This window comes from Pipistrellus hanaki, assembly GCF_964339955.1.
Source record: "Pipistrellus hanaki genome assembly, chromosome: 16".
NCBI classification, from domain to species: domain Eukaryota; kingdom Metazoa; phylum Chordata; class Mammalia; order Chiroptera; family Vespertilionidae; genus Pipistrellus; species Pipistrellus hanaki.
This window is the reverse complement of record NC_140518.1, coordinates 45,483,414-45,555,502: the sequence shown is the minus strand read 5'-3', so window position 1 is coordinate 45,555,502 and position 72,089 is coordinate 45,483,414. Positions and strand designations below refer to the sequence as shown.

Below are 72,089 nucleotides of genomic sequence, written 5' to 3'. Positions count from 1 at the left end.
GGGAAGTTGACAGTGAGCAGAATTTCAGGTTCTAATAGGGAGGGAGAGGGGCCAAGTCTGAACAGCCTCTTTTCTCTGTGGACAGAGCAGGGGCTGAGCTGAGGGTGGGTGGGCAGGATGATGATAACAATCAGAGACTTCATATTATGGGACAGTTGCTGAAACTGGTGGTGAAGCCCCTTCAATCACACAAGTATTTCTTCCCATAAATACTAAGATGCCTGCTTTGCCCCTGAAAAACCTAGGGGGTTGTACTGGTGAAAAACTGACCTGCAGGTTCCTATCTCAGAAGACACACTTACAGAGGGTACGGACCTCCCACAATCACACCCCTCTAACCAGAGATGTGCAAGCAGCCAGCCTGATTCTGCTGAATTCTGCCTGCCACCGTCCTCAGGACTCCCAGGTTTCAGAGTCTGTTTCAAGATCTTATGGGTGAACCACTTGCTACCCAAAGATCCCTATCACCAAGATGGGGGTACACAATTGACAGATATATCTAAAACATCACACGTAAGGTCAAAGACACTTTACAGAGAAAGATCTTATACATGGCTGGAGGGAGAGAGGTAGGGACAGAGGTATGCACATAAGGTGGGACACATGATTTTACATGTCTGTGTCACAAGTGCCAGCTGCAAGGCAGTGGATCATCTTATTTTTGCTACTTAGAGGGGATTTACACTAGCTTCCAAATTAAATTGAAGAAAAAAAATCAAATGAATATTCCTTAGAGAAATCCTTGACATTCGTGAAGCACCTTCCAAAGAAGGCCATCTTGTCAAAGTTGGAACTGAGTCAAGGTTATTGTCATAAGCTGCAAATGCACTGCCCTGCGGTGGACAAGTGAGAAATGGCACACCTGTTGTGGGGCTCATGGTTCTATCAGCATTGAAAGCAAACATCAAACTGAGCCTTTGCCTGGGTTTGCCTTTAGACAAAAATAATATTGGTCAGGGTCAATATTTTGGAGTGCCTTCTAGTAGAAGTCATTGTTCTGTCATTTCATACTAGGAAGACACAGACTTTGTCTCAGGTCTGGCATTTCAGAGAGTCTGCATTGAGCTCCTGAATCAGGCCCTGGGTTCCAGGACAGAAAAGCCAGACAAGGTCCCAGTCCTTGGACTCCAGGGCAGGGGCAGGGAAGTTTGCGATAATGAGCCTATATCACAGCGCCATATGTCTGGTTGAAATGAATAGTACATAAACCAAAGCATGTTGATGGAAGCCTTCTGATTAAACAATAAACTGATTAGAAGATTAGAACACTACCCTCAACCTATTTGTAAACTTTCATCTATATTTAAACAAAATGTTATTCCAAATATGGGGTCACCTCATATTTCCAGTCCCCATTCATTTAACATGAATATTGTCCCTGCACTTTAATAATTTTGACTTATGATTGCATGGCTGCATAGCACCTCTTATGATACACCATATGTAACTGACCTGTTGCCCACCGCTTGGCCAACCACTTCTTATTTGCCTCTGAAAATACAGTTCAACTGCTATGAGCTCCAGGTAGCTTCCATATGTGGAATCATTCACTAACCTTCCAGAGCATGCACACCCTATTCTTTTCCCTTAAAATGCTGGCACCTTGTATCTTACCTCCTTCTTTAGATCAAAAGCTTATTCTAGGCCAAGATCCTGCTCAATCAGATCTCCATCCAGCTTTTAGCACAGCGCTTGGCATACAGTGAACCCTCAGTAAAGACATGAACAGCACCTTAATTCTAAAAGAGTTACTCACTGTGGCAGAGAAATTTAATTGTTCATCAAATCCTTTCACCCAACTTGGGGCACACAGCTGAATGGCACATCTCAACCCACCTCGCTGCCCTGTGAGTTGCTGCTATCAGTGGGAGAGGACAGGGACTCATGAAAACCATGGCAGACCTGGTGGATACAATTCCCCAGCATGCACTTCTCTGTGACCTGTCTCCTCAACCTGATGGAAGTTCATGGGGGTGAGGTGCTAGGGATAAAGAAGACCCCTGATGGGTTTCTGAGTGCCCACAGAAAGATGCATTTCTCCTATCTAAGCATCTTCCCCCTGCATTAGCACTGGTATGTGGAAAAATATATAATGACATGCTGTGGAAATTTGGGGGGATTTTTCTATAATCCAGCATAAATTAACCCCCTCCTCCCCAATCTCTCTCAGTTATGACCTTGGGTAGGATTAGAAGAAAAGCAGACTCAGAGGAGGTGACAGAAAGAAGGAAAAAGAGGTTGGGGCACTATCTGCATTGTGACAGTCCTTTCCTAATTTTCAACTATTCCCCACAAGAAGCACTTGCTGCAATAACCCATTGTGCAGACAGGAGAGAGAAGGGCTCCGATAGGCACAATGACTTATCCAGGATCAAGAAGAAGTAAGAATGAGGGGTTGAGTCTGAGCTCAGGTCTGTCTCCTCAAATCCTGGATCTTGGCTGAAGCCAGGAATTCTAAGTTGCTAGGGAGAAAGGTGTGTTGGGGCCATTGTGTACAGATAAGGTGTTTCATGGGGAAGAGGGATCTGCAGATGGCACCCACAGGGCTATTGGCATGGCTGTCATGAGATGACAGGCTTCAGGGAAGACAATCCCAGGAACTGAAGTCACTTCCCAAAAGAACTTGGGACCCCTATAACCAGGCACCCACATCTGGCAACAGCCCAACAAGCAGCTCACTTACCAGGAGGCATTTGCCAATGCAAGATGTTCTCTTGCTGTGTTCCCAGTGATTGGTGCTCTTGCTTCGGAGACCCCGCAGTGAGAGCTTTTCCAGAAGGTGCAAATATTAGTTCAACCCTCATCCCCAATGTTGCTGGCCATTTTCTAGAATATAGCCTCAGATAACACAAGGTGGCCTGGGTCAGACCAATCCTGGCTAGGCCACCTCTGTGTGCCATCCCTGTGCAGCCCACATACCTCTGGGACAGAAAGAGGTTGCTGAGTCTCAGATAACTTGGCAGTCCTGTCATGCTCACACCCCAGGACAGGGCAGACACATGGCTTCCAGAGGGGACCCTTATCTGTGCCAATGGAAATCCTAGGCCCCCAGGCTGTCACACCTTTTCCTCCACAATGGAAGCCTGAGTGGATCACACTGTGTGTGTATGTCTGGAGTGGAAGGTCACATGGGCAGATAACTGGCAAAACAGGGCTCTGAGGCTTTCAGCCTGGTGACTGGGAACTGTCTTTACAGAGCTCCGCACAAGAGAACAGAGAGGAGATGACAGATGGGGTCCTTAACTCCATGTCCCTGCAGAAGGCGTAGGTGCCCCATCTATTCTCCAGCATGCAGCAAGGCCACAGGGTAAGTGTAGGTGCTGAGGTGACCCAGACTCCAGGATCCCATATAGTTTAAGAGAGCCCTGGATTCCAGAAGCTGCCCTGTTATTCCTTTGAGATCCCTCCCAGACTCCAATTTCCATCTCCTCCTCCCAACCTACTCTCACTGTCCAGCCCCTTTCAGAAGAGATGCAAAGTCACTGCCCACAAAGTGTTAGGAATATGAGAAGGGAGACTTTGTACCATTTCACGTCAAGCTCAGTCATGAGTATTTTTGCATATTCCTACAGACTTTCCCTTTCTAATGCTCATCTCCACGTGTCCATGTTTTCCTGACAATCCTTACACACCTTTGCCCACTCTTCCACATCATCGTGATTATTAAGGATGCTTTTCCCAAACGGACAAGAGGCTCAAGGTACCAAGTCTGTTGCTTTGCTATTTGCTGCCCTGAGGACCACATCTCTGTGGTCCCTCCTGGTCAGGAGCTGGGGCCTTGTGGGCTGCACAACATACAAGGAGGGGGACCTGCTATCAGGGTTGGTGATCCATCTCTTAACTGCTGTGGGACCTGGACTTGATCCCCTCCTGTTGCCATGTCAGTGGTGCTGCCTTGAACACCCTATTGTCCTAATATCCAGACCCTACCACTCCAAGAAAAGCCTCTGTGTTTCCATCTTAGAATGAGATGTTTTGTCAGAAATCCCAGAACTGATGTTAATATAGGGAGGTGCTGTCCATGATAAGAAATCATCTAAGGTACTAATGTGTTTCATCATTCCTCACAATTCTACTTTTCCTGTCAAGTATCTTTTTTCATGTCAATGTAAGAAATTTTAAAACCCGTGAAGAATTTTTGTGATTTTATTTGAGCCAAAGTGTCACCAATTGCCAGGAGGGGAGGGTCACTTGGGCAGAGAATCATCAATTTTGTCAGGAAACAAAATATCAACGGATGGAGATAATGCTCTGGAGAATAGCAGCTTTGCACCTTATAGATTAAAATTCAAATAGGAGACCTACGTGGGTCTCATGAAATCCATTGATGATAGATTTAAGGAGCCAGGAGAAAGCAAAGTGTGAAAAACTATGAGGTTGTATAAAAGTTAAAATAGTAGACACGTACTTCTTTCACTTGGGTATGTGTAGGGTAGTTAACAGTCAACAACAAACCCAATAACAAGAGGGGATGTGCAATCTCTGCAGAGAGCAGAGCAGTGCCTGAGCTTTGAGGGGTCTGGATAAAGGAAAATTACGTTGACATTACAAGGATATATTATTCTAGATGTAAAAAGACAATAGGCTCAGTTAAGGTAAAGATTGACCCTTGTCAGGGAAGATGCAGGCCTAGGATGTGACTGCCCACCATATTTTTAATTTCAGACTATCTTTTGTGATCGCTTAGTTCTATGACTTTGTGTGGCGGCCAGTTTAGCATGTGGTTCCTATGGTCACTCCTGCCCCACCTTTTACCACCAATCACTGAGTGGCTGGGGGTTCAGACTGAGTTGCAACCCCCAATCCACCTGGAAGTTTATGAGTTGCCCTGATGGCTTGTGCCCCCTCCGTATTTTCCGGCGTATAAGACGACATTTGAAACAAAAAAAAGTCAACCGAAAATCGGGGGCCAAAGACCAAAATTGCACAAAAATTACCTGCAGATCTTGACGGCAAAGTAAGTCTTTTCTTTGAAGTGGGGGGTAGTCTTATACAGCGAATATAGGCCTAAACCTATGTTTTAACTGTAAAATTAGGGGGTTGTCTTCTATGCCGGAAAATACAGTAAGACTACTACGGAGTCTGCAGCTACAGCTTCATCACCACCCACTGGCCTAGACAGCATGCCAGCTGCCTGCAACACACAGGTGCCCATGAACCTCTTTGCAACCTATGAGGGCCACTACTCCAGCCCTACCTCCGTGCCCAGGCTACATAGCCTCACCTTGACCAAGCTGCTGATTCTCAAGGTGCTGGCCAAAGAGCTCACCTCCTTTGTGATTGCTGTGAAGATTAAGGACTCAAAGTGTGTCCTGACCTCTGATGTGATTATGCTGCCCCCGAGGGGACCAATGAAGACCAACCTGGCACTGACCTTCTCCTGGAAGTACCCCCACTCCATCAAGAGAGAAGGCAACAAGGCAACAAGTCATTGCTCATAGCCTGCTGTCTGGAGGACTTCCTGGGGAAGGGTCTTGAACTGGGAATTTAGTGATGGAGATGAGAGGTTCCCTTCCTTGGAAGGCACACAAAGGCAGTCATGGTGTAACATGTTGTCTTTTTGGATCTACAGAAGCAGCTCCAGAGCAAGATGAAGAAACACCTAAAAAGGCAACGCCACCTCTGGTGACCTCTTCTGAGATCAGGCACAGCTGTTACTGAACTTCCAGATGTGTAACCACCTGCAGCTTGTGAGCAACTCACCTCAGGTCCTGCAAGGACTATGGTCATAGGCCCTGGTTGGCAGCCTGTGTCAGCTGATATGGCAGAGAAGGCTTCCCTTCCCCAATATTAGCAGTTTTCAAAATGTTTGTGTTTATGTTACATATACTTTGAATTTTTTTTTCTTTTTTAAAAAAAATATATTTTATTGATTTTTGTACAGAGTGGAAGGGAGAGAGATAGTGTTCGAAACATCAGTGAGAGAGAGTCATCGATCAGATGCCTCTTGCATACCCCTACTGGGGATATGCCCACAACCAAGGTACATGCCCTTGACCGGAATCGAACCCGGGGCCCTTCAGTCCCCAAGCCGACGCTCTATCCAATGAGCCAAACCGGTCCCGGTTGAATTTGTTTTTTCCTATACTATTGAGTAAAATCAAATGTATTTTGAATAAAATTTAATAAAATACTATTAAAATAAGTTTAACTTAAATTGTATAAAATTTAATTCTATGATCTTTTGAAGTGCCAATTTCAACATCATTAAGTGCATTCACAATTTTTGGCAACCATCACATCACATCGCATTGCATCACATCACAATCCTCCCCAGAATATTTCATCCAGACCAATCCAGGTGGTAGCCAGTCATTGCTCGCCCTCCCTGTAGGCCCCTGACAGTCCCTCATCCCTAAGTGTCCCCATGGATTTACCTTTTGTGGGTTTTCACAGAAGCACATGAGGCATTTCCTGTCTGAATATGTAATGAATCACATGAGAAGACTGATTGTAATTTGGTGGGAATGAAAACAATTTGTATTAAGAGAGAAAATCCCTAAGAGGCAAACATTGTGTATAAAAAGAAGCCTCAATAATAAATATTTGTACTACTTTGGGGTATAGAACACTTTGAAAATTACGACATGATGTTCGAAACCATAGGGAAATGTCTGGGTCTCTGAGACACCTATAAATAACATCTTTCTTTTCCTGGACAGGCAGTGTTTATTTGTGAGTAGTATTTTGTTCTACTATGCATAATATAGAGATATTAAAGGCAGATGTTACTCTTTATCATAATATATTAAGTAATAAGATGTATGATTTTTTAAGGTTTTAGAAAATTTTTTTTAATATATTTTATTGATTTTTTACAAAGAGGAAGGGAGAGGGATAGAGAGCTAGAAACATCAATGAGAAGAGTAATATCGACCAGCTGCCTCTTGCACAGCCCCTACCGGGGATGTGCCCACCACCAAGGTACATGCCCTTGACCGGAATTGAACCTGGGACCTTTCAGTCCGCAGACCAACGCTCTGCCACTGAGCCAAACCGGTTTTGGCTAGAAAATTTTTTTTTAAATATGGTTTTATTGCCTTTAGAGACAGAGAAAGGAAGAGAGATGAAGAGATAGGAACATAGATGAGAGAAAACCATTCCATGGCTGCCTCCTGCGTGTCCCCTATGGGGATTCAGCCAGCAACCTAACCATGTGCCCTAACCAGGAGTCAAACTGGGATTTTTTTGGTTCATAGGGCAACACAAAACCACTAGTCACATGGACTGGGCAGAAAGAATAATGTTTATTAGTTAAATAAGCATTTAAATGTGACCAAAAGAAGATATACTCACTCCTTCTACCAAGAAATAATTGCCATGAACAAGAGGTTTCCATCTTTCCAGCTCAGTGCTGCAGTGTGTGGGTGTTGCTGGGAGAGGGTATCAGGGCTGTGCTCCTGTATAAGGTGACATCTCCACAGGTGGCCATCGCACAGTCTTGTTCTCCTCACTCATTCTCAGTGACCAACACAGACTCATTGACTAGTCAGGTTTATGGCTAAGTTGTTCCATTGTAACCACTGGGGTGGCCTGTCTCCAGGGGCACATAACAGTGGATGTTTTTGTTTGGGGCAGTGACAGGCAGTGAATAACCATATCTTAGCTCTGTATACAGAAGGGTATGCAAAGGACTCATTGAAATGGCCCCGCACACACTCTCACCATATCCCAAGACCAGAGGCATCCACTCTTGAGCTGGCAGCCTCATCAAACCCAAGGGCTCAGACCAAACAATGCTTTCAGAATTTGAAGTTAACTTTTTCACCCTGAATGAGTATAATATAAAAGAGACATGCAGGGTTTCTATCTTGGGAGACACACTGTGAGGGAGGGGATACAAACCTCTGACAGACATACACCTCTAAGGAGAAATGTGCAAAGACAGTCAGTCTGGTTCTGCTCTATCTGACAGTGCCTGTCATCAGGTATCTCAGGTGGTAGTGAATTTCCACAGTCTTATGAGCAGACCACTTGCTGCCCAAAGTTTCATAGCACCAAGATGGCTCAACATGTTAGACAGATGTCTCCAATGCATCACATCTAAGGTCAAAAGATACTTTGCAAAGATAAACATTTATACATGAATAGAGGGAGAGCAGAGGGGCTGGAGGTGAACATAGAAACTTGGATCCACCATTTTACACATCTGTGGCACAAAGGATATCTTCCAATCCATGGATCCCTTGTATTAGTTACTTGAAGCAGGTTTTAATAGCTCACAAATTAAATAGAAAATAAAATAAAATATATATCCCTTTAAAAATTTTTCAAGTTCATCAAATACATTTATAAGATGGCTTACTTCTTCTTCTTCTTTTTTTTTTTTAAAGAGAAATGTTTTAGATTTTTATAAATTGAATTTATTGGAGTGGCCTTGCTTAATAAAATTATATAGATTTTAGGGGTTTAATTCTATAATATATAATTTGTATATTATATTTTGGTTCTTCACCTTAAGTCAAGTGCCCTTCCATCATCATTTGTCCCCATTATACCCTTTACTGTCTTTTCCCAGTTCCCTTCCCTTCTGGTAATCACCATGCTCATAATCTGTGTCTATGAGGTCTATTTTTGTTTGTTGATTAGTTGGTTTGTTTCTTGATCCCTTCACCTTAAAAAAATATTTTTACTGGTTTTGAGAGAGAGGGTGAGTGTGCACAAAGGAGACACACACACACACACACACACACACACACACACACACACAAGAGAGAGAGAGAGAGAGAGAGAGAGAGAGAGAGAGAGAGAGAGAGAGAGAGAGATCAGTGTGATGTGAGTCAAGTATCAGTAGCCACCACCTGTACACTCTACTGGGAATCGATCTAGCTATCCATTTAGGTGCCCTGATCTGGAATCCATCCAGCAACCTTCAGGTGCATTTGTGATGCCCAAACAACTGAGCCACACCACCCAGGGCTTCCTTTACCCTTTCACCTGTTCTGCAGCCCTCATCCCTCTGACAGTTTTCAGTCTGTTCTCTTTCTTTGATAGTTGTAAGTGCCTTGGAATTTCACTCATTTTTCCTTTCTAATTAGCATTAAATTAAGTTATCTGACCCTGGTTGATTTTTTCTTTTAAACTAAAAATAACAAGGTCTACTTCTCTTTCTATAATAGACTACAGTTTATTTGATTTGATATAGTAACTCCTACTTTTAAAATTTTTCTTAGTAGATACCTAGTTAAATAGTAGAATGACATACTTAAACCTTCATTTCTCTATAGAGTCAAGAACAAAACAGTAACTTGGGTTCCCTTTATGTAAAACAAGAATAAAAATGTGTGTTTCCCCCTGTATTTCTTTTCATTCTTCAAATTTATGGTCTTTGCTAAATTATCCAGAGCAGGGGTCTTCAAACTACGGCCCGCGGGCCACATGCGGCCCGCAGAGGAGTCTGATCCGGCCCACCAGGTTTTTTGGGCAGTGAGCTCAGCTGAGGTGTTACAGTAGGAATTAGTAGTTCATATAGTCTGGCCCTCCAGCTCTCTGAGGGACCGTGATCTGGCCCCCACTTTAAAAAGTTTGAGGACCCCTGATCCAGAGAGTTAAAAAGCTGGTAATTCACTTTATATTTGTGTTGACAAGATGCTATTTAAAAGTATTTTCACACTTTTCATTTAATTTTGCAAATATATTTACCATAGAAATAACCTAACAGTGTAGAATTTGAGTGGTGAAAAAATTCCTTTTAAAACTAATAATTTCCTGGGCTAGAGTGCCTCAAAATGGACTAATGGGGAGGAAACCAGTAGTCAAGCAGTTAGGAAAGCATGATAATATTTTAGGTAGAAAATGATGGTGTTCAAAAGTAAGGCTCTGGGCCACCAGTTCTTTTGAGACTCAATTTCAATGTCAAACAGTTCTTATGTGTACTTGTCAGCAATGATATTTCAGTTCTGGATGGTGGGCAAATGATGGTAATGCAGGTCCAACCCTCTCTGGTTTGGTCCTGGGCAACCTGCAGTGATACACAGCTGCTGACTGCTATTATAGTAAGGTGTCATCAGCAACTTCCATCTCTGGACTGCTTCTCTTCTGTTTTCATGGTTGGAGTAGAAGCTCACTACAGACTGATTCATATGCCTTTCAGCGTAATGATTATTGCTTGTCTCATTTTTGATTCTTATATTTCCAGTAGGACATGATCTCACTCATTTTTGATTCTTATATTTCCAGTAGGACATGATCTCACTCACAATCCAGTGGTGCCTGGCAGAGCCACACCCTGGAAATGGTGAACAACATACACTGATGAACAGGAACAGACCCAGAGATAAGGAGCCATGGGTCAGACTGTTGAACCTCAAAGGGAGCTTGGGGATAAAAGGGAGAGATCAACCAAAGGACTTATGTACATACATATGAGCCTAACCAGTAGTCAAGGACAATAAGGGGGTAGGGGCAGGAGTGGGGGGGGGATTGGAATGGGGGATGAGGACAAATATGTGATACCTTATTCAATAAAGAGATTAATTAAAAAAAAAATAAGGCCCCGGGATAATGATTAGAAAAGTTATGTGTGAATTATTTTATTTTATTTACTTTTGTTTTTTAAAATTATTTTTAAAATCTTTATAGTTAAAAGTATTATGTATGTCCTCCTCCCTTTTCCCTCCTTGAGCTGTTATAGCCTTCCCTCACCCCCTGCTCCCAGTTTTCACCACTTTATTGTCTGTGTCCATGGGTTATACATACATGCATACAAGTTCTTTGGTTGGTCTTTTCCCACTCACCCACTCTCCCCTGCCTTCCTTCTGAGGTTCAACAGTTTGCCCTATGCTTCTTCTATGTCTCAGAATCTATTTTGTTTATCAGTTTATTTTGTTCATTAGATTCCACATATGAGTGAGATAATATAATTCTCATTATATACAATAAAGATAATTTTTTTAAAAAGAAGACTAGAAAAAGGCATCCCAGACATAGTTTTAGACATGGTCCCCCTTCCTCCCCTTCATCATGTATCAGCAGCACAATGTCCTTGGTAATTGGGTCAGTTGCTCTTTTTCTGAATGACCCACAGAGACATGCTACAATTTGACTGAATTTTAGCAACATAATAGTGTCATTTAAAAGTGTGAATCCAAAAGATTGTTATTGCTATCCTTCTATCTATACTAAGGGTAATATGCTAATTAGACCGGGAGACCTTCTGAGAGACCTTCCGGACTTCCTTCCAGACAAAACCATGGTGGCAGGGTGAGGCAGTGGCCATTAGGGGTGATCAGGCCAGGAGGGGCAGGCAATTGGGGGTGATCAGGCTGGCACAGGGGACAGTTGAGGCGAGCAGACCAACAGGGATGGCCAGTTGGGGATGAGCAGGCCAGCAGGGGTGGCACTTGGATGCAATCAGGCCGGCATTTGGGTGTGAGTAGGCCGGCAGTGGGAGCAGTTGGGGGTGATTAGGCTGGCAATGGGAAGTGGGGTGCAGTTAGGTTTGAGAAGGCAGGCTGGGGGGTCAGTTGGGGGAGATCAGCCTGGCAGGGGGGGAGTTGGGGGTGAGCAGGCTGGCGGGGGAGAGGCAGTTGGGGAGAGAAGGCCAGTGGGGGAGGGGCAGCTGGGGCAAGCAGGCCTGCAAGGTGGGGCACTTGTACTTAGGAGCGAGAAGGCCAACTGTGATTCATTTTTTTCTATTTTACTAGGTAAGAAGAATTTTTTTTTTAACATAACAATGATCATGAACACACATAGAAGTGGAATACATACTGACTTAGAATGGCTTCACTGTGTGCCCTTAATTGTATGTAGTGTGCACTTTTCTTGTATCTCTAATGGAGGGAGTTTAAGTTGCTGTGTGTGTGTGTTAACAAGGCCCTGATAAACATCTTATACATACACACATATATGTTTCTGTCTTGGTAGAGTTTAAGATAAATCCCCAAACTGGGATTGCTTTCCTTCAGCAGTGCTCATTATCCAGTGCTTGACTAGACTGGCTGTTTTTCCTTTGAGAGTCACAGAGATAACACAGGTCAGAGTGATCAAGTGAATAGGCCGTGATTTAAAAAAAATAAAACAAAACTTTTAAAATAAATGGAGAGAGAGAGAGAGAGAGAGAGAGAGAGAGAGAGAGAGAGAGAGAGAGAAAGAGAGACCAATGTGAGAGAGAAGCATTGGTTGGTTGCCTCATGTACACCCTCCACCTGTGGGGATCAAAACCACAACCTATGTATGTGCCCTGACCAAGAATCAAACCAGCAATCTTCCAGTGCATAGGACAATGCCTGAGCCACTCTGTCTGGGTTAGGCACTGACATTTTGTAACCAAATCATGGGAGTTGGATTCCTTTGCCATCTTGTATGAAGTCACTAATGACACCCACACTTAAGAAGAGGGCACACATTCAAATAACACAAGGAAGTTGAAGACCATGTGGAGTCACTGAGGAGAGAACCGGTGACTTGAGAGATCTATGCCTTGCCCAGGATCACAGAAGGTCAGAATGCAGAGCCTGAGATAAACCGAGCTGTGTATCCTCAGAGTTGGGGTCCTAGCTGTAACCAGGTTTGCTCAGAGGCTCTGAGAGTGATCATGTACAGACATGGAAATGGTATGAAGAGAAGGTGAACATTCGGCAGCCGAGACTGGCATTGGCCAGAATTTGCCTGAAAAGGAGCCCAGATTTGGAACCACAGATGTGCACCTCTGTCCACAGCCCACCCAGGGTGGAGAGATCTGGGCTCCCTTTATACTGAGCTCACACTTAAGCAGTTCTGAGTCACACCCTCATTGGATAATAGGGGAGCTGGGGCCCATAGACAGGAAGTTGCTGCTCAATGTACATGACATTCAGAGTCCAGAGTTCAGAAATGATTAGAACTTCTAGTTCGAGGCTTCCCCTAACCCCCTTCCACAGAGTTGGTTTGAAAATTGGAAATCCTGACAGATTACGAAGCTGCTGCCTATTCCTCCCTATGTGGGGCTTGTTATGTACTGGAACCCAGGAAGGGAGCACTGACATGCTTACACACACACACACACACACACACACACACACACACAGAAAGAGAGAGTAGATGCGATGACCTTGGGTGGGATTAAAAGAAAAGCATACACAAAGGAGACAACTGGAAAGAAAAAGAGGTTGGAGGCACTACCTACACATGACAGTCCTCCTCCTACTTCACAGCTACTCCCCACAGGAGCCTGAACAGCCCTAAAAAGCAGTTGCTGCATAACCCATTGTGCAGAAGGAGAGAGAAGGGCCCTGACAGGCATAATGACTCATCCAGGAAGAGTTAAGAACGATGGGTTGAGTCTGAGCCCAGGTCTGTCTCCTCAAACCCGGGATCTTGGCTGCAACCAGAAGTTCTAAGGTGCTGGGGAGAGAGGTGTGTTGGTGCCACTGTGTACAGATCAGGTATTTCACTGAGAAGAGGGGTCTGCAGACAGTGACCCACAGGACTCTTTGCATAGCTGTTATAAGGGGAATGAGGCATGATAATCCCAGGTACTGAGGTAACTACCCAATAGAACTGACACCCTGTAATCAGGCACCCACATCTAGCCCCCCAGGCAGCTCACTTGCCATGAGGCATTTGTCAGTGCAAGATATTTTCTTGCTGTGTTCCCAGTAATTAGTGTTCTTGCTTCGGAGACCCGGCAGTGAGAGCTTTTTCAGACTGTGCAGGTGTTGTTTCAACCATTGTCCCCAACGTTGCCAGCTAGTTTCAAAAATATGGCCTCAGATAAAATAATGTGGCCAGAGTCAGACCAGTCCTGGCTAGGCCACCTCTGTGAGCCATCCCTGTGCAGCTCCCATACCCCTGGGAGAGAAAAAGGTTCCTGGGTCTCAGATAATCTAGCAGTCCTGTCATGGTCACACTCCAGGACAGGGCAGGCAGATGAAGGCAGTAGATGGGCTTCCAGAGGGGTCCCTTATTTGTGCCAATGGGAATCCTAGATCCTCAGGCTGTCATGCCTGTTCCTCACCAGTAGAGGTGTCAGCAGATCACACTGTGTGTGTGTGTGTGTGTGTGTGTGTGTGTGTGTGTGTTTGCGCGTGCGCACATGCGTGTGTCTGGAATGGAGGGTCACAGGGGCAGAGAAGCAGCAAAACAGAGCTCTGAGGCTTTCCCCTGGTGACTGGGAACTGTCTTTAAAGAGCTTCACAAAGGAGAACAAAGAGAAACCAACTGATGGGGTCCTCAACTCCATGCCCCTGCAGGAGGCACAGGTGCCTCATCCCTCTTCACACATGCAGCAGGGCCACAGGGTGAGCATAGGAGCTGGGTTGACCCAGACTCCAGGACCCCTTGCAGTCAAAGATGCCCTCAGGTTTGAGAAGGCTCCTTGCTACTCCGCAGAGATCGCTCCCAGATTCCAACTTCCAAATGAATCTGGGTCCACATCTCTTCCTTCCAACCCACTCTCAAACCACTCCCCTTTTCGATAAGATGAAAGTCACTGTCCACAAAGTTTTAGGAATATCAGAAGGGAGACTTAGCACCATTTCACTTTATGCTCAGTCATGAGTATTTTGAGATTTTTCTACAGATTTTCCTTTTTTTAAATTAAATTATCTGTGTACATATTTTAACATTGCCCCCCCTCCCATACATACCCTCCCTCCCCGGAGTTTTGTGTCCATTGGTTGTACTTATATGCATGTATACAAGTCCTTCGGTTGATCTCTTATCTCCCCCAGATCTCCCTACCCTCCCTGCTGTAATTTGACAGTCTGCTTGTTGCTTTACTGTCTCTATATCTATCTTTTGTTCATCATTTTATAATTTTCTTTATTATACATAAATGAGTGAGGTCATGTGGTATTTCTCTTTCGTTGACTGGCTTATTTCACTCAGCATGATGTTCTCCAATTCCATCCAGATTGCTGCAAATGACGAGAATTCTTTCTTTTTTATGGCAGCATAGTATTCCATTGTGTAGATGTACCATAGTTTTTTGATCCAATCATCTGCTGACGGGCACCTAGGCTGTTTCCAAATTCTAGCTATTGTAGATTGCGCTGCTATGAACATAGGGGTGCATATATCCTTTCTGATTGGTGTTTCTAGTTTCTTGGGATATATTTCTAGGAATGGGATTACTGGGTCAAATGGGAGTTCCATTTTCAGTTTTTAGAGGAAACTCCATACAGTTTTTAGAGGAAACTCTCCACAGTGGTTGCACCAGTCTGCATTCCCACCAGCAGTGCATGAGGGTTCCTCTTTCTCCGCAACCTAGGCAACGCTTGTCGTTTTTAATACATTTATTTAATTCAGAGAGAGGAAGGGAGAGGGAGAATGATAGAAACATCAATGATGAGAAACTTCCCTTGGCTGTCTCCTGCACTCTCCATCCTGGTGATCAGGCCTGCAACCTCAGCATGTGCCCTTGACCGGAATTGAACACAGGACCCTTCAGTCCACAGGCCAATGTGCTATTCACTGAGCCAAATCAGTTAGAGCCAGACTTTTCCTTTCTAATGCCCATTTCCACGTGTCCATATTATCCTGATAATCCTTACACACCTTCTCCCACTCTTATACATCATGGTGATTAGTGGGGATGCTTTTCCAAAAAGGAGGTGGAACTCAATGTACCATGTCTATTGCTTTACCTTTTGCTGCCTTGGGGACCACATCCCCATGGACCCTCCTGGTAAGAAGCTGGGGCCTCCCTGGGCTGACAACATACCAGGAGTGGGACATGTTATCAGGGCTAGCGATCCATCTCTTCACTGCTGTGGGACCTAGAACGATCCCCTCCTGTTGCCATGTCAGCAGTGCTGCCCTTAACAACCCACTTGTCCTACTATCCAGACGCTCCCAGAAAAATTATATCTTCTCATCTTAGAATAAGATGTTTTGTCAGAAATCCCAGGACTGATGCTGTTAATACAGGGAGGTGCTGTCCATTCTCTGCTAAGAAATAACCTAAGGTACTAATGTGTTGCATCATTCCAACCCTATAATTTCGGCAAGTATCTTTTTCATGTCAATGTTAGAAATTTTCAAACCTGTGAAGAATTTTTGTGAGTTTATTTGAACCAAAGTGTCACCAATTGCCAGGAAACAAAATCTTAACAGATAGAGAGAATGGTGGCTTTGCACCTTATTTTATACATTAAAATTCAAACAGGAGACTTACATGGGTCCCATGAACTCCACTGGTGATAGATTAGGGAGCCAAGAGAAAGCAAAGTGGGGAAAACCCTGAGGTTGGAGGAACAGTAAAATGGTACATACGTACTTCTTTCACTTGGATGTGTGCAGGGTAGTTAACAGTCAACAATAAACCCAGTAACAATGAGGGGATGTGTGGTCTCTGCAGAGAGCAGAGTGGTGCCTGTGATTGGAGGGTTCTGGATAAAGGAAAATTACCTTGACATTCTGAGGATGTTATTCTAGATGCAAAAAGACAATAGACTCAGTTAAGGTAAAGACTAACCCTTGTCAGAGAAGATGCAGGCCTAGGATGTGATTGCCCACCATAAACTGCTTTTACTGTAGTTTAAAAGTTTTAATTTTGGACCATCCTTTGTGGTCACTTTAGGTCTCTGAGTTTGTAAGGCTGCCAAGTTAGCATGTGGCCCCTGTGGTCACTTCTGCCCCACCTATTGACACCAATCACTGAGTGCCTGGGGGTTAATCTGAGCTGCAGCCCCACCTACTTGGCAGTTTATGAGCTACCACTGATGGCATGTGCCCCCTCTCCCAACACAGGGTAGAAATAAGACCTCTGTGAGGCCTGCAGCTACAGCTTCACCACCACCCGCTGGCCTAGACAGCATGCCACCTGCCTGAAAAAAACTGGTGCCTATGAACCTCTTTGGAGCCTGGGAGGTAGACTGCTCCAGCCCCACCTGTGTGCCCAGGCTATGCAGCCTCTCCTTGACCAAGCTGCTGATTCTCAAGGAGCTGGCCCAGAAGCTGACCTCTTTAGTGATTGGTGTGAGGATTGCAGGCTCAAAGTGTGTCCTGAGAACTGATGAGATTGTGTTGCCTCCCAGGAGACCAGTGAAGACTGACCTTGCACTGACCTTCTCCCTGAAGTACCCCCACTCCATCCAAAGGGAAGGCAATAAACTGTAAATCATGCTGTAGAAGAAGGTGTGTCGTGAAAACCAGACCATCCTGGGTTACCAGACATTGACACTGCTGAGGTGATTCAGGGAGCCTCTGAGGATGGCAAGGTTTTTAGCCTCCACTCCACCATCAGGGAGGCATCTACCCACGTAGCTGAAGTCAGCATCTCTTCACTGTCCAGCCTGCCCATTGACCTCATTCACAGCACCCAGGAGGCCAAGTCCAGGGTACATTACACTGAAATAGAATATGAAACCATCTCTGAACAGCAGGCCAGCCATGATCCCGGGCACAGGCAGGACCAGGATGAGGAGGACTTCAACGTGGAAGAACTGAAGAAGCGGCACGAAGAAAGAGGAAGGTCGGCATTCACGAGCGGGCAACAAGATGCCAACAGGAAAGTTGGGGTGTGGCTGCGCCAAGTTCAAATGTGGAAGAAAGACCTGGACCCGGAGGAGGCGTCTTTGGAGGATGTCCCTAATGTGGAGGAGGACCTAGATGAGCTCTATGATTCCCTAGAAAAGTTTGATGGTAGTAGTCCATTAGTGTGTCCTGAGCAACATCCTCTCATGGATACAGTTACTCTCACTACAATTCCCAGCCCCTAATGCCAATGAAGATCGTGGTGGCTGAGGCATAACAATACTCCATGTGGGTCTTCATGGAGCTGCTGTTACATGAGAAGCCTGACTAGTTGGGCAACTGGGTTCCCACCCTATGACTAGGTACCTGTGTTCTGTGGGTTACTGCTACAACTTCTTCTAAGAACTGATTTGATGGGACCTGTTCCCCAAGCTGGAGGCCAGGAGGATGTTCAGGACATGCTGGGCATGTGTTAGCATTCACAAAGTACATCCAGGGGGTCAACTGTGTCCACCAGTTGCCCATAAAGAAAGCCACGCTCTCCTTCCAGCAGAAGTGCTCCAATGAAGAAGAGTCCTTCCACTTCATTCCCTTCATGAGGATGGTGGGATTTGAAAGAGTGGAACTGTCCTGGGCCACATCAAGAAACACAGACCAAGCAATCCTCTTGGGTTTCACCACGCCATACAAGTTTCACATCAAAGATGCCACAATACCCACCTCCCCAAGGCAGAATATCAGCACCAAGATGATGTAGCTTCAGCAGGCTTCCCAGCAGTGATGAAGATGCAGCCACGCCCTCCATGGAGCTGTTCTGGTCACCATAGTGAAGAATAAGAAGGTGATGCTTTTCCCCCACAAAACCAAGGACTGGGGTCAAGGGGAAGCTGTCAGGGAGGACAGAAATGTTGGGCTCCCTATTCTGCAGGCTGGTGAGTACAGGCTGCTTCTCTAGAGTGATTGTGACCATTAAGAAGGATGTTGTAAGGAGGAGAAAAAATGGGGGTGGAATAAATAGATGTGTCCCAAGTTTTGTCCCAGAGCAGATAGAAAAACGGCTGAAATGAATAACAACAAACCCGCATTGGCAAAGGAGACTCAGTGGCCCAGGGCACTGCAACCTTGCAAACATCAGACACATGAGCAGCCTGCTCCAGTCCAATGAGGAGCAGCCCTGCAATCAGCCTGCCCAAGGTCTAAGAGCAGCAGCATCACATGGTCTGTTCCTGTCCAAGGAGCAGCAGCTGTGTGAGCAGCCCGCACAAGCAGCCTGCCATATCCCAGGAGAAGCAGCCTCAAGAGCAGCCAGCCCATGAATGAAGAGTAGCAGCCCAGCACAGCCCGCCCCAATCCAGGAGCAACAGCTGCGTGCAGACTGCACCCTGCACCTAACTGAGGAGCAGCAGCTGCCCAAGCAACTTGCGCCTGTCCCAGGAGCAGCAGCCACCCAAGTGGCCCTCCCAAGACCAAGGAGCAGCAGCCACATAAGCAGACAACACATGTCTGAAGAATAGCAACCCTGCCCAGCCCACACTAGTCCAAGGAGCAGCAGCCACACGCAGCCTGTACCTGTCCAATGAGCAGCAACTGGGTGAGCTGCCTGCCCCCCTCCCAGGAGCAGCATCCAAACCTATAGCCCACTCTCCCCCAAGGAGCAGCAGCCACACTTAGAGCTCACTCCTGCCTGAAGAGCAGCAGCCTCGTAAGCAGCTGATACCCTGTCGAAAGAGCAGCAGCTGTGTGAGCAGCCCACCCCCTGTTCGAGGAACAGCATTGCCACAAGCAGCCTGCCTCCATTCAAGGAGAAGCAGTTGCCCAAGAAGCCCAACCTGGGCCTAGGAGCGACAGCCACAGGAGCAGACCTCCCACATCTGAGTAGTTGCAATCCTGCGCAGCCTCCACTGGTCTCAGGGGAAGCAGCCACAGGCAGCCTGCATCTGTTCGAGGAGCAGCTAGATGAGCTGCCACCCTCATCCTCGGAGCAACAGCCACAGGAACAGCTCAAACCACCTGAGGATCAGAGGCCAAGCAAACAGCCCATCCCCTGTCCAAAGAGCAGCAGCTATGTGAGCAGCCAGCCACCTTCCCAGGAACAGCAGCTTTGCGAGCAGCCCGCCCTGATCCGAGGAGAAGCAGCCACCTGACCAGACCACCCATGTTTTAAGAGGAGCAATAGCCTAGCAGCAGCCACACAAGCAGTCCATCCCCATCCCCTTCTGTATGAGAAACAGCAGTGCCACAAGCAGCCCGCCCCCATTCAAGGAGAAGGAACTGCCCAAGAAGCCCGCCCCAGACCAAGTAGCAGCAGCCACGTGAGCAGACTGCCCCCATCTGAAGAATGGAAATCCTGAGCAGTTTGCACTGGTTTGAGAGCAGCAGCCACAGGCAGCCTGCATCTGATTGATGAGCAGAAGCTGGATGAGCTGCCCACCCTCATCCATGGAGCAACAAACCGCCTGAGGAGCAGCAGCCATACAAGCAGCCCACCCCTGTCCAAAGAGCAGCAGCTATGTGAGCAGCCAGCCCCCTTAAGAGGAACAGCAGAGTAGCTAGCAGCCCGCAATAATCCAAAGAGCAGCAGCTGCCAAAGCAGCCCACACTTGTCCGAAGAACAGCAGGCTTCAGAGAAGCCCGCACTGGTCTGAGGAGAAGCAGCCACCTGACCAGAGCACCCATATTTGAAGAGGAGCAATAGCCTAGCAGCAGCCACACAAGCATCCCATCCCCTGTCCAAGGAACAGCAGCTTTATGAGCAGCCCACCCCCATAAGAGGAACAGCAGAGCAGCAAGCACCCTACCCCCATTCAAGGAGAAGCAGCTGCCCAAGAAGCCAGCCCAGAACCAAGGAGCAGCAGCCACAGGGGCAGACCGCCCACAGCTGAGAAGAGGCAATCCTGTGCAGCTGCTTTGTTCAAAAAGCAGCAGCCACATGCAGCCTACAACTGACTGATGAGCAGCAAGTGGGTGAACAGCCAGCACCTATCTGAGAAGCAGCAGACCCATGTACAGCTCACTTCCCCTCAAGGAGCAGCAGCCTTGCAAGAAGCCCATCCTCCATCCAAGTAGCAGCAGTTTTATGAGCAGCGTGCCAATGTATGAGAAACAGAAGCACTGCGAGCAGCCTGCACTGGTCTGAGGAGCAGCAGCCACATGAGCAGACCAGCCATGTCCAAAGAGCATCAGTCCTGTACAGCCCATACTGATCCAAGGAGCAGCAGCTGGGTTAGAGGTCCACAACCATCCAAGGTGTATCAGCATTTACAGCTCAACGCCCCCCCCCCCCCCCCCCAAGGAGCAGTACCATGCAAGCAGCCCATCCCCTGTCTAAGTAGCAGCAGCTGTATGAGCAGCCCAACCCTGTATGAGGAACAGCAGTACTGTGAGCAGCCCTCACTGGTCCCAGGAGTCGCAGCCCCATGCAGCCTGCACCTATTTGAGGAGCAGCAACTGGTGAGCTGCATGACTTCATTTGAAAAGCAGCAGCCACAGGTACAGCTCAATCCTGCCTGAGGAGCAGCGGCCCTGCAGGCAGCCCATCCCCTGTCCAAAGAGCAGCAGCTGTGTGAGCAGCCCTCCACAGGAGGAACAGCAGCACAGTGAGCAGCCCTCTCTGATAGGAGGAGCAGCAGCCATCTGAGCAGCCTGCACTGGACCAACGAACAGCAGCTGCCTTAGCAGACCTCCCATGTTGAAGAGTGGCAGCCCTGTGCAGCCCGCAATATTCCTTAAATAAATACATGACGGTTCAAGTGTGAAATGAGCATATCTTCTACCACCGGTTATTAGTGAAGAATATTAATGAACAAAGACTCATTATGTTGCTGTTAGAGGTTCAATAGTACATGAGCATATTACTTGATAACATTTATGAGTGCTTGTTACAAACATGGGAGTGTAGTCAGAACTACTTGGAGTCTGTATCTGTCCTCTCAATTTTATGAAGGATATTAGAGCAGACAGAACCAATGTTCTTACTCAGTTCTTGCTCGGCCCTTCTGATTTCAGCCCTGGCTGGACTGGAGAGTTCCCTGTAGGTTTCGGCTTAATGTGAGCTGACAGAGTGTAGCCTCTTCCTTGGAATCCTCTAATATCCTGATCAATGGTACTGGGAGGCTCACTGTGTCTGAGCACATGTGGAGCTCAGAGGGCAGAGGACAACTTGAAAGTAGGAGACAGGAGATAGTGAATAAAGCCACACTGTCTCTTCACCAGGCAATTCTGAGAGACATTCTATATGCTCTCGCACAATCCAGTCTCTGCTGACCACAGCAGGGACTTTGGTAATGACCCTTGGTCAGGGGTACTTCTTCCTTCTCTGTGTCACTCTCTTCATAGCTTCAGTGTTGCTCCCTGGGACCACCTCCCAAATAAATAAACTTGGTCTTGCTCCCTGAGATGACTTCCCATTTAAACTGCACATGCATCTTTTCTTGGGCTCTGCTTTGGTGGAAGCCCAAGTCTGACAGTGGGCCATGGGATATCCACAGGAAGCACATTCTGCAACTGAAATTCTGGAACTGAACCACTCACGACTGCTTGGGGTAAGTGGGGCCATCTTAGTAATTAGGCCCTAGCATAGTTACTGAGACTCACTTGTGGTAGGTTGTGTTGAGGTACAAGTGGTAGGAGAAACATTAGGTTATATGTTAGCTCTAGCACAATATTGTTATGAGAACCACTAGTGGCCCAGTGCACATTGAAAGAAAATTAATTAGAAGGTGGAAGGCAGGGAGGAACTGGGCGAGAAGGGCTGAACAGGCCCTGGAGCCAACCTTCTCCAGTCCCTCCCCAGCTGGCTGCACCTGAGGCAGCATGCAGCTCAAAGAGCATCTGTGGAGTGAGTAGGGTTCTTGGTCTTGGCTTGTGGGGACTGGGCCAAAACTGGCTCTCCAACTTCTCCTGAGGGGTTCCAGAGTGCCAGAGGGCACTGTAAAGTGGCTGGTTTTTTTTTTTTTTTTTTTTTTTTAAGAGAATATCCTGTGGGTTTTTGTTTGTTTGTTTGTTTTTGTTTTTTTAAAATATATTTTATTGATTTTATACAGAGAGGAAGGGAGAGAGATAGTTAGAAACATCGATGAGAGAGAGTCATCGATCAGCTGCCTCTTGCACAATCCCCCACTGGGGATATGCCCGCAACCAAGGTACATGCCCTTGACTGGAATCGAACCCGGGACCCTTCAGCCCCCAAGCCGATGCTCTATCCATTGAGCCAAACCGGTCCAGGCTGTAAAGTGGCTGTTGCTCAGCAGCTCCTACTTTGAGTGTCTGCCCCCTGATGGTATATACGCTTCATACCTATTGGCCATTCAGATGGATGGTTGGTCAGAGAGTTGCTGAGCCCATATATATATATATATACACACACACACATACATACTAGATGCCCGGTGCATGATTTAATGTATGGGTGGGGTCTCTCGGCCTGGCCTACAATTGGGGCCATTTGGGGCTGCCTTGCCCAGTCCTATTGGGGCCGATCAGGACCATCCAGGGGGAAGGACTGCAAAAGGTTAGCTGGCCACAGGAGGTTGGCTATGGCAGCACATTGACCATCAGGGAGCAGCTCTTGTATTGAGCATCTGCCCACTGGTGGTCACTGTGTATCATAGTGACCAGTTTACTGGTCTTTCAGTCACTTAAACTTTTATATATAGATTAGAGGCCTGGTGCTTGAAATTCGTGAACTGGTGGGAGGGGCGGGGCAGGTGTCCCTCAGCCCTGCCTGCATCCTCTCCAATCTGGAACATCCCTCTCACAATCCAACCGCTCACTTGCCTGCCTGCCTGATTGCCCCTAATGCTTCTGTCTGTCAACCTGATCACTCTCTAACCCTTCCCCTGCCAGCCTGATTGATGCCTAACTGCTCCCCTGCTGGCCTGATTACCCCTAACTGCCCTCCCCTACAGGCCTGCCCCACCTGCAACTGCCCTCACCTGCAGGCCTGGTTGCCCCAACAGCCCTCCTCTGCCATCCTGGTCACCCCTAAATACCCTCCCCTCCAAGCCTGATCACCTTCAACTGCCTTCCCCTGCTGGCCTGATTGCCTACAACTGCCCTTCCCAGCTGGCCATCTTGTGTCCACATGGGGGTGGCCATCTTTGACCACATGGGGGAGGCCATCTTGTGGGTTGGAGTGATGGTCAATTTGCATATTACCTCTTTATTATATAGGATAGATAGATGGTAATTATAAGAATAGTTGAGCTTTTAAAATTAAGAGTGGTTTTTGTTTCACTTTCTTAAGAAGTTTTGAAAAAACATAATGATAGACCCAGGTCAGCCAGCTATCAATTCAAGGTATGTTGTGAAAGACAGGATGCTTTCATGGCAACATTAATGAGACATTAATAATCTTCAGCCATAAGGCAGACAGTGCAGAAAATCCAACCTTGGACCTAATTATAAGGGTGGTAGAGCTAGAGTAGATGATGGATGTGTAGCTTAGTTGCATCTCCTATGCTAAATCCAGAGCCCTGATAGGGAAGGGGTGAGTCCTAGATGGGGACATTTGAGAAGGTTAGCATGAGCATTTGGAGGATTCCAAATGCTCTTGAACTTGACTGGTAAGAGAATCCTTGTTCTCTTGCTAGAGGGAGTCATTTTTTTTTTTCCCCAAAGACCATTCAAAGGAGGTGATTCTAATTCTCCTCAAAAGTTCTCCCATTTCTCCTCAGTGCCTCCAGAAAAATTAGGGTTAGGTCTAGGCATAAGAAAATCCCATCTATAATCAAAGGTGAAAGAATTATCTCCTGAAAAGAATTCCCATAGCTGCCTGCGGCAGGCTGAATAATGGCCCCCAAAGATATCCAGGCCCTAATTCCTAAAATCAACTTTTGATATGGTAAAAAAAAGACTGTAGATTATTAGAGGGCTTCAGCTAGGGAGCTTGTCCTAGATTATCCAAGAGAGCCCCAAAGCAAGAGTCCTTATACTAGGCAAGTAGAGTTATTTTATTACAGAAGAGAAAAAGGCAATATGAAGATGGAGGCAGAGATTGGAGTGATGTGGCCACAAGCCAAAGGATGTATTCTCCCCTGATCCCCCAGGAAGAACTTTCCCTGCTGACACCTTGAAGTTGGCCCTGTAGGACTCATTTTGGATTGGCCTCCAGACCATAAGCCAATACATTTCTATTGGTTTAAGTCACCAATTTTATTGTAGTTTGGTAAAGGAGTAATAAGAAACTAATACACTGGCTATAATATATTGGCATAAATTGGAAGTTCCTATACTTCATAGAGGAGCAATATGGGAATAGATCATTAGGAATGAATGATAGGTACAATGTAAGGCTGAATAGAAAGAGTTCATCGACATGGGAGCACTTTTCAGGATTTAGGGTTTAATCTTCAGGCAGGGATGCCTGGATCTGGCCTCAATAAACTGCTGAGATGTCTCTTTGACATTGGATATTGGTTATAGGGCTTCTGCAAGAACCACAGACAGACCAAGTTTGGCAAGCCTACCTGTGGAATTGTGTTCCTAACCTGTGCTTCAAAGGGTCGGAGCTGGGCTATAGGGTCACTTCAAGATCTGCATTTAGGCCTAGCTCTGAGGACACAGAACAATGTGTCTTCTGACATTCTTCAGGATTGTGTGTTCAATTCCCAATCAGAGCACATATCTAGGTTGTGTCTTTGATCCCCAGTGGGGGCACCTATGGAAGGCAAACGATCAATGTTTCTCTCTCACATCAATATTTTTCTATGTCCCTTTTCATCTCTCTAAAAATCATTAAACATATCCTAGGATGAGGAATTTTTCCCCCCACACAGGAATCATGCTCTTCAAAGTTACTAGAGAACACATGACCATTCAGCTCCCATTTGTCCTTTCTATATTCCAGGGCTTCTTTGTGTGACAGAAAGAAATGAGCTGCATTTTCAGACTTGTAGAAAACTGATGAGATAAATAAGATAATCCTGATATCTAGGTATATGTTTTATTAACAGACCAAGTATACTGAACTCTAGAGAATCAGATGACCTTCTGGTGGGGAAAATTTGCAGAAATATTTGGGAAACCAAGGCTATAATTAACCAAAGAGTCATATCCTATGGAACTTGAACCTATAAGCATTCAGGGCTCCCTAGGTTTCAATTCTCCCCAGAAAAGGGAACACAAAATGACTGAAGTTGTAATTTGTCGAGGGAACTGACAGCATTAATTTACATATCCATTGTCTATAACTGGGTAGAGTTTCTTTGGGATGCAATGACTACTAGCCCCTACAAAAAAAAAAAAAAAAAAAAAAAATCCTTATACTCAGAGAGATAGAAGCAGTTACTAGCTCCAGAGGTTTTTTTTTTTTTTTGCTTTAGTCCAAAAAGGAAATAGGAGAAGTAAAACTGGAAACCTTATTAAGTCAATGACCACTTTTCTGTGATTACCAGCCAGAGGGCACCCTGCACATCAGGGTTTCTAAGGCTATAGATCATTGGATTCAGCATAGGGTTAAAGATAGTGTTAAAAATTCCAACAGCTTTCTTTTTGTCTGGAGCCTCCTCTGAACCCGTACACATGTAGTTGAAGATACCAGTTCCATAGAAGAGGCAAACCACAGTGAGATGGGAGTACATGTGAAGAAGGCTTTCTTCCTGTACTCCCCTGAGCAGATTATTGAACTGCAGCTGCCACGCGGTTGTAGGAGGTGATGATGAGAACCTCAGGCATACCTGCCATTACAAAACTCAGAGCAAAGAGCAGTCCCTCATTGAGTTGGGTACTAGAGCAAGAGAGCTGGAAGAGATGTGGGAGGTCACAGTAGAAGTGATTCATCTCATCGGGACAACAGAAATTGAGTGTAGTTAGAGCAATAGTGTGGATCAGTGCATTGGTGAGGGCACAGTCCCAGGACATAGCCACCAATATCCAGTGCACTGAATGGCTCATGTGTGTGCTGTAGGTTAGGGGCTGGCAGATAGCCAGAAATCGGTCATAGGCCATGGCTTCAACAGGAAGCAGTTTCTTGCCCCAATCAAGGATTCAAGTGATCACTTTAGATATACAGGTGTTCATTGATACCTAATTGGTGTCTACTCCTGCCCTGGGCACGTAGGTACAGAGCTGCCAGACATGGTAGAAGTTTGGTGCCCAGATCTCCTGAGATTACGTCATAAACTTGTGCAAAAGGGAAATATCAAGACCTGTTAACCTGTATTATTTCTGATCCCAGAGATAAGACCCAGCTCCATGGAGCCCACAGGGAAAGGAGGAACTAGGCTGAGAGGGAGCATCAGGAGCATCCACCAGATTAGGCATAAGACTGCCTCAGTGCTCTCATCTGTGTCCTCACTAATGAGGCTCCAGGGAGGTTCTGCTTCCTTCTCCCTCCAGGTTCCTTGACTCAGATGCTGCATTAATCAATAGGGAAGTCTCTGCCATCTAGTTCAACCTGCTTATTGGGTAAATGTTGGATTATTTGGAAGGTCTATCAGAAATCTAGGTCTGTTCCTCATCCCAGACATGGGTCTCCACAAGGAGAAGGAAAATAATGGGTAGGGAGTGAATGGTTGCTGTTGTTTTGGTTTTTTGTTTTCTTGGTGCAGAGCTCAGTTAATCACATGCCTCAATTCATGACACCTCATCACCACAATTCCTTGCAAGATACCTCCTTAATATTGACTTTTTTTTACATCTAATTTCCATTCCCTTCTTCTCCCCCCCCCAAAGGTAGCTACTTAAAAATAGGTATGTGCGCTTAAATAATTCATGTCTTTGTATGCTTGTGTGTTTTATATACACACAGTGTTGTGCTATAAACCACATAGCACAACACTATAATTTCTGTGCTAACACTATAATTTTTATGATCCACTCTGCTTCCTGTGTGGATACTCAAATCCCTGCTTCTCTTATCTTTTTCCAAACCATTCTCTCTATACACAGATGCATTTTCTTAGTCTAAATCAAGCCCTATCAATTTCTTGCTCAAAGTATTTAAGAACTTCCCAAAATAATTTAAAAAAATAAAAAAGGAAACTATCCTATGAGGTCTATTTGTCAGCTCCTACATACATCTCAAACTTCTCTTTCCTCTGCTCCCCACACTTCAGCCATACTGGCTTTCACTCAGTTTGTGGAATTCACAAAGCTCTTCATCTCAGAGCCTTTGCCTTCTCCCTCTCTCCCTCCCCCACCTCATCTCTTGGAAGGGTTTCCTCTTCTTCAGCCTTCAAGCCTCTTTTAACTGTGGACATTGGAGAAGGCCTTTTGGAGAGACTTAGGCAATATTAGTCATCTTGAGCCAGGCTGCCTAGAAGCAGAGGGACTCCTAGGAACTAGGACAGAGTTTAGTGAAGGAGTGACCTGAGAAGGAGAAGAGGGAGGTAGGAGAGCAGAGATGTTGACTGAGCACATTACGTTCAGCCTGGTCTTGAGAGGAAATCTGGAACAGGAATTGTACCCATTGAATGAGTCCCATTAGAGATAAGGAGCCAGGCTTGTCTACCCAGTGCTAGTCATCGCTGGCCTCTGGCTGAGCCTACATCCCAGGGCAGTGGAGGGGGAGCGCCTACCCACTCTGGACAGAGAAAGGTCTATGAGCAGCCAATATCCATGGCAGCTGGGAGGAGGGCATGGCTGAATCAGCCAGTGAAGTTGCACCCACTAGTAAAAATTAAGGTGTGCATGGCCTTCCTGCTAGAAATTCATTCTTAGAAACATACTCTAGAGAACCTTCATTCATGTGCCCATGAAGGAGGATACAAGAAAGTCAATTTCAGCATTGTTTATGATGGTAGGAAACTAGAGATAAACCTAAATGTCCTTCTACAGGAACATAAAGTAATCGTAGTAAATATCGATTGAAGCTGTAAAATAAATGGACTGGATCATGTGTAGCAACATGGACAAATCTCAAAGCATGATTTGAGTGAAGAATCAAGTTTCATGGTACATTCTGAATGATGTTATTGAAATAAAATTTCAATAATGCAAAATCAACACTAAATATAATTTGTGTGAACACAACTTTCGAGTCAAATTATAGAAACCTACTTAAGGACAAGCACAAAGTGGATGATAGTAAGTAGCTCTGGGGAAGGAAAAACTGGGATGGAATCAGGAGTTCAACAGTCTCCCAACTGTCACCTTAATGTTCTATTTAAAGACAAACAGGCAATGACAGCATTTTAACATTTAATAACACCAGTGATTGAATTTTATTCCACATATATTTTATTATTTTACATTTAATCCATAATATTCACACTTTCAAAATTATAAAAATTATTTATGTGGCTGCATGTACACCTACAGTTATATTTTACTCCCCCCTCTTACGACCCCTCATGTTATGTTTTACTTACAAATAACAACAGAAGAAAGTACACAGATGATCCATTCTCTTTTTTTGCTACATTTCATCATGTCACATGAATTCGTTAGCCATGCTGTCATATACAATACAATTAACATCGTGTGAGGATGTTTATGTCAGTAGGAAAATACTCATAAAAAAGCTAATGTTTCTGAGATGGAATAGACAGGATTAAGTTTGGGAACCCACTATTCCAGGTGTCTCTTTGTTATCTATTCTAGTGTTATGCCCAGATTTCAAGATCCCCAAGGACCACCAGGGAGCCAAGTCCGATGCAAAAAACAAAAGAGCCTATATTCAAACTCGAGTCTGGTCTCCCCGCCTCTACCGATGCAGCAGCAGAATGCAAAGAGCCCTGGGCTCTGAAAGTGTGGTCTTTTTATAGGGTTTAGGGTTGGGTGGTGGGGTGATGCTCGGACCACTGAGTTAGCTGGTTCTGATTGGTGGGGTGAGGGCCAGGGTCCGATTACACTGGGTTTCTTACCTCTGTATTTCTATTGGCTGATTTAAGGGTGGTTTGGGTAATTGATACATTTTTGTGATCTTTCTCAGAAAGGGGTTATGTTGGAGACATAGTTATACAAGACAGTTACATAGTACAAAACGGAGTCAGTCCTGCTCTGCCCTTGAAAGAAGGCCTACATGCTGGGAAGGGGCCATGAGACCATATCTCAAGGCCTGGACTGGTAGCCGAGATCGGTTTGGCTCAGTGGATAGAGCGTCGGCTTGGGGACTGAAAGGTCCCGGGTTCAATTCCGGTCAAGGGCATGTACCTTGGTTGCGGGCATATCCCCAGTAGGGGGTGTGCAAGAGGCAGCTGATCGATGACTCTCTCATCGATGTTTCTAACTCTCTATCTCTCTCCCTTCCTCTCTGTAAAAAATCAATAAAATATATATTTAAAAAAAAAGAAAAAAAAAAAAAAAGGCCTGGACTGGTGTCAGCACTGATAACTCTATAGTCCATGGCCTCTCTGGAAGCATGCTCCAATATTCTCACTCTCTTACACTAGCAAATATTTCCAGTGGTCCACTCCCACCCAGTGATGCTGATCTGCAGAACCAGGTTCATGCTCTTAAACTCTTAATAATATATTTTGACACAGTATGCTTTTTCCTCTGTGTCCCAGCCGAGCAAATGTTATTTAAAAAGTGATCAGTTCACACTGGAGACTGAGAGGCCTATGTTATAGGTTCTCCTACAGTGATTCTTTTTTTGTTTTTTGTTTTTGTTTCCTATGGTGATTCTTAGTGCTCTTCAGACTTAGCAAAATTATGTATATACTAGAGGCCCAGTGCATGAAATTCATGCATGGGTAAGGCTCCTAGGTCTGACCAGAGATCAGGGCCAATCTGTGGGGCAACCGGAAGGGCGATTAAGGGGCCTCTACTGGCACTCACCTTGGCTGGCCTGGTCCCACCAGCTCGCCGGCCCCATGCTCTTTCCCCTTACTCCTCCCCCAATGCTGCAGCCAGTCACCTCCCTCTGCCAGGTAACTGGTGGGATGATTAAGGGAGCCCCCACTGGCACACGCCTTAGCTGGTCTGGGGCCCTTGGGCTGGGGGCAGCTTCTGTTGTTCATATCATAGTGATCAGTCATTCTACTGGTCGTTCTGCCATCCTAGGCTGCCAGATGGAAGAACTTCATGTCATTCCACACCACACCTTTGATGAGGACCCGCAGCATGTTCTACTGGTGTTTGGCCCTACAGATCAGGAGGCTTATGCCCTCCATGTGCACTGGCTTTTGCACTCCAGGACCTTGTCCTTGGTTTTCTGTGGCAAAACCACTGCCTTCTTTTTCTTTTCTTGGTGCCACCATCATGGACATGGTGGGTGCTGCTGCAGCCTCAACACTCCTGGGCAGCCTGCTAATCTGGAGAGAGTGGAAGGTGTACTTGAGTGTGTTTTTTGGTGGTAGGCAGGTCTTTTTTCCTCTGTGTTTCTCTTCCTGCTAGTAATCCACCTTCAACCCCATCAGCTTGGTGCCTATGCCCTGGCTGAGGGAGGAAAGAAGGATGTGTGAGGCCTCATTGTTTGGCGCTGACCTGTATGGCATTCTCCAGCATGTTATACTAAAGATATCCACATAAAAATGGTCAAAACACAATTTTCTTTGCGTGTCTAAACTAACTTTTTGAAATGCAATAAGAATTAGACAAATGCCAGCACTACCATTAAACTGAATGAATGGGAAGCATATCGTGATTTGGAAATGAGGAGATTCAAAGGAGAAACACAAATAAATTCTTCGTAAAAAAGAAAGGAATTAGAAATTTTAGAGACAGCCCTTGAACTCTTCTGAAGCTACTGAATGCCAACACCCCATCTTCCCCCTCCTTTTGCTCCCCCACTATATCTTTCACCCTTTCCCCTCCCTTCTTCCTGCCCCTTCAGTCCCCTCCACTACCACTTCCTACTGACTTAAGAAATAATGAGAATAGAAATTCCACCAGCTCCCTTTGGAGAAAAGCTTGTCTCAGCATGAGAGGAACCAGCAATTGTTCCTGATTTTCTCACTGAACCTGATGGGTTCACAAATACATTTAACTGTTACAACTTGTAATCCTGGCTCTTCCAATCTATGCCAATTAGTATACCTCCTGGTTTCTCCGAGCAAATGTAACACAATTACTAAAAATGATTTTCAAGAAAATTCCTGTAGAGAAGTCTGTCCACTGTTAGGATTATAGGAAACTGAAATAGGATTTAGGAAAAGAAAGCCAAGAAAAACAAGCATAGCGTTGACCCAAGGGTATTTCACCTACTCACTGATAGTTTGGAAACAGTTGAAATGATCATAGAAAGGGAAGCCATTAATAACCCTGTAGATACAGAGGCTACTTTATTTGTTTCTAACCACATCCAACTAATTGTCTTCTCCTTCAGAGTAAAGCTTCTATACAAATGGCAGAAATATTTAACCAATATCTGTTTTTTTGTTTTTTGTTTTTTAATATATTTTATTGATTTTTCACCGAGATGAAGAGAGAGGGATAGAGAGTTAGAAACATCGATGAGAGAGAATCATTGATCAGCTGCCTCTTGCACACCCCCTACTGGGGATGTGCCCACAACCAAGGTACATGCCCTTGACCGGAATCGAACCTGAGACCCTTCAGTCCGCAGGCTGACGCTCTATCCACTGAGCCAAACCAGTCTGGCCAATATCTGTCTTTTTTTTTTTTTTTTTTTTTTTTTAATCAAAACCTATTTCCTTCCAACTAGAATATATATATATATATATATATATATATATATATATATATATATATATATATATATATATATATCTCACCAGGCAAGATGGCCATTTCCTCAGTATTGAAAAGGAGCTCAGATTTGGAACCCACAGAGGTGCAACTCTGTCCACATCCCATCCAGGGTTGAGGGAGCTGGGCCACATGTCTTAGAGTGGCAGATGCTGCCCAATGTATCTGACATTCAGAGTCCAGAGTTCAGGAAAGTTCAGGCCTTCCAGGACAATGCTTCCAACTCTCCTACAGAGTTGGTCTCCAAATTTATAAATCCTGACAGATTGCCTATATTCCTCAGTATCCTGGGACCAAGGGGGTACTTTGTTCTGGGACACACACACACACAAACGCACACACACACACACACACACACACACACACACACACACAATCTAATGACTTTGGCTGGAATTAGAAGAAAAGCAGACACAGAATAGGAAGAAAAAAGAGGCTGGAAGCATTACTGACAAGTGACATTTCTCCTCTTACTTTATAGCTACTCCTCACATGAGCCTGAACATCCCTAAGAAGCACATGCTGCAATAACCCATTGTGCGTGCAGGAGAGAGACTTGCCCTGACAGGTACAGTGACTTATCCAGTATTAATAAGAGGTAAAAAGGAGTTGAATTTGGATCCAGGTCTGTCTCTTCAACTATCAGACCCTGACTGCACCCAGACCAATCTAGGGGCTGTGGAGAGAGTGTGTTGGTGTCACTGTGTACATTGTTGGCATTCCATGGAGAAGGTGGGTGAGTAGTGAGCAGCCCACAAGACTATCTATAGCTGTTTTTAAGTGAGGAGAATTGGGGGGGGGGAGGGGGGCAATCCCAGGAAGTGAGGTCACTTCCTAATAGAACTCAGAACCCCTGTAACCAGGCGCCCAATTTCTAGCAACAGCCCAACTGCCACTCACTTGGCAAGAGATGGTTGACAGTTCAACATGTTCTCTTGTTGTATTCCCAGTTATCAGGGCTCTGGTTCCCAGAAACCCTGCAATGAGAGTTGTTCCAGACTCTGTAGACGGTTCAACACTCATGCCCAACATCTCTGGCCATTTTCAAGAAGATCCCCTCAGGTAAGAGGAGGTGACCTGGGTCAGACCCATTCAAGCAAGGCCAGCCTCCTCTGTGGGACATCCCTGTGCAGCCCAGATCCCCTCCCCTTCATGTGGTGGGAAGAGGACCTTAAGAGAGGACCCCAGAGCTTTCGGGGCATTGGATAACCTAGAGGTCCTACTGTGATCACACCCCACGGCATGGCAGGGCAGGGCAGATAGTTGGAGATGGGCTTCCAGAGGGGTCACTTATCTGTGCCAATGAGAGTCCTAGCCCTCAGGATGTCACACATTTTCTTCGCCAGTGGAGGTTTCAGCAGATCACAATGTGTGCATGTCTGGAGTGGAGGGTCACAGGGGGAGAGACTTACAAAAACAGGGCTCTGAGGCTTTCCCCTGGTGATTGTGAACTGTCTTTACAGAGCTCCCCATAGGAGAATGGACCGGAGGTGACAGATGGGGTCCTCAACTCCATGCCCCTGCAGGAGGCACGGATACCTGATATACCCACAAGTATGCAGCATGACCTCAAGGTGAGTGTAGGTGCCCAGTTGACCCAAACTCCAAAACCTCAGGGAGTCAACGTGACTCAGGTTCCACCCTGCTACTCCCCTGAGATCCCTCCTAGCATCCAGTTTCCAAAGGAATCTGGGTCCCCATCTCCTCCAGGTCAGGAGCTGGGGCCTCCCTGGGCTACACATTGTACCAGGATGGGAACTGCTTATCATGGTGATCCATGTCTTCATTGCTATGGGACCTGAACCTTATCTCCGTTGCCATGACAACGAAGCCACTCTGAACATACTACGTGTCCTAATATCCAGACCCTTCACCTCAGGAAAAGGACTCTGTGTCTCATCTTACATTGAGATGTTTTGTCAGAAATCACATGGGTGACAAAAATTAATAAAGCATGTGCTGTCTGTCCCCTGCTAAGAAAATGATCTAAGATACTAATGTGTTTCATATTCCTCACCTCAAATTCTACTTTTCCTGCCAAGAACCTTTTCTCTTATCAATGTGAAAAACTTTCAAAGCTGTGAAAAAATTTTGTGTGTTTATTTGAACCAAAGTGTGGACAATGCGGGTGAGAAAAATCTCAATAGGTTGAGAGAACACAAGGGAGAATGACAATTTTGAGCTTCATGTTATAAATTAAAAGCAAAGTGCAGACTTATGTGAGTTACAAAAAAAAATCCATGGGTGATAGATTAGGGAGAGAGGAGAAAGCAAAGTGTGGAAACTTCTGTGATTAGATAAACAGTAAAATGATAGGTACATACTTATTTTCCTTAGGTGGATGTAGGATAGTTTCAAGCTGACAATGAACTCAATAACAACAAAGAGATTTGTGGTCTCTGCAGGTGCCTATGCTTGCGTTGTCCAAAATAAGAAAAATTTCTTTGATAATTCAAAGATATGTTATCATATATGCAAAAAGGCAGTACACGGGCTCAGTTAGGGTAAAGACTGATCTTTGTCAAGGAAGATGCCAGACTACGACATGACTACCCACCATGAGCGCCTTTTAGTTAGTGTTTTAATTTCAGACCATCCTTTGTGGTTACTTAAGGTCTCTGAATTTGCAAGACCTCCATGCAGGACCTTCCTGAGCTAGTCAGGTTATCATGTACCCCCCTTTTGTGTCCACACATCCTCCTTTTGTTCATAAATCAATACACACTACGCATTGATGAACAGTGTTAGTGCTTTGTTTTGCTGAACAATGGATCATTGGCCATGAGGCAAGACCTTAAATAAACTCAAAAGGCATTCAAGGTGGAATTTTTATTATTATTTAAAATAAAAGGCAGGTGAATGGGAGGCCATGAGATCCTATATGTACTTGTTAAAAAATATTCTATATCAATTTAAAATTTTGAGCTTCCATGAGCAGAGTCCTTTTGCTGCTTATCTTAAGTTTTATTATTTTGCATCTAGTATAAAATTTACATACCAGGAACAAAAGCAACAGTATTAAAGCAGTAACACCATTTAGGAATAGAAAATGTCTAGTGCTAGACTTAGGGGGAATAAGCATCCCAGACAACTAAAAATCACTTTACATGTAATTTCACAATTGTTTATTATGCTAATTATATGCTTTCCTATTTCATTCACTGTCCCTTGTATTTGTGATATGTTTGGCCAGATGAAATAAAGACTCTACTTTTTCATTATCATAACTGATCATCAGAATGTCATTGTCTAGTAGGAGGGAAAAATTAGCAGGTATCCAAATTCAACTTTTCTTGTGTAATAAGGGAGCAGCCTAGGGAAATAGATATTGTCTCCATTAGGAAACCATAAAGAGGGTAATAATAATATAAAATCATTTGATGTACATTCAATCAATAACAATGAAGTGATATAAGAACAATGTTTGACCAGCAGTAATTTGTGAGCTCCAGGCCTTGTTGTCTTCTTGGGCTAGCTGTCAGCTCCCATGGCCAATGGTTTCTTATCCTTGTCAAGTCTTCCATCTCCATGGTGGATGGAGGCCAGTGTTAAAGACAGATGTCCATTTGTGGTAACATCCCTTTTAACATGTTGGAGAGAGTCTTTAATTAATGTGTTTCAATAAACAAAACTTTCCTGGTTGTAAGTTTTGGTCTTTGAAGTCTTTTGTCTCTTGGAAGTACTGTGAAATGAATGTCACTAATTTTATCATTACCTATAACCTTCTTGGTGAGTCATTGATAGTAATGTAGAATGTCTGCTTTTAGTTTTCCTTATATTTGGAAAACAAAATGCTTTAAAAATCAGCAATATTTTAAACAGAATCATATGTACAATTATCATATTCACTTCATTTAGTCCAATACCCATTTTTTTTGTTTATTCTTATTATTTGCCAGTATTGTCATGAATTCAGTTATGCCTTAGAGTTCTATATATTTTCATTCAGTTCAAAACTATTACCTGCTTAGAAACCTGTGATTTAGAGTAAATCAGAATTCTTTTCATGGATTTTTCTAAAGATGTAACATTTAAAAATGCATTAGAGCTGAAACCGGTTTGGCTCAGTGGATAGAGCATTGGTCTACGGACTGAAAGGTCCCAGGTTCGATTCCAGTCAAGGGCATGTACCTTGGTTGCAGGCACATCCCCAGTAGCGGGTGTGCAAGAGTCAGCTGATCGATGATTCTCTCTCATCGATTTTTCTAACTCTTTATCCCTCTTTCTTCCTCTCTGTGAAAAATCAATAAAATATATTTAAAAAAATAAAATAAAAATGCATTAGAGTAAAATAATAACTATCTATGAATGACAAAACAAAGTGGCATGGTTATGGTTATGGATTTGATTATAATGGAATTATAAAAAACTTTGCTTGTTTAGTAAGCTATATCATTTTAAGACAATAATTTTTGGAAAATAATAATTAATGTAAAATGAGAAAGTTATTATATATATATATATTTTCAATACATAATTTCAATATAGAAAGAATAAATAATATGTAAGATTTTAAAACATTGTCCATGGCTTCTTGTATTGAGCATTGGAAATAATTCATAAACTTCCAATGTTTGTACCACAAATATCTGTAGTCCCACTATCAGATGTCCTCACAGGGAACCATCTCTCTTGGCTGGACTGGTGTCACTGACAAATCAACTGTTATACCTGAAAGTTTCCTATTTGAACTTTTCTTTGAATCTCAGTAACTCCCCCATATGGCAGGTTGAAATCTTTAGAACATCCATTTTAATAAAAGCATATGAACACAAATAGAAGTCATTTTTATTTTTTAATTTAGCAAAGTTCCCCAGTAATTTCAAGCATATAAAATAGTCCTAATTTAGTTTAAAAACATTCCTTAATAAGGCTAGAGAATAAATTTTTGAGGTATTCCAGGGCCCATTGAAAATAACTCAAAGTCATTCTTTTCCTTAAAATGTCTCTTTAAATGGAAACTTTAGGAAGGTTGCAAATATACATACACAAAAGCTTATAGCCTAGACTTTTTGTAAATCGAAGTAAAGCAAACACAGACATATGGTAATAATTTTAGAAGAAATTAATCACACTTAAAAACAATTTTAATATTAAATATTTTGTCCAGACTACAAAATTCACCTTAATTTACATAAGTATTTAATCTTTTAGGCCAATAAAAGATTATATGCTAGTAATGCCATTGGAAGGCTGAAAATTCAACACACATAACACATAGATGAACACATATCACATAATGACTACACACATAACTTGAATTACTAATTTTTACAGAGAAAATGCAAGAATTTTTTTTATATAAAACTTTCACAAAATTTTATAGTCTGTATCCCCTTATACAAACCTTTACTCAACTTTCACAAACCTTCTTACCCGTTCAGAAGTAACTATTCTTAGAGAAACTTGCATTTCTCCTTTTCCTTCAAATATGACTCCCCATACCTCAAGCCTTCTATTATCACAACTAGGTAATTGCTTCCAACTTAACTGGAACTTTTAACTCTTAGGAATTTTAATTTCCAATGATAAGCACAAAAGTGAACAACCAGCATTCCTTAGATTGACTTTAATGAACATATTTTAATCACACTCTCACGTTCAAGAAACATACCTTTAACAAAGCACAAAACATTACATCAACACCTCCAAATGCATTTTACAGATCTGTAATGAAAACCCAAAAGCAGGTTAACTTAAGATTTGTCTTGCAATGTTTCGGTATTTTATGTTATTTAAAAATATCTAGATATTCAATAAATTTCATTAAAACTAAGTTAGAAAGAAATAGTTGAAATAAGCTAAAGTGATTTGTGTAGGTATGTAAGGTATTTTTTTCTATTGGGATAAGACATATCTTCCAGAGACAAATGGCCTAGACAAGAGGTCTTGGTGAACTCACTTGGTGAAGTGGTATTTCCACTTCAAAGGTTCTGAGAATTTGGTTGCATAAAGCCAATTACCTACAAGCCTCTGAAATGAATATTGGTTGCGGTTGGGGAAGGTAAAAAGATTTGAGGGGCATTGAATTGTTTCTGGAGCCAAACCTCTGACCTCTTGAAAACTAATTTGTAAAACAAGGATAGTCATTTTCAATACCTCAGGGACCGGTTGCCAGCCAAATGTTGGCAAGAGACTGACAAAATCATTCACTCATTTTTGGAATGTTTCTTTCTATTTGGGTACATTTTTTTCTAGTTTCCAGAAAGCACACACCTCTGAGAGGAATAAAGGCTTTCAGGTACATGAAGCCTCTGTCCATCTCCCTTGGGGATGGCAAGACAGGTCCCAGCTGTACAATAGTCTTAAAATTAGTGATGCAAAACCTATTACCCACTTTATATTGGGAACAGGTAGGTGGTGCAACAAAAGAAGATTGGACTCTTTCTTGAGGGATCCAGGGTCAAGTTTCCCCATTTGATGGGTATGTACCCCATAAGAGCACTCTCACATCACTGTGAGCTGTTTCCCCATCTACAGAGAGACATAAGAGCAAGCCCAGTATTAGAGGCATCTCTGCACGTGTTTGGGTTGTTTGGGGCCATTCTGGGTAGGGTGGGTATCCTGTGAAACCAACTCTCAGGCTCTCGTGGAAGATAATAATGAAGGAAAGATGACTAGCAAATGTTCAGTCAGTCCCAAGGTTAGTTTCCTCCTGGAAGGTTCCTTTAAAATCATTAATTTCCCCTTTGGTTCAGTATCTGGTTCATTTATTCTAAATATATAACTGTTCTGGGAAAAGAATATGTAAACATCACTGATTTCATATAAAAGAAAAAAAACACTATCGGGTGAATTGGGGACAGATTTGATTAGCAAACCATATATATATGTTGTTCCATAATATTCCATATTTGAAAGGAAACAGATTTTGATTAAAAAGCAGATATTTATACAGAAGCTTTAGTCCAATGCAGAAAGCAATTAGTTGGGTGCAGTTAAGAACAAGTAAATTAGCCCCCGTGTCTACAGGGGCCTTGCTAACTTCCCTTTTAATGATAATTTTAAATTCTCCCAAACTATCAGTGAGAAGGGGAAACACTCTTGGAGCAACCCTATGCTTGTTTGTGTTTGTTTACTTTTTCTAAATCCTATTTCAGTTTCCTATCATCCTTACAGTGGGCAGACTTCTACAGGAGTTTTCTTACAACCTCATTTAGTAATTCTTTTGCTTTTGCTCCCAGAAACCAGGAGTATATTAATAGGGAGAGGTTAGAATAGCCAGGATTACATGTTCTAACAGTTAAGTTTCTTTGTGAACTAATCAGGGTCATAGAGAAAATCCAGACTAATTTCTGATTCTGCTCTCACTGAGAGCAGCTTCTCTCCAAAGGGAGCTGGTAGAATTCCTATTCTCATTTTCCCTTAAGTCAGTAGGAAGTGGTAGTAGAGGGGACAGAGGGGGAAGGAAAAAGGGAAAAGAAGGAACACGTCTGGACAAGGAAGCTCAGAGAGCAAAAGATGTAGTGGAAGTGCTATAGAAGGGGGAGACGGGGTGTTAGCAATTATTAGCTTCAGGAGAGTTCAGAGATAATCTCTGAAATTTCTTATTTATTTTTAATGAGAATTTATCCATGCTTCTCCTTAGAAGCTTCTGATTTCCAAATCAAGATATATGTACTATATAATCATTTTTATTTGGGGGCCAGCATTTTTCTAGTTTTCTTTTTTTCCTGCAGAAAATTAATTTCTCTTGGCCATTTTTAAATTGATATTTTGAAGTTAAATCTTCCCATTTCTGTAAAGCACTTGCAAGAAATGGCTTCCTATCAGGAATATTAATGAGGGCTGGAGGCACAACTCCCCATGTTAATTATAGGTGTGTTTGTTGTTGTTGTTTTATATCTTCAGAGTTTGAGCAAATTTTCTAGGGTTGTTATGGAGTGGGTCAAAGTGTGCAACTTATGGCTCCATGATGCTCACACCCCTCGAGTCTCATTCAGCCCTCTCATGTGCCTCAGCTTCTGTCTCAGTTATCTAAGGTGACCTGAAGGCCTCTAGCAAGTTTGGCTCAGTGGGTAGAATGCAGGCCCTTAGAGGTCCTGGGTTTGATTCCAGGTGAAGGGCATGTACCTGACTTGCAAATCCCTGGCCCTTACGGGAACAGAACGTGTGGGGGAGGCAACCAATCTATATGTCTCTCTCATTCTCTCTCTCTGTATTTCCCCCCTCACTTCCTCTCTCTCTAAGCCCATGGGAAAAATTACTCCAGTGAGGATAAATAAATAAATAAATAAATAAATAAATAAATAACACAGAAAGGGCTAGGAACGCTGGTGGACCACACCGTATGGGCTCTCCCCTGGAAGAGCCAGTCAGTTGAATTACAGTTGAGTTGGAATTTCCCTCTGGGGCTCCTGCTTCGTGAGAGGAATCATCTCTGACAAGTCCTCAAAGATTCTTAGTTGCTTAAGAACAGCTGATATCCAGGTCAGAAGAAGATGAACTCCTTCAGAGCTGAACAGGTTTAGCTCTCATTTATACAGTGAAGGTTATTTTGGTCAGACTCTCAGAAAGCAAATCCAAATGAAAACCTAGAATTAAAAACCAGCCACCCATGTTTCCTCTTGTCTCTCCTTAGCCTTGGTTCTGTGAATCCTTAACCTTAGTTCCACCTTGAGGATTTAAAAATACAGCTCAAATAAAGTCAGACCCTCTACCATAAGCAAAGGGATATTCTGAACCCAAGAGACAACTTAGCCAAATTCACCTGACAGACAGGGCACTGGAGGGCTCAGTGCACCCTTTGTTAGGTCTGAGCACTGGGTCTGGGCCTGCTGGGTGGTCCTGATGAGCTTCTTTGGAGTCTTGCCACAGGAAGCCAAGTAAATACCAATGTAAGCAGCATTCATTGTGCTGAGTTTTTGTGAGTTTATTGGAGCCCAATTGTCAAGAATTGCCCGAAAACAAAATCTCAATGTATTGAGGTAGTGTCCAGAGAATGGCAGTATTGCATCTTATTTTATATATTATAATTAAAAGTAGAGATGTATGTGGGTTACATGGAACCCATTGCTTAGGGAGGCAGGAGAAAGCAAAGCAGGGAAATCCCTGAGATTAGATAAAAAGTAAAACTATAGACAAATCCCTTTCTTATACAATTGCCTACAGGCTACTTAGCAGTCAGCAATGAACTCAATAGCAATGAGCAGATCTGTGGTCTCTGCAGAGCACAGAGCTGTGCCTGTGCTTGGAGGTGTCCAGAAAAAAGAAAATTCCTTTGACATTCCAAAGGTGTGCTATCATGGATGCCAAAAGATAATAGGCAGGCTCAGTTAAGGTAAAGATTGACCTTTGTCAGGGAAGACACTGGCCTAGCACATGACCACACACCATAAACTGCTTTTAGATAACAAGTTCTAATTTCAGGCCAACTTTGTGGTTAATTTAGGTCTCTGAGTTTGAAAAGACACCATGTAGGCCTTACCTGTGCTAGTCACAGTCAAGCATGTGACCATTTTTCATCCATTCTCTCCTTCCATCACAGTGTTCTACTTCTTGCCACCAATCATGTCCCTCCTCTGTCCCACCACAGGGGGAGAAACCATCAGGTACCTGTATGCTGCAAGCAGCTGCAGCTTCCTCATCACCTGCGGGCCTGGCCCGCTTGCCTACTGTGCTCAACACCCCAGTGCCCATGAACCTCTTCTCTATCTGGGAGGTGGACTGCTCCAGCCCCAGCTGTGTGCTCAAGCTGTGTAGCCTGACTTTAAAGAAGCTGGTGATCTTGAAGGAGCTGGAGAAGGAGCTCATCTCTATGGTGATAACAGTACAGATGCAGGGCTCCAAGGGCTTCTTGAGGTCCCATGAAATTGTGCTGCCCACTAGTAGACAAGTGGAGACTAACCTGGTACTGACCTCCCTATAGTACCCACACTTCCTCAAGGAAGAAGGCAACAAGCTACAGATCATGCTGCATCAGAGGAAGTGCAATAACAACCAGATCATCCTGGGCTACAAAACACTGGCCACAGGTGCCATCCACCTGTGGATGATTCAGCGACCCCCCGAGGGTGGCCAGGTGCTGAGCCTCAGCAGCAGCATCCAGGAGTCCTCCATCAGGGTGGTTGAGATCTGGATTTCCTCCCTGTCCAGTCAGCCCATCAACTATAAGGATGGCACCATGCAGGCCAGCCCCAAGGCCAAGCCCACAAATAACTGCACTGAGGGGAAATTTGAGAGCTGCTCTGAGCTGGAGGCCAGCTACAATGTGACACCCAGGCAGCACCTGGAAGAAAATGACTGACCCGAGGCAGCCCAAGAAGCAGCAGCGATGCATGCTAGGAAACGTGAAGCAGAAAGTCAGGCTTTCCAGGTCCAACATGTCAGAAGAGGTCCTAGACTCAGATCAGGACCCTACAGAGCATGTCCCCAAGGTGGAAGAGGACATGGACCTTCTGTATGACAACCTTGAGAATCCCAGTAACAGTGGATCAGACATGGAGGATGATGGCATCATCCTTAGCAACACCAAGACCAAGACCAGGCAATACTTTGAAGGCCTGGCATACTCGAGCTGGCAGATAGAGATGAGGAGCATTCACAGTGCCCGGAGGCAGAAGGAGCCTTCTCAGCTGGCCCACAAGCCCGTAAAGGCCCAGGGCCCGGGAAGAAAGCTGTTCAGTGACAGTGTCTCTGATTTGATGGCCTACAGCACCCCTGCCACCAAGGTGGATAAGACCTGTATCTTCTCCCTATCAAGCCAGCCTGTCAACCACCTGGACAGAGCAATGCTGGCCAGCACCAAGGCAGATAACTTCTCTGAAAGAGACTCTGAGATTGTCTTTTCTGAAATGGAGGTCAGCTACAATGCTGCCCACAGGCATGACCTAGATGAGGATAAGTTGGACCTGGGGAAGCCAATAGGAAGAAGCAGGTCCATGACAAGGCAACAAAACTATCAGCAGAAAGTCGCAGCATGGCTGCACAGGTACCAAATGACGGAGGAGGTCCTGGTCTCAAAGCAGGAGCCTGAGGTGCAACAACCTGATGTGGACAAGGCCATGGCTCTTCTCCTTTACAGGCTGGTGAACCCCAGTGAGAGCAGCTCAGATAAGAAAGATGATGACCGTCTCCTAACACCTCCCATGCCTGAGCTCATGACATACTCTGAAAGCCTGTTAAGTGGCCCAGATATGGAGGAGGATGACAGAGTCCTAAGCACCCCCAAGCCCAAGCCCAAACCCAGGTCATACTTTGAAACCCTGTCAAGTGACAGTGGCTCTGACTGGGTAGCCCACAGCATGCCCAACCATGGGGAACTGCCTGTACAGCCTGAGGACAGCCCAGAGGCAGAGACCTCTGCCCAGGACATGCTCACTAAGAAGCTGCCACCCAGCAGGCGCACCACCACGACTGAGTCTTTGGTCCTCCTCTCCAGCAGCTCCAAGGGTAAGCAACCCGCCTGCTGGGGCCGGAGCAGGTCCCTGAATGAGTCATCCAACAGCCTGATCAAGGAGCACTGCCAAGTCCAACAGAGCAACCTGCAGGTCCCCAGGAAGACTGTGTACGATCAACTGAACCACATCCTCTTCTCCAATGACTGTCTTCCCAGGAACATCATCCTCATCAGTACCTCTGACAGGCAGGGGCAGTTCCTGTCAGACGTCCTGCAGCAGCACTCACTGCCAATCGTGCGCACCTGCTCCATGGTGGATGTCCAGGAGGCCTTCAGCTTCATCATCTCCTGGATACAGAGATACTGTAACTGCAATACTGAGACCCCAATGCCAGTCAAGATTGCAGTGGTGGGGACTCAGCACTATTTCAGCACAGTGTATGCTAGTCTTTGTGGAGCAGCTGTCCCACAAGAACCCTGACTGACTGGGCTACATGCGCTTCCTGGTCATCCCACTGGGTTCCCACCCTGTGGCCTGCTACTTGGGCTCTGTAGATTACCGGTACAACAACCTCTTCCAGGACCTGTCCTGGCAGGAAGTGTTCAACAATCTGGAGGCCCAGAGTTCTGTGCAGAACATTGTGTTGAGAATCACAGAGTACATCACAGGGGCCAACTGTGTCCACCAGCTGCCCATTGCAGAGGCCATGCTCATCTCTAAGCCGAAGAGCCCAGGGAAGTTGTCTTCACAGAAGTTCATTCCCTTTGTGGGGGCAGTGAAAGTTGGAAGAGTGGAACCAATTTCAGTCATGTCAGGAGACATAGATGATGCGGTCCCCTCATGCTCCTACATGCTTTTGTCCCCCGCCAGGGAGGCCTCACACAACCCAACCTTCTCCTCATCAGTGAGTGGAAGCCTACCTTCCTCCAACCTGAAAACACAGAGAAACTGTTTTATGTTAGAATGTGCTCACATCCTGGAACCTAAGGGGGTTGCCCCCGCTGGTCCTCCTAAGTGGTCTGTTTAATAACCAGAACACTCCTGCAAGTGGGAGGTTAAGTGGGCACTGTTGAACTGGAGCACCATGGAAGGTGTGTTTTAGCCTCAGAATCCCCAACACGTTCAGTGAGAAGGGTTCTGGCCTTGGAGATCTGTCCTTCCTGGAAACCAGGGCTCTGCTTAACCTGGAGAGCTGGCTTCACCTTGTGCCCAGACTCAGAGCTGGGCCGCCAGAGGAAAAGGGCAGATCTCCCATTGGGGTATCCGGAGCACAACATGGAAGCCAGACAGCCCAGCCATGGACCCCAGCTGCCAATCAGCCAAGTTTCCCCAGCACCATCTACTTATGGTTCCCAATGGACTCCTGCTTCACAGGGCAAAATAACAAAAAACAGCTGCATGCTGTAGATCCACAGGCACACGGGCTGGACAAACCTGTGCCCTCCTTCCTGGGCAGCGACCCACCTTCATCTCTACTTCTTCATGTGATCACAGAACATTAGATGCCACACAACAGGTGTTGGACCAGCTATTGGCAAAGTGAGCAACCTGCCTCTCTCCACAGCACAGTGGTCATTTGGCCACTTGCTGGTGTGACCTCTCAGATCACTGCATCCCTCTGAGTGTTTATTTCTAAGAACATGAGGTGAGTCAAGGAGCATCCTCAGAGGGTTTTTGTAGGAACCATATAGGGTGTTCCCCTAAAGCTTTCTCTGGTGCCTGGACAGTGGATAGGTCTGCAGTAGGGGCTGTGATTGTCCTGGTTGATCATTTTTCTTCCTCTATGTGCTTCTTCTTGGGGCCTTGAGCTAAGCACTTTTCTCATGTCATAAAGGGACTGGAGATTCTGTTATTGGTCCCTGTCCTGGGTGAAGCCAGAGCAGAAACCCCAGGGGTGAGCAGTGGGGCCCAGGCTCTCCCAGCTATCTGTTATGGGGCTGGTTTGGGCTCACTCATTCAGCAAATATATCAGAAGTCTGCCAGTTACAGAGTTGTCTCTAGGCACTGACCTTATCCAGTGCTCAGATCAGACTCCACGCCTGCACTGCAGAGCTTCCTTCTAGTTGGGAGCGATTTAGTCACACTAGGCTGCACAGACTCTTAGTGTCTACAGGACAGCTGATGTGACATCCTCCTGGCCTCCTCTCCATATGGCTGCATCTTCCCATACTGTGAAGAGGAAGGAGAACCTCTGTTCCAGCAGAAAACGTGAGTCAGTTTTGGGTCAGAACTAGGAGGGGGAGTATGGGGATGTGCTGGCAGAACCCAGGATCCCACACACGGTATGATTTCTACAAGAGACAGCGGTCTGAGGGCTTCTCCTAGAAAAAAGGGAAGGCGTCAAAGAGAGCTGTGTATGTGAATATGGGTGGTGTGGGAGAGCAGTGGGAGCTCAGTGAGAAAGTCAGACCCTCAGAAAATTCATACCCTTCTACCCCTAAGCCCAGCCCTGCCTGCACCCCTATCCTGGGAAAATGCTCACTAATTGGATAGAACCTTTTTAGTGGCAGCTTGGCAAGTGCACCCTGCCCTGTGAGAGTTGAGTTTTAGTGGCAGGCAAAGAACCCCACAGGAGAGCTTGTAAATTAAGCGGCACGTAGGTGCAAGAGCCAAAGTTTGAGGTGATAGGAAGGCCCTTGGAAGCCAGGATTGGAGACAGAGTTTGTTTGTTTGCTCATTGGTCAGCTATTCCTGGGCACCTACTGTGTGGCAATGAGTGACATGAACAGGGAGGACACCAGCCTTCCTTGTTCTCATGGAGTTGGCATTTTTGGGGAAGGTAGTGGGAGGAGACAAGGACACTGAAGGAGCATATCAAGTTCCCTTGAAGAAGGGGAGAGGTAGTTCCCTCCTTGAGCCAGAGCTGTCAGTAAGTAGTGCTTTTTGCCAGCCCCTCCTGAGTGAACAGGAGTGTCTCTGCCAGAACTGCCAGACTGAAGGTGGACAAGGAGTAGGTCTGGTTTCTGGATGGGCAGGATCACAAGCACAGAACCCCAGATACTCTGAGTGGTGCTCTGGGAGGGCCATGTGAAAGGAAAGGTCAGGCCTCAGACTCTGCTTCCTACCCCTCTCTTCCCAGGGTCATCTCCTGTATCCTGGGCATCTGGCTGCATCAGTATCCTCAGGATTTTAATCTGCTGCCAGAATTTCCAAGCTTGATGATGCTGTTGGCCTCCATAGAGTCAACTTTCTAGTCCCTGACCTGCCAAACCAGGCCCAGTGTCTCCAGTCATGACTGAGCACCTGAGCCCACTGAGGCCATGACAGGAGGAGGAGAAGGCCTCCGGGGGTGGTAACTGGTGGGGCAGGCAAAGAACCTGCATCCCCACCTTTGGAAGGCACACAAAAGGCAGTGAGGGTGGTAACATGTGCTCCTCTTGGATATGCAGAACTAGCTCCAGAGCAACATTCAGGAAAACCCTCCAGAGACGATGCCACCCTAGTGGCCTTTCCAGAGCCAGAGCCGATCCAGACCCAGCTTTCCCTGAACTTCATGAGGCAGAAGAACCACCTGCAGCATTTCAGCAACTCACCCAGCTCCTGTAGGGCCTGTGGTACCAGATCACAGGCCAAGCACGTGTCAGCTGCCATCGCAGAGAGGACACCCTTAACCCCATTTAGATACAATGTTAAAAGTTTGTATTCATGTCACATATGTGAATAATTTTATTGTAATTTTTATGATATTTAATAACATAGATTGTATCATAAAGAACATTTAATGAAATACTACCAAACATGACCTTAATTTAGAGTCTATAAAATTTAAACCTATTAACCCTCAGAACTTTGAGCAAGTCTGTTTTACTGGACCCTGACTCACGAAGAGAGAACTGTCCTCACCTTCTCCACCTGCCCTTCCTTGAGCCATGACTCTCCTTCCCAGGGAGTTGGCTCCCCCTGTGCCCAGACTCAGAGCTGGGTGGCCAGAGGCCAAGGGCTGGCCTCCAATGGGGGCATCCTGAGCCTAACATGGAGGCCAGTAGGTTCAGCCCTGGGCCTCCATGTTGACACCAACCCCACTCACTTGGGCTTCCAAATAAACTTGATCCTCAGAGAGCAAAAATAAAATAAAAGGATGTACAGTACAGGTTGCCCAGGAGCAGTGACTGGACAAACTGATCAATTACTTGGTTACCAGCTTCCTGGGCAGCATCCCCACCTTGGTCCACACCCACCCTTCTGTGTTCATATAGAACATTTTCTACTAAACAACGTGTGTGGGACCAACCATGTACTAGATAAGCCCTGTCCCTTCACAGCACAGTGGTCACTTGGCCACCTGCTTGCTGTGAGTCTTCAGGTCACTGCATCTCTCTGAGTGTTTGTTTCTCTGACCATGGGGAATACTGAGACCCAGCCTCATAGGGTTATTGTAGGGTCTCGGGAAATGGGGGGTGGGGGAGTGTTTCCCTGGAAAAAAGGCTCTCTGGGAGCTTGGACACTTGACAGGTATGCTTGAGAATCTGTGGTTGTCCTAATTGGTTATTTTCTCTTCTTCTTAAAGAAGCTTCTGGCTTATTTGTGAATCTCCTCAGGCCTCAGGCTAAGCTATTTTCTCTTGTGATAAAGACATTGGAGATTCCATTAGGGTCCCTGTCCTGGGTGAAGCCAGATTAGAAATCCTAGGGGTGAGCAGGAGGACCCCCGTGTCACCTAGCTATCTGAGATGGGGCTGGTTTGGGCTCATTCAGTCAGCAAATGCCCTACCTGCAGGACTGCACTTCAGCGCCTCCTTCTACTCAGGAGTTACTTAGTCAAACTAGGCCACACAAGCAGGTAGCATCCACAGGACAGTCAATATGAAATATCACTGCATTTTTCTCATATTTTGAAGCAGAAAGTGCATCTCTGGACAGCAGAAAAAGTGAGTTGGCTTTGGATCAGAGCCCTAAGGGGAGTATAAGTACTGTGACTTGGAGAAGGTCCCATGCCTTATGGGATTTCTGCAAGAGGTCAGAGGTCTGAGGGTTTCCTTAGAAAAAAGGGAGGGAGTCAAAGACAGCTGTGCATGTGGATTTGAGTGGTGTGGGTGAGTTGAGAGGGATGTGGTTGGACCACATACAGAAGAGCTCCCAGAGGCTGGTGTTTTTTTTTTTTTTTTTTTTTTTTTTCAGGAGCACAGAGCCACTCAGGTCAGTGCCCATGGCCTGCAGTGTGGAGGACTCCAGGGGTGGGGGCTTGAACTGGGACTTCAGTGATGGAGATGGGAGGTTCCCTGCCTTGGAAGGCTCACAAAAGGCAGTCATAATGTAACATGTTCTCTTCCTGGATCTCCAGAAGCAACTCCAGAGCAAGATAAAGATACACCTGAAGAGGAAATGCCAACTACGTGCCCTCTCTAGAGCCAGTGTATGCTCCAGGCACAGCTTTTACTGAACTTCCAGATGTGGAACCATCTGCAGCATTTGAGCAACTCACCTCAGCTCCTGGAAGGCTTGTGGTCCCAGGTTCTAGGCCACAGCGCCAGTCAGCTACCATGGCACCATGGCAGATGGGACTCCTACATCCCCTTTAGATACAGTTTAAAAATATTTGTGTTTATTTTGTATATGCTTACAATGTTATTGTATTTTTTTTTCTCATGCTATTCGGTAACCTACAGTCTATTTTTAAAAATATTCTTAAACATAAATTTAATTAAGATTCTATAAAATTTAACTCTATCAACCTCCATAGCTTTGTGAAAGTCTGTTTCTTCTGGGCCTCTATGGTGTTATTATGAGTCATAACTTAGAAATAATTAGTCTGTCAGGAGTCATCTGCTCTACTAATGTGATGTTCTTGAGGCGCACGACAATGGGACTTAGGGGAAATTGACTGATGAGCACTGGGACAGGGACCCTTTATGTCAAGGCTGTCCCTGGGAACCCACATTTTGTTTGACTTCATCTTCCATTAGCATATGGGCAAAGCCTGGTCTTAAGTGCCCCCTGGCGTCCACTATGCAGAATGTTGTAGGGTTTAACCAGCAGCAAGCAGTTCCTGAACACTGACTGCCACTTGCACCTGGACAGAAACTCTCCCCTGCTCCACTCACACTGTACAGCATTCTGAGCATCTCCTTTGTTGGCTCATAGCACAGGGGGGACAAGGAATGTCCCAGGGCCCAGGGTCCACAATCACCTCCTCCAAAGGCACTGTTTCTAAATCTCCTCTGCGGTCAGAGTCTCTCTCCACCCCTCAGCCCATGAGCTCTGGTTCAGCTGGGCTTTTTCCTGAGGCTCTTCTGTCTCAACAGAGCCCAGTGGCCATTCTTTCTCACTCCTCATGGCTGAACAAGATTGTGGATGTAGCCTGGCTTCTCCTTTTACATCAGTCCTCTTCAGCGCTCCATACCACCCTGTAGAGAAGTGACTAACACCCGTCTAGGCAACTTGCCCTGGAAAAAGCTGCAATTTCTCAGGACAAATGGGAATAAGTTTTGGACCAGGCACACAGTCCATGCCCTCAAGATGAGCACCTGTCTGGGCTGACATAGGTATTAAGGAAATTCTAGCGGGATGTGATGAGTCCTAAGGTTGACCTGGTACCACAAGCATTGAGAACACGAGCCCATCTGGGTATCACACACAATGCTCTTTAGGATGGAATTCCTAAAGCAAACCAGTAGATGAATAAGGATTTGTTTACTCACTTTACTCTGATTTTTTTATGTGGCATGGCAATTGAGGGAAGCATTGTGAGATTAAATAAAGGCTGGAGAAGTAAAGGGAGGTTAGGTCTACCTTAGAGGCCATGGGCCTTTTTACATTTAGGATACCTGGTAACAGTAAATGGGATGGACAAGAATTTGAACAAAAAAAATTTAACAAAAAATGGTTTTAGAATAAATTCTGTGTGCTAGAACTGCTAAGTACTAGAGATCAGTGATGCTAATGTCTTTTCCATCACAATTCTTGTTGGAATACAGATATATGAGAACAGTGACATCATGTGGTTCCCATAGCACAAGTGGGCTTAGGGTCACAGGAAGAGGACATTTCTTTATGGGGAAGTATTGTGTGTTCACTTCCAAAGAGAGTCCCCAAAGAGAACTTGCCATTTCTAGCCTGTGGAGGATATTAATCAGGCAAGCTAGTCAGTGAGACACATTTCAGGCAGAGGGAAGAATTAGAAAAACGGATTTGAGTCAGGAAACAATAAGCGGGGGGGGGGGGGGGGGTGTGTTGGGTTGCAAGTACTGGAATCACCAGGAGGTTGGTTTCCAGAACAGGATGGCTGAGCAGAGAACAAGTCAGTAACCAGCTCTGGGAGCCCTGGCATGATGGTTCCAGGCAGTGATGAGCAGTCCTGGTGAGAATGAGAGAAAGGAAGCATATGTTTCTGAGTTTCAGAGCAGCTAGAATGAGAAGGGGAAGGGAATGGGTAATAGTAAGGGGAGAGAGAGGTGTAGGCGGGGAGAAGTTAGACATGTCCTAAATGATGACAAGCTGCAGAGTATGGTGAGGAAAGGATGTCCCTGAAGTGGAGGGAAATGATAGTCTCAGCACTGAGGTGCTAATGAAACAGTGAGGTAGGAGGTGGAGGCGGAGGAGGCAACCTCATTGGCAAGTCCCGAGTTTCCTGCAGGTGGGACAGAAGGAGATTTTGGAGACAGTTACCTACTTTGTCCCTAAAAAATATGGCCTGCCGAAACCCGTTTGGCTCAGTGGATAGAGCGTTGGTCTGCGGACTGAAAGGTCCCAGGTTTGATTCTGGTCAAGGACATGTACCTTGGTTGCGGGCATGCCCCCAGTAAGGGGTATGCAAGAGGCAGCTGACTGATGATTCTCTCTCATCGATGTTTCTAACTCTCTATCTCTCTCTCTTCCTCTCTGTAAAAAATCAATAAAATATATTAAACAAACAAACAAAAAAGAATATGGCCTGATTGAGGAATTAGTAGGAGACTGTGGCAGGAGGTAGGAGTGACCCACTGGGATGATGGAAGCAATAATAGCATGTCTGGAGGTGGCCCTGTGCGTACAGGTGAGTGCTGACTGGTCTGCTGACACCACAGAGACACCCTCACCTGTGAAGAGAGCCAGCGCTTCTCAGGTAGCCCCTGTGTCCTTGTTTCTGAAATCCTCAGTTCTGAGCACCCTTTATGATCTTGAAAAGCCCAAGGGCAATGACGTAAACCTTCTGATGATAGATAAAGGGACTGGTTATTTAGGATGTTCAGCATGAGCTCTTCCACAGTGCCCTCTCCTCCCTGCTCCCCTTCAGTTCTGTCTGCTCAGTGGGAACCTGAGGTTGTCCGGAATCCAGGCCAACCTTTACTCCTCACACCTGGAGCACCATCACCAAGTGGTTTCCCCAAACCCCCAGCTACTGGCTTTTAACAAACCAATGTGAGGACCAGCTCAGCTAACAAGTTGACTCTCTCACCTCTACAGGGACAGCTGCACAGCCTTAAATACACACAGATGCACACTGAGAGAACACAGCTCAGGAGCCTAGGACATAGGACTAGGGATTCAGGCCTCTCAGCACAGCTGAGTATCTCATTCCCAGTGCCCATGTGTCCCCAGTGACCTCCAAGGAGCCCCTGCTTCACTGATGCCCTCTCCCCTTTGTCCCCTGTGTCATGCTGGGGCAGAATCTGGAAGGTGTGAGGCACCTTGTTGATACCTGGGCTCCTGCTCACTCACTGAAGTCCCTTGATTCTCAGTTGCCGATCCAGACTTGAGTAGAAACAGCATGGCTGGGCCAGCAGAATGCTTTGTCCTGCTCACCTCTGGGACCTGGCATGGTGGCTGTACTAGGAAGCAGGGGCAGCTGTGGAAAAAAGGCCCTGCTGAGACAGAAGGTCACTTATGCTGGAGGCCAGAGGGAGGGTACCCTGCTGGCACCTTCCTGGGTAAATCCCCCTCCTGCAAATTCCACAAGTAGATTTACCAAGAAGTGGCAGATTTTTTGTTTGTTTGTTTGTTTTTTATTTTATTGGTTTTTTATAGAGAGGAAGAGAGAGGGATAGAGAGTTAGAAACATTGATGAGAGAGAATCATCAATCAGTTGCCTCTTGCACACCCCCTACTGAGGATGTGCCCGCAACCAAAGTATATCCCTTGACCGGAATCAAACCCAGGACCTTTCAGTCCCTAGGCTGACGCTCTATCCACTGAGCCAAACCGGTTTCGGCAGAAGTGGCAGTTTTGACAGCAAATGTAGGCAAAGAAAAGTAACAAAGAGGCCATTTCTGGGAGAGGAGACACTATTGATACTCAGCATCTCTGGAGGCCTCAGGTTGAGCTGGAATGACTGGCTTTTCCAAAAGGGTGTCTCTCCATGGATCTGATTGTGACAGTCCATTACTGTGGCCCCACTAAGGCCAGAAACTCAGAACACTGAACATGTCTTCTCTCTTGTCCTTTTCCTCAAAGATATGGGACAGGTCATTTTCTAAGAACAGCCCCACATTTAAGCTTAAGGTGATAAGGGTGCTGGGCCCAGTTCCTCTGGGTCATGAAAGGAGCAAACAGGGCAGTTAACAGTGAGCAGAATTTCAGGTTCTAATAGGGAGGGAGAGGGGCCAAGTCAGAACAGCCTCATTTCTCTATGGACAGAGCAGGCGCTGAGCTGAGGGTCGGTGGGCATCAGAGAATTCAGGTTATGGGACAGTTGCTGAGACTGGAGGCGAAGCCCCTTCAATTACACAAAAGGTTTTTCTTCCCATGAATACTAAGATGCTTGCTGTTCCCCTGCTAGGCCTTGGGGGTTGCACCGGTGAAAAAACAGCCGGGATTATGTTCTATAAGTTAAATATCTTTGTGACCCAATCAGAGCCATTGAGAAAATGGAGAACCATTGCTGTTTCCTCTCTGGCTGGGAACAGCTTTTCTCCAAAGGGAGCTGGTAGAATTCCTATTCTCATTTTCCCTTAAGTCAGTAGGGAGTTGTAGTGGAGGAGACAGAAGGGGAAGGAAGAAGGGAAGGGAAGGAACACATCTGGACAAGGAAGCTGAGAGAGCAAAAGGTGTATTGGACTTGCTATAGAAGGGGGAGAATGGGGTGTTAGCATTTATTAGCTTCAAGTGAGTTTGAAGATAATCTGAAATTTCTTATTATTTTTTAAAGAAAATTTGTCTGTGCTTCTCCTTAGAAATCAAGATATGCTTCCTATTCATTCAATCATATTTCAGTTGGGCATTATTCAGTTAGGCATTATTCTTGTGTTTTGTTTTGTTTCCTACAAAAATTATTTTAGGCACCAAAAGACACCTGCATATTGGCCATTTTTCAGTTGATATTTTCTGGTTAAATCCTCTCATTTCTGTAAAGCACTGGCAAGTCAAGGCTCAATATCAGGGATATTAATAAGGGATAGAGTCTGGGAGTTCCCAGCCAGGGAGGTACAACTTCCCTTGTTAATTAGACGTGTGTTTGCTGCTATTATTTTTTGCTAGGGAGCTGAGCACCATCCTGTGCAGGAAAGGGTGCGGTTAATTCTTGGTCAGGGCACATGCCCCAGGTGCAGATTCCACCTGTCCATTGTTATTTGGTATCTGCAGAGTCTCAGCATATTTTAGAGGGGTGTTATGTAGTGGGTTGAAATTTGTTGCTTTATGGGTTGAGCTGCACGATGCTCACTCCCCTAGAGTCTCATCCAAACCCTCTTATGTGCCTCGGTTTCTCTCCCTGCTGTGTAAAACAAGCAGAAGGGCTAACAGTGCAAGCGGACCAAACCTGATTAGTCCTCCCCATGAAGAGTCAGTTACTTTAGTCACAGTAGTTTGGGAACTTCCCTAAGGGGCTCCCGCATGTTATGAGGGATGACCTCTGACACATCCACAAAGATTCTTAGCTGTCTAAGAACACCTGAGATTTGTTCAGGAAGGAGAATGTGCCTCTTCATCTTTAGAGCTGAGCGAGATCAGCTCTCATTTATACAGCCCAGGTTTGTTCCCCAGCCTCTCAAAAGGCAATTCCAATAAAAATGCTAGTGGTTAAAACCAGGCTCACTTTCACTCCTGTCTCTCGTTGGCCTGAGATATGTTGGCCCTTAACCTTCTTTCCAACAAGAGCATTAAAAAATATGCCTTAAATAAAATCAGCAGCACAAGCAGGGTAAGGTCCTGATTCAAGAGACAACTCATACAAGTTCACCTGATGGACAGGGAACTGGTGGGTCAATGGGCCCTTTGCTGCATCCCAGCACCAGGTGTAGGTCTGCAGGGTGGTGCTGGGTGAGCTTTTCTGAGAGCCTGCTGTATTGTGTCAAGTAAATATCAATGAAAAAGAATTCAAAAGTGTGAACAATTGTTGAGATTTTATCTGAGCCAAACTGTCAATTGCCTTAAAGCAAAAATCTCAATGGATTGAAATAATGCTCTGGAGAAAGGCAGTGTTCACCTTATTTTAGATATTTCAATCAAAAGTGGAGATGTATGTGGGTTGCATGAAATCCATTGGTGAGAGATTAGGGAGGTGGGAGAAAGCAAAGCAGGGAAATCCCTGGGGGGATAAAAGTAAAATGATAGACACATACTTCTTCCCATAGGTGGATATAGGATAGAACAGCCAACATGACTTCCATAACAATGAGGCGATTTGTGGTCTCCATAGAGCACAGTGTCCAGAACAAGGGAAATTCCTTTGACATTCCAAAGTTATGATCTTGTAGATTCCAAAAGACGATAGACAGGCTCAGTTAAGGTAAAGATTGACCTTTTTTTTTTTTTTTTTTTTTTTTTAGAGAATATGCCAGCCTAGGACACAGTGACCCACTATAAACTGCTTTTAGTTAAAAAAGTTTTAACTTCAGAACATCCTTTGTGATATCTTAGGTCTCTGTGTGTAAAAGGCCACCCTCCAAGCCTTCCCCGACCTAATCACAGGTTAATGAGTGGCCACATTTCTTGTGACTACACTCTCTTTTGGTCACATATGCCCACCTCTTGTTACCAATTATGTCCCTCCTCTGTCAAACCACAGGAGGACACACCATCAACCCTGAGTAGGAAAAATACCCATATAGTGCCAGCAGCTGCAGCTTCCTCACGAACTGTGGGACTGGCCAGCACATCCACTGTGCTCAAAACACAGGTACCCCAGAACCTGTTAGCCACCTGGGCAGTGGACTGCTCCAACCCCAGCTGTGTGCCCCGGAGGTGCAGTGTCACTTTAAAGAAGCTAGTGGTCTTCAAGGAGCTGGTGAAGGACCTGGTGATTTCCGTGAAGATGCAGGACTCCAAGGGCATCCTGAGGTCCAAAGACATTATGCTGCCTCCCAGTGAACCAGTGGAGACCAACCTGGTGCTGACCTCTCTGCAGTACTCCCATTTCCTTAAGGGAGAAGGCAAAAGAGCTTTAAGAGAAAGAGCTTTAAGAACAGGACTGTCCTGTGCAACAAGACACTGGCCACGGGTGTCATCCACATGGCTGACATCATGCAGCCAAACCCCAAGTGTGGTCAGATCCTAAGCCTCTGAAGCAGTGGCAAGGAGTCCTTTTCCAAAGTGGCTGAAATCTGGATTTCCTTCCTGTGCAGTCAGCCCATCAAAGAGAAGGATAGTGCCATGCAGGCCAGCACCAAAGTCAAGTCCTCAGTTAACTATACTGAGGGAGAGGATGAGAGCCCCTTTTCTAAACTGGGGGTCAGCTACAGTGGAAAGCACAGACATGACCTACACAAGGATGACTTTGAGAAAAGAAAGCTAAAGAAGCAGCGGTGGTCAATACAAGGAAACTTGAAGCAAAAAGTCATGGCACTGTTTCACAGGTCCAAAGTTTCAGAGAGGGACCGTCAGTCTGACATGATGGAGAACCCCAGGAAAAGTGATCTATACATGGAGGATGATGAGAGTGTCCTCAGCATCCCCAGACCCAAGCTCAGGCCATACTTTGAAGGCCTGTCAGACTCCAGCTCGCAGACAGAAATGTGGGGCAGCCACAGTGTGAGGACCCAAACAGAGCCTCTGAGTCTGGCCCATATGCCAGAGAATCTGTGGCCCCTGGGTGGTGGCAAGCAGCCAAGTGAGAGTGACAATGAATTTGTGACCTACAGCACACCCAACAGCAAGGTGGACAAGATCCATACCTCCTTCCTGTCCAGGCACCCATCTACCATGAGGACAGCACCAAGCAAGCCCATTGCAAGGCTGAGTTCTTGAATAGCTTATCTGAATGCAAATGTGAGAAGTTCTTCTCCAAGGTGGAGGCCAACTACAATGCTGCCCACAGGCAGGGCCAGAAGGAGGATGACTTCGACGAGGGGAATCTAGTAGTCAGAAAAAGTTCCATGACCAGGCAATAGAACTACCACCAGAAAGTCCTGTTATGGCTGCACACAGTGCAAATGTCGGAAGAGGTCCCATACCCAAGCAGAACCAAGGAAAGCATGTCCCAGAGGTAGAGGAGGACCTGGACCTCCTGTATGAGATGCTTGAGAAGCCCAGTGATATTGACCCAGACATGGAGTACAACGACAGCATCCTCAGCACCCTCACACCTAAGCTCAGACCAGACTTTGAAGATCTGACTAGCAGCCCAGACATGGAGGACAATCACAGTGTCCTCCACAGCCCCAATCCCAAGCTCAGGCCATACATCGAAGGTCTTTTAGACTCCAGCTTGCAGATGGAGATGAGGGGCTCCCACAGTGCCAGAATGCGAAAGGAGCCTCTGAATCTGGCCCATCTGCCTGACAACATGTGCACCCCGGGAGGAAAGCAGCCACGCCACAGTGACTCTACATTTGTTACAGCACACCCACCACTAAGGGGGAAAAGATCCGAAAGGCCTCCATGTCCAGCCAGCCCATCGATCATGAGGCCAGTGCCAGGCAGGCCAGCACCAAGGCCCAGACCTCGTATAATGACTCCACAGGCACGTCTGAGAGCTTCTGCTTTCAGCAGGCAGCCAGCTACAGTGCCGCCGACAAGCATTCCCAGGAGAACAACTTTGAGGAAAGGAACTTGATAGTAAGAAGGAGGTGCATGACCTAGCAACAGAATTACCACCAGGAAGTCATGACATCTATGCTCAGCGCCAAGTTTTGGAAGAGGTGGTGTCCTCAGAATGGGCCCTTGTGAGGCATGTCTCCAAAGTGGAAAAAGCTCTGGACCATAGCTATGGCATTGTGGAGAGCTCAAGCGAGAGTAGCTTAGACACGGAGGACTATATCAGAGTCCCCAAGCTCAGGAGGACACTTTGACTGCATGTCAAGTGATAGTGGCTCTGACTCAGTGGGCCACAGAATTCGCTCCCCTGGGGTGCAGTTGGCACAGCTATAGGACAGCTGGGAGGCAGAGTCCTCTTCCCAGAATTGGTTCATCAGAAACTGTCGTCCATAGTGTGCTTCACCAAGTTTCTAGTCATCCCCTCCAGGAGGTCCAAGAGGAAGAAGGCTGGCCACCTGAGCTGTAACACATCCCTGAAAAAGACCTGCAATGGTGCATATTGCCCTGGCACCCTTGCTAGACAAGTGGTCAAATATTTGAGCAGGGTACCCACCTTCATTCCTGTCTATAATTACAGAACATGTGCTACCACCCAACAGCTGTGGGACCAATTATTTACCAGGCGAGCCCCTCTCCTCCAGAGCACATGGTCACCAGGCCACCTATTGGCTGTTCGCCTATAGGTCACTGCACTCTCTGAGTGTTTGTTGCTCTGAACCCTCAGTGAACCCAGGAGCCAGCTCATAGGGTTATTGTAGGGACTGGCTAGGGTCCTCCAGGTAAGTGTTCTCTGGGTGCCTAGAATGTGGAGAGGTCTGCTGGAGGTGAGCCATTTGGTCATTTTCTCTTCTTGTTGTGGAAGCCTCTGCCAAATTTGTGATTCTCTTTGGGGCCTTGGGCTAAGCTCTTTTCTCATTTCATAAAGAGAGTAGAGATCCCATTAGGCATCCATGTCCCAGGTGAATCTAGATCAGAGAGGCCAGGGGTGAGCAGTGTGGCCCCAGGGTCACCCAGGTATCTGAGATGGGGCTAGTTTGGGCTCATTCATTCAGAGATATATTAGAAGCCCTGCCAGGTACAGACACGTCTCTAGGCACTGACCATAATCCAGTGCACAGAGCAAACGCCCAGCCTGCACTGCAGAGCTTCCTTGTAGTTGGGAGTGATTCAGTTACACTAGGCTGCACAGTGTCTACAGAACAGCTGATGTGACGTCCTCCTGGCCTCCTCTACCCGTGGCTGCATCTTCCTGTATTGTGAAGAGGACAGTAGAACTCTGTTCCTGCAGAAAATGTGAGTCAGGTTTGGATCAGAGCCATGAGGGGAGTACGGGGATTTTGAATTAAAGGTGCTGGAAAAACCCTGAATCCTACACATATTGGGATTTCTGCAAGAGGGCAAAGATCTGTGGGCTTCTTTTAGAATAAAGGACATGAGTCAGAGAGCTGTGGATGTGGATTTGGGTGGTATGGGCGGGTAGGGAGGTCAGTGAGACAGACCCTCAGGAAATTCATACCCTTCCTTTCCTAATACCAGCCCTGCCTGCACCCCTGGACCTTGCTCACTAATCTGGTAGAACCTCCTCAGTGGCAACTGGAAAGTTATACCCCACACTGTGGGAGCTGAATTTCAGTGGGAGGCAAAGAACCAAATAGCATAGTTAGTGAATTATGCAGCATGTAGTTAGTTGCAGGAGCCAAAGTTTGAGGTGATAGGAAGTCCTAGGGTTCATTTTCTTGCTCATTGGTCAATATTCCTGAAGCACCCACTGTGTGCCAATAAGTGAAATGAACAGGGTGGACACCAGCCCTCTCAGACCTAATGGGAGAGTTATGTGAGGGAACAGGGACACCAAGAGAGCAGGTAAGATTCCCCTGAAGAAGGAGACAGGTGATTCCCCCATTGATCCAGAGCTGTCAGTAAGTAGTGCTTTCTGCCAGCCACCTCCTGGGAGAATAGCATATCTCTGCCAGGACTGTCAGACTGAAGGTGGACAAGGAGTAGGTTTGGCTTCTTGATGGGCAGGAGCAGCAGGCTTTCTGAGTGCTGCTCTGAGATGGCCATGTGGAAGGAAAGACCTGCTCACCCATCTCTCTCCTTAGGCCATCTCTTGCATCCTGGTCATCTGACTGGATTATCCAGCTTGATGATGCTATTGGCTTCCCTAGAGCTAAACTTTTCAGTCACTACGCATAAAACCAGGCCCAGCGTTTCCCTTCAGAGCTGGAGCACCAGAGCCCACTGAGGCCTAAACAAGAGGAGAAGGAGACCTCCGGGGTTGGTGTGGGTGAATGTGCCTTTGGGAGGCACACAAAAGGCAGTGCAGGTGGTAACATGTCCTCTTCTTGGACCTACAGAACCAGCTTCCAAGCAAGATCAGGAAAACTCTCAAGAGGAAATGCCACCCTAGTGGCCTCTAGAGTCAGAGCCAGATCCAGTCCCAGCTTTCATGAAGTTCAAGAGGCAGGAGAAACACCTGCACCATTCCAGCAACTCACCCCAGTTCCTGCGAGGCCTGTGCTGCCAGATCCTGGGCCACAGCGAGTGATAGCTGCCATGGCAGAGAGTGCACCCCCACTCCCATTTAGATTCAGTGTTCAAAGTTTTGTGTTTGTTACATGTGCTTATAATTTTAGTGTATTTTAATGATATTCAGTGACATACAGCGTATTATAGAGAAAATTTAATGAAATACCCCTAAACATAACCTTGAGATTCTATAAAATTTACGTCTAGAAACCCTCAGAGCTTGGAGTAAGTCTGTTTTTCTGGACCCTGACACACTCTGGGACAACTGTCCTCACCTTCTTCACCTGCCCTTCCTGAAAGCCAGGACTCTGCTTCCCAGGGAGCTGGCTCTACCCTATGCCCAGACTCAGAGCTGGGTGGTCAGAGGCCAAGGGCTGCCCTCCCATTGCAGGCATCCTCAGCCCAACATGGAGGTCAGTAGGCTCAGCCCTGGGCCTCCATGTTGACCCCAAAACCACTCACTTGGGCTTCCAAATAAACTTGACTTTCAGAGAGCAAAAATAAAATAAAGGATGTAGAGTGCAGGCTGCCCAGGAACAGTGGGCAAACTGATCAAATATTTGTTGCCCAGCTTCTTGGGCAGCATCCCCACCTTGGTCCCCACCCACCTTTCTGTGTTCATACAGAACATTTGCTACTAGCCAATGTGGGTGGGACCAACCATGTTCTAGATGAGCCCTGACCCTTCACAGCACAATGGTCACTCCGCCACCAGCTTGCTGTGAGTCTTCAGGTCATTGCATCTCTCTGAGTGTTTGTTTCTTTGAACATGGGGAGAGCCGAGGCCCAGCCTCAGAGGGTTATTGTAGAGTATCAAGGGGTGAGGGTATCTTCCTGGGAAAGGCTCTCTGGGTACTTGGACACTGGAGAGGTGTGCCGGAGGGTTGTGGTTGTTCTAATTGGCCATTTTATCTTCTTTTTAACAAACCCTTTACCTTATTTGTGCTTCTCCTTGAGAACTTAGGCTAAGCTATTTTCTATTTCAATAAATAGATTGGAGATTCCATTAGGGGTCCATGTCCTGGATGAAGCCAGATTAGAAATCCCAGGAGTGAGCAGGACCTGAGAAAAACAGGCTTACCCAGCTATCTGGGATGCGGCTGGTTTGGGCTCATTCAGACAGCAAATGCCTTGTCCCCATGATTGTACTCCAGAGCTTCCTTCTAGCTAGGAGTGTTTTAGTCACACTAGGCTGCACAGGCATTAGCTTCTATAGTACAGTTGATGTAACTTTCTCCCCAAAGTATTGCTGCATCTTTGCATATTTTGAAGCAGAAAGTGGATCTCTGAACCAGCAGAAAAAATGAGTGGGCTTTGGATCAGAGCCTTAAGGGAAGCATGGGGACTATGACTTGGAGAAGCTGTCAAAACCTTGGATCCTACACTTTGTGGGATTTCTTTAAGAGGGCAGAGTTTTGAGGGCTTCTTCTAGAACAGAGGGAGCAAAAGAGAGCTGTGCATATAGGTTTGGGTGGTGTGCATGAGTGGGCAGGGGATAGGGCTGGGCCACAAAGAGAAGAGCTCCCAGAGGCTGAGGTTAGGCAGGAGCTGTTCAGGTCTGTGCCCATGGCCTGCAGTGTGGAGGACTCCCGGGGTGAGGTCTTGAAGAGAGACTTCAGTGATGGAGTTGGCAGGTTCCCTTTCTTGGAAGGCACACAAAAGTTAGTCATGGTGCTAACATGTTCTCTTCCTGGATCTACAGAAGCAGCTCCTGAGCAAGATCAAGGAACACCTAAAAAGAAAAGGCCAACTTTGGTGCCCTCTCCAGAGCCAGAGCAGGTTCCAGGTTCAGCTGTCACTGAACTTCCAGATGTGGAACCACCTGCAACTTGTGAGCCACTCATTTCAGTTCTTGTGAGGCCTGTGGTCCTAAGTCCTGGGCAAAGAATCTGCCAAGGCAGGGAGGACTCCCCTCTACTCCCAGTTATATAGATTTTAAAATATTTGTGTTTATATTGTATTTATATTACCATATTCCTTATAGTAAAAGTTTATTTTAAAGAAAATTTAATGAAATACTCTTAAACATAAACTTAAATTAGATTATATAAAATTTAACACTGTAATCCTTCTGATCCTTGATCAAGTCTGGTTTTTTGTTGTTGTTGTTGTTTGTTTGTTTTTGTTTTGTAGGCCTCCACGGTGTTACTATGAGTCATAGGTTGGGAATAATTAGTCTCTCAGGAGCCCTATGCTCTAAGGATGTGATGTTCTTGAAACCCAAGGCAATGAAACTTTGGGGAAAATTGACCAATGAGCATTCATGCAGGGACCCCTTATGTCAGGGTTGTCCCTGTTTCCTTCCCCAACTGGAAGGAAAAAGAGGTTGGAGGCACTACCTAGATGTGACAGTCCTACTATATAGCTCCCATTCCCCCATGAGTCTGAACAGCCCTAAGAAGCACTTGTTGCAATAACCCATTGTGCAGGCAGGAGAGACAGAGGCCCTGACAGGTACAGTGACTTATGCAGGGTTAAGAAGAGGTAAGAATAAGGTGTTGATTCTGAACCCATGTCTGTCTCTTCAACTTTGGGGACTTGGCTGAGATTAGGCCTTCTAGGGTGCTGGTGAGAGGGGTGTGTTGGTGCCACTGTGTATAGATATGCTGTTTCAGGGAGAATTTGGGATCTGTTGACAGCGGCCCACAGGACTATTTGCATAGCTGGTCTCAGTTAAGGAGACTCATGGAATACAACCACAGGAACTGAGGTCACTTTCCAATAGAACTTGGGATCCCTGTAACCAGGCACCCACATTCTAGCAACAACCCAACCACCAGCTCACTTCCCAAGAGGCATTTGCCAGTGCAAGATGTTCTCTCGCTGTGTTCCCAGTGATTGGTGCTCTTACTTCCAGAGACCCCACAATGAGAGCTTTTCCAGACGGTGCAGATGTTGGTTCAACCCTCGTTCCCACCATCTTTGGCCATTTTCAGAATATGGCCTAAGGTAACACAAGGTGGCTTGGTCAGACCAATCCTGTCTAGGCCATCTCTGTGCACCATTCCTTTGCAGCCCACATAACTCCTGGGGCAGGAAGAAGTTGCTGTGTGGTAGATAACCTAAAAGCTCTGTCATGGTCACATCACAGGACAGGGCAGGCAGATGGAGATGGGTCTCTTATCTGTGTCAATGGGAATCCTAGGTTCTGAGGCTGTCATTCCTTTTCCTCCCCTTTGGGAGTCTAAGTGCATCATGGTGTGTATGTGTGTCTGGTGTGGAGGGTCACAGGGACAGGGAACCAGCAAAAGAGTGCTCTGCGGCTTTTCTGGTGATTGGGAACTGTCTTTAGAGACTTCTGCATAGGACAATGGAGAGGAGCTGACAGATGGGGTTTTCAACTCCATGCCCCTGCAGGAGACACAGTTATCCCATACATCCTCAAGCTTGCAGCCTGGCCCAAGGGTGAGTGTAGGTGCTGAGGTGACCCAGACTCCAGGACCCCATGCAGTCAAAGGGAGTCCTGGGTTACAGAAACTGCCCTGTTCCTCCCCCTAGATCCCTCTCAGATTTCAATTTCAAAAGGAATCTGGGTCTGCTTCTACTCCTCCTAACACACTCTCACTGTCTGTCCCTTTTCAGAAGAGATGCAAAGTCACTGTCCACAAAGTGCTAGGAATATCAGAGGAGAGACATTCATTTCTCTTTATGTTCAGTCAAGAATATTTTTGCATTTTCCTAAAGACTTTCCCTTGACAATCCTTACAAATCTTCCACTCTTATACATCATTGTGATTAGTAGGGATAATTTCCCCAAAAGGGCACGGGGCTCAAAATACCAAGTCTGTTGCTTTGCCCTTTGGCCTCCCAAGGAACACATCCTCTTGGCCCCTCCTGGTCAGGAGCTGGGTCCTTCCACATACCAGTAGTGGGACCTGTTGTTATCAGGGCTGGCGATGGATCTCTTCACTGCTGTGCGACCTGGACATGATCCTCTTCTGTTGCCATGTCAACCATGCTGCCCTGAACATCCTACTTGTCCTAATATCCTGACCCTCCCACCCTAGGAAAAAACTTTTTTCATCTTAGAATGAGATGTTTTGTCAGAAATCCTAGGAATGATACTGTTAATGCAAGCAAGTACTGTCTGTCCTCTGCTAAGGATTGACCTAAGATACTAATGTGTTTCACCAGTCCCCACCTCCAATTCTACTTTTCCTGTCAAGAATATTTTCTCATGTCAATGTAAGAATTTTTCAAACCTGTGAAGAATTTTTTGTGTGAATTTGAGCCAAAGTGTCACCAATTGCCAGGAAACAAAATCTCAATAGAAGGAGATAATGTTCTGGAGAATGGCAGTTTTGCACTTGATTTTATACATTGTATTCAAAGTAGGAGACCTGTATGGTTTCCATGAAATCTATTGGTGATAGATGAGGGAGGCTGGAGACAGAAAAGTGGGGAAATCTCTGGGATTGGAATAACAGCAAGATGATAGATCCATACTTCTTTCGCTTACGTGAGTGTAGGTAAGTTAACAGTCAATAGTGAACTCAGTAACAATGAGGGGATGTGTGGTCTCTGCAGAGAGCAGAGTGGTTCCTGTGCTTTCAGGGGTCTGAATAAAGGAAAGTAATATTGACATTCCAAAGATATGTTATTCTATATGCAAAAAGACAATAGACAGGCTCAGTTAAAGTAAAGATTGACCCTTGTCAGGGAACATGTAGGCCTAGCACATGACTCCCCTCCATAAACTGCTTTTAATTTAATTTCAGAATATCTTTTTGTTTACTTTAGTCTCTGAGTTTGAGCTGCAGCCCTAAACCCACCTGGCAGCTTCTGATTGCATGTGCCCCTTCTGTCCCAACACAGCATAGAAATAAGACCACTATGGGGCCTGCAGCTACAGCTTCGTCACCACCTGCAGACCTAGACATCATCCCCCCTGCCCGCAACAAACAGGTGCACGTGAACCTCTTTGCTACCTTGGAGGTGGATTGCTCCAGCCCCACCTGTGTGCCCAGGCTGTGTGCAGCCTCACCTTAACTAAGCTGGTGGTCCTAAAGGACCTTGCAAAGGAGATCATCTCCTTAGTGATTTCTGTGGGAATTAAGGATTCAAACTGCATCCTGAGTTCTGACCAGATTCTGCTTTCCCCCAGTGGACTATTGAAGACTGACCTGGTGCTGACCTTCTCCCTGCAGTACCCCCACTCCCCCAAGAGGGAAGGTAACAAGCTGCAGATTATGCTGCAGCAGAAGCAGTGTCAAAAAGCCAGAACATCCCAGGGTATAAGATGCTCACGGTGGGCACCATTGACATGGCTGAGGAGATGCAGCAAGCCCCCAAGGATGGCCAATTTTTGAGCCTCTATACCACCAAGAGAGAGGCATCTGCCCATGTAGCAGACTTCAGCATCTTCTCCTTGTCCAGCCAGTCCATGAAACCTGAGGATAACACCCAGCAGGCTGGTCCCAAGGCCAAATCCAGGGTTCATTACACTGAGAGGGAAGGTAAAATCTTCTCTGAGCAGCAGGCCATCCATGATTCCAGCAGGAGCAGGACCCAGAGGAGGAGAACTTTGATGTGGGAGAAGCCAAGAAGCAGCACAAAGGAGTAGTAAGAATGCCATTCATGACCAGGCAACAAGATGCCAACAGGAAAGTTGGGGCATGGCTGTTCCGGGTGCAAGTGTGGGAAGAAGACCTGGACCTGGAGCAAGAATTTTCAGAGAATGTCCCCAAGGTGGAGGAGGATCTGGATCTGCTGTATGACTCACTAGAGAAACTCAAGTGCACCTTCCACTCTCTCAGTGGCCCAGGATAGTGTCCTCAGTACCCCAAAGCCCTGGATCAGGCCATACTTGGAAGACCTGTCACCCCCCGCCCCCAGCTCTCTGTTGGAGATGGAGAGCATCCACAGTGCCAGAGCCAGAAGGAGCCTCCAGGTCTAACCCATGTGCCTGAGAAGAAGAGCCACAAGCAACTAAAGAACTGTGTCTTAGACTCAGTGGCCCACAGCACATCCACCTCAGGGAGAAACTGGCAGAGCCCTAGGACTGTCAGGGGCAGAAAGTTGAGCCCTGGATGTGTTCACTGAGAAGCTGCCACTCTGTGGGTGTGTCACCAAGACCAAGTCTCTCATCCCTTCCACCAGACCTCAGGGGAAGCAGGCGGGCCCCTGGGGCTGGAGCACATCCCAGAAGGTGTGGCAGGTGGCAGAGCCAGGAACAAGTGGCCCAACAGATAGAACAACAAGGACTGCCAAGATCTGCTCAGCCAGCTGCAGATCCCCAGGAAGATGGTGAAAGTTCAGCTAAATCACATCCTCATCTCTGAAACAAGGTGCTGGAGAACATCCTCCACCTCAGTGCCTCCAACTGGCAGGGCAGTTCCGTTTTGAGTCCTGCAGGAATACATCTTGCCTGTGGTATGCACCTGCTCCTGAGGTTCAGGTGGTCTTCAGTTCTTATCATCTTTTGGAAATAGAGATGCTGTCACTACAATTTCCAGACCCTGAAGCCAGTGAGGATCGTGGTGGCAGGGGCATAGCACTACTTCAGCGCTGTGCTATGGGTGTTCATGGAACAGCTGTCCAAGGACCTTCATGACTGGCAGAACTATGTGTGCTTTCTGGTCATCCCACTGGTTTAATACCCCATGGCCAGGTACCTGGGCTCCATTAATTACCATTCCACAACTTCTTCTAAGATCTGGCCTAGCAGGACCTTTTCCACAAGCTGGAGGCCTGTGCAGGACACACTGTGCATGGTGTTGAGAATTACATGGTACATCCAGGGGGCCAGCTGTGTCCACCAGCTGCCCATCAAAGAAGCCATGTTCACATACAACAGAAGAGCCCCACCAAGGACTCTTTCCACTTCAATCCCTTCAGTGGGTTGGTGACACTTGGATAGTGGAACTGTCCCAGGCCTTGTCAGGAGACACAGATGATACGGTCCTCTTTGGCTGCCATATGCTTTTGTCCACCCCACCATACAGGTCTGTGGTCACAAAGGAGGCCTTGCCCAACCCAACCACCTCTTCCAGGCAAAGCATTGACACCAAACTCATGGGATTTAAGGTACATTATTGGATGGCAGCCCAGCCCACAGATAGGAATAGAAACTCGGGGAAGCAGAACCTGGCTACCACTAAATACACACTCAAGTATACCTTCCACTCTTTCCAAGTCACCAGGCTATCCACCATGTCCATGACAGTGATCACCAGGGAGATGGAAAAGGAGGTGCTGTTTTTGCCCCCCCCCCCAAAAAAAAGAATAGAGACATAAGAGTCCAAAAGCCATTGCATGGATGGCAGAAGCTGCCTGGTCTGTAGGGCCAAGCACTAGCAGAACACGCTCCAGGTCCTCATCAAAGGTGTGGTGCAGAATGACCAACTGACAACTCAGATGTCCTCCCACATCAAAAAGTATCCCATCTGCATCTATGGACACTCAATTCCATCTTATACCCCTGCCTATGACACTGCTGATGTCATGTACTAGAGGGCCCAAGTGCTTTTCTGTTAACATTTCTTTTTTTTTCCTTTTAATATATTTTATTGATTTTCTATGGAGAGAAAGGGAGAGGGATAGAGAGTTAGAAACATCAGAGTTAGAAACATCGATGAGAGAGCAACATTGATCAGCTGCCTCCTGCACACCCCCTACTGGGATGTGCCTTCAACCAAGGTACATGCCCTTGACCGGAATGGAACCTGGGACCCTTGAGTCTGCAGTCTGACACTCTATCCACTGAGCCAAACCGGTAAGGGCTTCTGTTAATATTTCAGTTTAGTAGAGACTGACCCTGGAAACACTCAAAAGTGTTTGAAGTGTGAATATTTCCCCAGCTTAGAAATTAACTTGGTGACACCCCTTCTGCTCTGCCCTTTAATCAGCACATTATGGTGGGTGGGAGGTCAGACAAGCACTCATCGAAGCCGTGTTTTGGCCTCAGGACACTGAACACTCCCAGTGAGAACTGTACTCATCTTCTCAATCTGCCCTTCCTGGAAGCTGGAACTCTGCTTACCTGGGGAGCCAGCTCCATTGTGTGCCTAGACTCAGAGCTGGATGGCCAGAGGCCAAGGGCCCGCCCTTAGTGAGGGGTAACCTGAGCAGAACAGGGAAGCCAGTCAGCCCAGCCATGGACTCCAGCTGCCAAACAGCAAAGTGGCTCCAGCACCAGTCACTCAGTGTTCCAAATCAACTTGACCCCCACAAATGAAACAAAGAACTTGTAAGACGCAGACTGCCCAGTCACCTGGCCTGGAGAAATTGGTCAAATACCTGATTCCCTCTGTCCTAGGCAGCAACCCCACCTTCATACCCCCACCCCTCTTTGTTCATACAGAACATATGCTGCTAACCAATGTGTGTAGGACCAATCATGTACCAGGTGAATCCCTTCCCCTCCACAACACAGTGGTCACTCCACCACCTGCTTGCTGAGAGTCTTCAAGTCACTGCATCTCTCTGAGTGTGTTCCTCTGAACACAGGGTAACTGAGGCTTAGCCTCATAGGGTTATTGTAGGGATTCCTTATGGTTATCCCTAGGAAGTGCTCTCTGGGTGCCTGGACAGTGGAGAGGTCTGCTGGAGGGGCTGTGGCTGTGCTAATTATTCATTTCTCTCCCTCTTGACAAAGCCTCTGCCTCACCTGTGATTTTCTTCTGGGTCTTATGCTTAGCTATTTACTCTTGATAAAGAGATTAGAGATTCCATAAAGCATCCCTGTCCTGAGTGATGCCAGATCAGAAATCCCAGCGGGCCTCAGGCTCTCTCAGCTATGTGTGATGGGGCTGGTTTGGGCTCATTCATTTAGCAGATATATTAGAAGCCCTGCCAGGTACAGACACGTCTCTAGGCACTGACCATAATCCAGTGCACAGAGAAGACCCAAAGCCTGCACTGCAGAGCTGCCTTTTATTCAAGAGAGATTCAGTCACAGTGGTCTGCACAGGCAAGTAGTATCCACAGGATGGTTGATGTGACATCCTCCTGGCCTCCTGGATGTATCCTTGCATCTTCCCATGTTTTGAAGAAGAGGGTGAACCTCTGGACCAGCAAAAACTGTAGGTGGGTTTAGAATCAGAGCCATGAGGATAAAATGCCAGCTGTGAATCTGAGATGTTGGCAAAATCCTGGATTCTATACATTGTGGGATTTCTGTAAGAAATTCCAGCAACCCAGGCATGTGCCCTGACTGGAATCAAACGGAGGGCTTCTCCTAGTAAAAAGGGAGGGAGTCAAAGACAGCTGTGCATGTGGATTTGGGTGGTGTGGGTGAGTGGGAGTGGATGGGCCTGGGCCACATAGAGAAGAGCTCCCAGAGGCTGGGATTAGGGAGGAGCACAGAGTCACTCAGGACAGTGCCCATGGTCTGCAGTGTGGAGGACTCCTGGGGTGGGGGCTTGAACTGGGACTTCAGTGATGGAGATGGGAGGTTCCCTTCCTTGAAAGGCACACAACAGGCAGTTATGGTGGAAACATGTTCTCTTGGATTGACAGAAGCAGCTCCAGAGCAAGATCAAGGAACACCTAAAGAGGAAACTCCAACTCTGGTGCCCTCTCCAGAGCCAGAGCAGGCTCCAGGTACAGCTGTCCCTGAACCTCCAGATGTGGAACCACCTTCACTTTGTGAGCCAGTCACCTCAGTTCCTGTGAAGCCTGTTGTCCCAGGTCCTGGAGGCAGTCTGTGTCCACTGTCACCAATATTAGCAGTTTTTTTTTTTAATGTTTGTGTTTATCTTACATGTATACTTTGAATTTTACTGATTTTATTATGCTATTGAGTAAAATAAAATGCATTTTGAATAAAATTTAATAAAATACTATTAAAAATAAATTTAACTTAAATTATATAAAATTTAATTCTATGATCCTTCAAAGTGTCAATTTCAACATCATTAAGTACATCCACAATATTTGACAACGACCACATCACATGAGAACCCTCTCCAGAATATTTCATCAAGACCAAATCCAGGAGGTAGCCAGTTATTGTTCATCCTCCCCACTAAGCCCCAGACAGTCCGTCGTCTCTAAGTGTCCCCATGGATTTACCTATTGTGGGTTTTCATGGAAATGAAATTATAGCATATGAGGCCTTTCCTGTCTGACTACATAATGAATCAGATGAGAAGACTGAATGTGATTTGGAGAATAAAACAATTTTTATTAAGATGGAAAATCCCTAAAAGGTGAACATAATGTGTAAAAAGAAGACCCCATATTAAATATTTGCATTACTTTGGGGTATGGACCACTTTGAGAGTTATGGCATGAGAGTTGGAAACCATAGGGAAATGCCTGGGTCTCTGAGACACCTTTTAAAGCTTTCTTTTCCTGGACAGGCTTTGCTTTCTGTTTCTATTGTGCATAGTATGAAAATACAGGTGTCAGATATTTCCCTTTATCATGTATTAAGTAATAATTTTTTTTAAGGTTTTAGAAAAAATAACATTTTTAAAATGTTTTTATTGATTTTAGAGACAGAGGAAGGGAGAGGGATAGAGAGATAGAAACATATCAATACATAAGATGAAACCACATTAAATGTATGCATGCCTCCTCAGCAACCCGGGCATGTGTCCTGACCTGGTATCCAACTGGGGACCTCTTAGTTCATGGGTCAACACAATACCCCTGAGCCACACAGGCTAGGCAGAAACAAATAATGTCTATTAGTTAAATAAGGATTTAAATGTGAACCAAAAGATGACACAATTCCTTCTACCAAGAGATAATTGCCAAGAACAAGAGGTTTCCATATTTTCATCTCAGTGCTGCAGTGTGCGGGTTGTTGTTGGGAGAGGGTATCAGGACTGTGCTCTTGTGTAACCTGACTGTTCCCCTCAGACATTCTCCGAGACCATCACAGGAATTCATCATAGGAAAGCTGTGCTGTTATCTAGCCGGTGAGCAGCTACTTGCTGAAAGGGACTTTGCTTTGAGGGTCTATTTGTCTAGAGCTCCTTGTTAGCATTGGCTACATGGCCACTGGCTCCTACAATAATGACTCTCTTACACACTTACAACTTCTTAAGGCTTCTCTGTCTTTGAATATCCGGGGTCCCAGGAGGTCCAACCCCTGGCAGAGGGGCTTGGACCCAACAGTTGGCATAGTAGGACGGTATCAGGACCTGTGCTCCCACCCTTGTCAGCAGGACGGAGCAGTGAGTTTCTGGGAGTCCTCCACAGGCACCTGGGCCACCCAAGACACCAGCCTCCTGCCTTTGGGAGCAGTGCCTGCCCATATGGTCTAATGAGCAGAGGGGAAGTGTGTCACCTTCCTGGTTCTGCAGACACTGTGGGGTTGGAGAGAATGAGCTCCCCTCACAGGCAGAATTCTTGTGAAGGAAAACCAGGCATATGGCTAAAGCCACTGCTCTGTGACCTTGGAGATTTCCTTTCTCTGGCTTGTTTCTACCTACTGCATAAGGACCTGGGACCAGATCATCTCTCTGGGTTCTTCACATTTAACTACCTTTGGTTATGCTAGTCTGGATGAACTGTATCCTACGATGGAACCCAGAAAATATTTTCAGAGAATTACCACTACCATTTTTCCCACTGCATTTAGACTCTAAGCATTTAGTATTGCCCTGTTGACTCATCTCACCTATTACCCCAAAGGGTAGTATAGTTCCTCCAGGCCTTGGCAAGCTTACCCTGAATACTCATCCCAAAGCCTACTAGCAGGGGTCCTCAAACTTTTTAAAGTGGGGGCCAGATCACGGTCCCTCAGAGAGCTGGAGGGCCGGACTATATGAACTACTAATTCCTACTGTAACACCTCGGCTGCGCTCACTGCCCAAAAAACCTGGCGGGCCGGATCAGACTCCTCTGCGGGACGCATGTGGCCCGCGGGCCGTAGTTTGAAGACCCCTAAGGGTGCTCTCTTGGAAACTGTTTCCTATTTTCTGCCTCTTCTCCAAGGCCAAAGAGATTAGTTACAATGGATATCAGCTTTTTTGCAGTAATTTGCAAATGGTTTCTCTAGCTTGCCATTTGTCTCAATTTGATGGATGTGCATTTTGGTAAATAGATGTGCTCCATTTGTTTGTTTTCAAATCTGTATTCTCTTATACTTTTTGATTTTGTGACTTTGAGGGGAAAAGTTGTTTTCCATCTTATCAGGAAGCTAAGCTAGGTTGTATTGTGCTAACAAAGCCCTAAATCTCAATGGTTCACAGCAGCAAAGATTAATTCATAGTCATGTGACTAAAAAGGGTTCCTGTTTTTCATATTGTTCATACTTTATCATAAGGATGAGAATAAAGACTTTGAAATGCTATACACACACACACACACACACACACACACACACACACACACACACCCGTATTTTCTGGCGTATAAGACGACTTTTGAAATGAAAAAAAGTCAACCGAAA

The 72,089-nt window shown here is 45.9% G+C and overlaps 1 protein-coding gene, 1 long non-coding RNA gene and 1 pseudogene across 3 annotated transcripts; 2 read left to right on the top strand and 1 right to left on the bottom strand.

The window, feature by feature from the left end:
• Window positions 1-25,757: 25,757 nt before the first annotated feature.
• On the bottom strand, window positions 25,758-30,317 carry LOC311610782 (olfactory receptor 3A2-like; annotated as a pseudogene). The gene is made up of 2 exons: window positions 30,118-30,317; window positions 25,758-26,364 (listed from the first exon to the last, which is right to left on the bottom strand). The product of its transcript is annotated as an olfactory receptor 3A2-like (transcript).
• Window positions 30,318-32,661: 2,344 nt separating this feature from the next.
• On the top strand, window positions 32,662-41,604 carry LOC311611456. The gene is made up of 4 exons (XR_014793117.1): window positions 32,662-32,725; window positions 32,962-33,051; window positions 33,453-33,563; window positions 41,525-41,604. It is a non-coding gene; the product is annotated as an uncharacterized lncRNA (long non-coding RNA).
• Window positions 41,605-41,614: 10 nt separating this feature from the next.
• On the top strand, window positions 41,615-56,425 carry LOC311610781 (phosphofurin acidic cluster sorting protein 2-like; the record flags this gene model as incomplete). The annotated part of the gene is given in 7 exon segments (XM_084862302.1): window positions 41,615-41,854; window positions 41,858-42,231; window positions 42,233-43,766; window positions 43,768-43,809; window positions 43,813-44,232; window positions 55,359-55,585; window positions 55,804-56,425. Coding segments are annotated over 7 exon segments (3,447 nt in total). The 5' UTR covers window positions 41,615-41,626.
• Between the last annotated feature and the right edge of the window lie 15,664 nt (window positions 56,426-72,089).